General features: G+C 34.4%; 2 protein-coding genes across 3 annotated transcripts; one reads left to right on the top strand and one right to left on the bottom strand.

Moving 5' to 3' along the window:
• Positions 1-26,202: 26,202 nt before the first annotated feature.
• LOC144558722 (9-cis-epoxycarotenoid dioxygenase, chloroplastic-like) lies at positions 26,203-28,298 on the bottom strand. The gene has a single exon (XM_078307573.1). The coding sequence runs from the start codon at positions 28,193-28,195 to the stop codon at positions 26,420-26,422; it is 1,776 nt and encodes a 591-aa protein (XP_078163699.1). The 5' UTR covers positions 28,196-28,298; the 3' UTR covers positions 26,203-26,419.
• Positions 28,299-65,436: 37,138 nt separating this feature from the next.
• On the top strand, positions 65,437-68,745 carry LOC144558622 (uncharacterized). 2 transcript variants are annotated; one of them, XM_078307471.1, is made up of 3 exons: positions 65,437-65,958; positions 67,010-67,192; positions 68,029-68,745. In XM_078307471.1, the coding sequence occupies exons 1-3, from the start codon at positions 65,467-65,469 to the stop codon at positions 68,395-68,397; spliced, it is 1,044 nt and encodes a 347-aa protein (XP_078163597.1). In that variant the 5' UTR covers positions 65,437-65,466; the 3' UTR covers positions 68,398-68,745. The 2 variants fall into 2 exon arrangements, with proteins under 2 accessions (XP_078163597.1, XP_078163595.1); XM_078307469.1 differs by having other exon boundaries at positions 65,439-65,958; positions 67,010-67,201.
• Positions 68,746-72,089: the final 3,344 nt, after the last annotated feature.

Below are 72,089 nucleotides of genomic sequence, written 5' to 3'. Positions count from 1 at the left end.
TTCAAGTGGACAATAATTCAACCGTTATAAAGTAATTAATGAAAAATTCAAACTTGAACTGCCAATATTAAGATAAGATAGCACTTTGGAATAAACTAGGGTTTGACCGACCGCGACATCACTTCGTTATTTTGTCAACTCACCACACTTTTGCATTAAATTAATTGCCATGGATCTTGTTTTACTTATCCTTTATATATTACAGTAAAGGTCTAAGCCAGTTGATAACTTTTAACCTGTAAAAGGCCACCCAACAAACCATACAATTTAGTAGTGGTGATATGATCATTGCCATCTTGTAAAGTTGGTCATTTAACACTTTGAATGAAATTAGGTCAAAAGCCTGATCTGAGATTTCAAACAAAATATCAAAGGTTTAAATAGCGTTTATCTCATCACAGTGGAACAGCTAAAAAAATGGTAATATGTCCATATAGCGTCGCTATAGCGGGCTATAGTGTCAATAACACTATTTTTATGGTCCAAAAATGCTAAAGCGACATTAATTATAATATCTCTATATTGTGCTATTTAGAACCCTGCAAAATATTATTACACTTCTTACATTTTGTTTCAAAAGCATGCATGGTTTGAATTTACTAAACTTTAGGTAAATATTAGTCAAATTTAAGGTCATTATTGGTCAAATTGGAAAGTAATCCTTATGTATTAAGTAATCGTGACGATTGGGAACCGTAGATTTGGATCAAACTGTTTTAAGAACATATTTAGTGATTTGGATCAACCGAAACCTAATTCTTATTATATATAACGTAATCATAAGAACTTTTATACATTCTTTATTTTTATTTTCTGTCAAAAATATAAGCGTAGTATTCCTCAACACTTATACTCTTACAATGAAATATTACATTACTAAAAAAAAAGGTCTACTTATTTACAACGGCATAACACTCGTTATCGTCAAAACGAGTCCGAAAAAAAATACGAAACTTCACACCTAATATATGTAAATTTTATCATATATACTTTTATTATAACATCATTAATATATCATCGTACCAACATTATATTAAAAAAATAAAAAATAAAAAGGAGGCCGAATTCCCTTCATCATCTAAGAAATATGATATATATATATATATATATATATATATATAGATAGGCTAATATACAATCGATTGCACCACGCCTCCCGTGCAACCAAGTGGTTTTCCAATTTTTAAAGTCCAAATGATCGATCCGAACCGTTAGATGTGTTCTCCATATTAAAATCTACTTGGAGACCAAATTTTACATTTTTTGGAATTTTTTTACTATTTATTAAGCCACTTTGAAAATTGCTGATCCAACGGTGGCTTGCCAAACAGTAAAAATCAGCAGCTACCGTTGGATCAGCGATTTTCAAAGTGGCTTAATAAATAGTAAACAAATTCCAAAAAATGTAAAATTTGGTCTCCAAGCAGATTTTAATATGGAGAACACATCTAACGGTTCGGATCGATCATTTGGACTTTAAAAATCGGAAAACCACTTGATTGCACGAGAGGCGTGGTGCAATCGATTGTATATTAGCCTATCTCTCTCTCTCTCTCTCTCTCTCTCTATATATATATATATATGGAGTGTGACTAATATGCATTCGGTAGCACTTCGGCCGAAGTGCTACCGATTCATTTTCCGATTTTTAAAGTCCAAATGATCGATCCAAACCGTTAGATGTCATCTTCATATTAAAATGTGCTTGGAGACCAAATTTTACATTTTTTGGAATTTTTTTACTATTTATTAAGCCACTTTGAAAATCGCTGATCCAACTTCTGAATTTGTTTACTATTTATTAAGCCACTTTGAAAACAGCTGATCCAACAGTGGCTTCTGATTTTACTGTTTCGTTAAACCACCGTTCGATCAGCAATTTTCAAAATGGCTTAATAAATAGTAAAAAAATTCAGAAAAATATAAAATTTGGTCTCCAAGCACAATTTAATATGGAGAACAACTTGAACGGTTCGGATCGACGTTTTGAACTTTGAAAATTGAAAAACGAATTGGTTGCACCAAAGCTCAGGAACTACCACTTTGATCTTAGCCAACCTCTATATATATATATATATATATATATATAGAGTTAGGCTGGGGTGCTATGGATAGCATAGTGGCCTCTATGCTACGGCTCAATATTTGAGTTTTCAAAATCCAAACGGTCGATCCGAACCGTTCATCTTATTCTCCATATTAATATCTGCTTGGAGACCAAATTTTACATTTTTCTGAATTTTTTTACTATTTATTAAGTATTTTACAAAATTGTTGATCCAACGGTGGCTGCACAAAACAGTAAAACCGTTGGATTAGCGATTTTCAAAGTGGCTTAATAAATAGTAAAAAAATTCAGAAAATTATAAAATTTGGTCTCCAAGCAGATATTAATATGTAGAATAAGATGAACGGTTCGGATCGACCGTTTGGATTTTGAAAACTCGAATATTGAGCCGTAGCATAGAGGCCACTATACTATCCATAGCACCCCAGCCTAACTCATATATATATATATATATATATATATATATATATATATATATATATATATATATATTTTGCAAAGTTTATAGAGACAAAGTAACAATTGTAGTTTATAATAATAAGTTAATGTAAAATATACAATTTTTTTATTAATACGAGTTTGAAAATTTTGAGAAAAGAACTCATCAAAATTTTAGAGTTTATCAGTTTAAAAATTTTCGTCTATGAAAATGAATGCATTAAAATAACTCATCAACCTTCAATTTTTTTTTACCACTTGACTTTGTTTTAAATGAATTCGATAATTTGAAAATTTTACATGTACAAGCATCACTTGTCGAGTAGATCAGTTTCAATAGTTTAGATTCGTTGTTTGAAGCCTATACAGTAGATTTAGAGTTATACCCCCAAATCTTTTTGATGAGTACAATATTACTCACCCATCTAATACCCTATATTATTTTTTATAATATTTTTAAAAAATTTGCCATCAAGTAAGATATTATATTTTTAAGAGTCAAAGTCTCGACGGCTTGACCCTACTCTTTAAATCTTGTCGGCCAGAAATTAAGTTAAAATTAATTGTAAGGATAAAGGTGGTATAAATTTAATTGATGAATAATTGTTAATGTTTTCAATATGCAAGATAAACTATCTTTTTCAATTGCAGGTACGGAACCTTTCTAATTATAAAACAAAAATAAATGTTGACGTGACAACCGCAATTTTGATTATAGACATGCGAATATAGTTACTAATTTTACAAAATTACTTAAATAATAATTTCATCTAATTAAAGTATAATATAAACATTAACAATTGTTTTACATATGTCAATTTTAAATAAATATGAAAGAATGAATTGCAGGATATAAAAATTACTTTCAAATTATTCAATCTGAACTAAATTAATTTTGAGTAAAAATTGAATGTCAAACTATTTAATATTCACAAATAATTTGTTTTTTGGTGATGGCGAACCGAACGCCGATTTATTCGGTTGACCGGACTTTGACCGAATTATTCGTGAATTTTACAAAGTTTTCCCAAATTATACGAATTATTACATGGAGAGACTAGGAAGAGATGGGATGAGGTCTGGGCCTCAGGAGTGTGGGAGCTATGAAAGGAGAAAAACAAACGGATCTTCTCACAGGAGAGTAAACAAGTATATATGTTAATTAATGAAGTCAAAATACAAGCAATTAGATGAGGAGGCAATTGTTAGTAAGATATTAGATAGAGGGGCAAGGGAGACGGGCGATCATGCCCGACACTTTGCGATGTTTTTATCTATTTTGTTTACCATTTAATATAATTCTAGAAGTGTAGAAGAGTGAGTGTGTAAAAAGAGCCCCAAGGGATGTGTAAATATTTTTCTTATCTTAATATATTGTCAGCAGACTTCTGTCCATCTGACCTTCAAAAAAAAAAATATATATATATTTAATATTCATAAGAGATCTTATCCGGATTTTGAACCTACCTTTCACACAAAAAAAATTACATTTGTCACTAGATTAAAGGTTGATTCTCACTAAGATAGTTTGAATCAGAACAATTATAAGTTTAATTCGAGATTTTTTGAATGATTAGCATATAATTGTAAGTACAAGAGATACGGAGCGGCATCAGTCAACTTTGCCCTCCACTCATAATAAAATTTTATTTACCTCCCTCTTAAATTCTTGTTTGTAATTAGAAAATTTATAGTTAAAATTAGAATAAATTATTTAAATTATGTCATAATTAGATTTAGAAGTTAGAGAATAAATTAACACATTATTTTTTTAATCTTGAGATCGACTAACAGTACCTCCCATTCCGTCTCTTATCTGTCCCCCGCGCTAAATGACAAAAAAGTACAACGGAGGACTACTAACTAACGTGCACATGTGATAACTGCCGGCAATGAGCAAGGGCTAACGCGATTTTATTTATTGTCAAAACGTATAGTATTCATACCTACGAATTTAAGTACTATTACTTATTATCTATAATATTCGTCAAATATAAACATAAACTGAAGGGGACCATTAATTTTGGGGGATAGTAACAACCAGGAGGACCGCTAAGGACGTTTGACAGCCTGGATTGGAGACCGCAACCGTCTGAAAGTGACATTTGCCAAAATTAGATACCACTATCAAGATTGGGAACTATTAATTATTAAGTATTCATATAATCTTTATTACTGATAACATATGTTGACAACATGAAGTATTCATATCTAACTAATGAAGTATTAACATGTACGAAATAATTTATACAATTCAAAATGAGACACCTCTTCAATTCACTTAAAAAGTTTTTTTTTTATAGTAAGTATATTATGTTCATATCTAACTAAAGAAGTATTTATAACAAATTAATGTAAATATGAAGTATTCATATCTAACAACATGAAGTATGCATACATAACTAATGAAGTATTTGTATGTTGCACTCTGACAACCTTCGCTGGGCTAGCATGGACCCCCTCCGACTGTGCACCATGCTCTCCCCATCGGATCTCACCAGAGACGAGGTAAGATTGTGCCAGAATGCACCGGATCTCCTCGCTGGATCTCGACGGTGCAGCACGCTCTCCTCGCCGGATCTCGACAGTGCACCACGCTCTCCTGTGGTCGGCAATGAAGAAACTTTGAGATCGGAGAGGAGATTGCAGAGGAGAGCAGTGAGGCATCGATTGTCAAAAGTGATGGGGTGGGAGAGACGTGTTCTTTTTTTTAAGCTACTTATTTTGGATATGGATAAAGTTTGTTAGATAACTGAATTGGAGTAGGAGGGGACTAGAAGTAGAGGGATAATATCTTTATTCTTTTACCTAATACCTGATTAGTTTACTCAATTCGTTATTTTTTTTGCCCCATATCATGTAATCCATAATAGTATTTAATTAGCTAATGAATTCGAATCCCATTAGTCAATTGAACTCAATATTCTTGATTTCTTGTTCTATTCCGATAAAAATTCTGCGTTCGCCCTGACCAAGCAGTGGGGCACCTCTATTTGTTGGAAGAGCCGGCTATGTTTACCAGAAAAAAAAAAAAACAATGTATTCAACCATACGGCATAAAGCATCATCGTTTCCTCGTCACCACCGTATCAATCCTTCATAAAAAATACAAAAATAAAATAAAATATTGGTTTCTCCCGTTTTATGGGACTTGTATAGACACCATATCACGTGTTCGCCATTCGCCAATGCTGCAACGAAACTGGAAATCCTGGTTAGCTTGCTTGGCATATATATAGGGCATTATTATGTTATATATTATATACATAGAGATAGGGGTGCAAACAGATTGGATATTATCCGTCCGTATCCGAATTTTTGTGGATTCGGATATTCGGATACGGATATTCGGATACGGATAGTTGCGGATACGGATACGGATTCGGATATAAATTATGCAGATACGGATACGGATTCGGTTTTCATTTCGAAAGCGGATACGGATACGGATACGGATGCGGATAATTATCCGTATCCGATTTTTTTCAACTTTCGGATATCTGTATATCAGCTGTAGGAATTTATATTAAGCTATGTTTTAGCTTTCGAATATCCGCATAGCAACAAGCCTGTTATAGAAAAAGGTTTTTCAATTGAGAGAATCGAGGGAGCTTCATTGGATAATGGATAGTGCATTTTTATTTTCGCTATTGTACCATGTCAGGTATACTCTGACTTTCATGTCAGTGCTTTAGAAAATTTTATATTATTTGAACTTGCTTTTTAGAAGCTTTTAATATTTTTAATCATATTTTCTTATTTTATCCTTTGATGACAGTTCAATACGAATTTTTCTTATTACATAAACAAACTATTCAAATACGTGTTTACATAGAAAACTATTTTCTCAATCGGATAGTGAAAATATAATTGTTCGTTAATAAGATATATATTTTGTAATAGCTTAACAAGTTAATTAGATATATATTTTAAATTAAAAATCCGAATTATATCCGTATCTGTATTCGTATCCGAAAATATCCGATCCGTATCTGTATCCGTTTAATATCTGATCCGTATCTGTATCCGATTACTATCCGTATCCGAAAAAAAATTACGGATACGGATATGGATTGAGCACTATCCGATCCGTATCCGATCCGTTTGCACCCTACGTAGAGCTCGTATGATCACATATTCACATGCTATGATGATCAACAATTCAACATATGAGCGATTTTGTAACAGAGATTTTCGATTCCTCACTAAAAATCTAATGAAGAGTAAATAGTTTCGCATAGTTTATGTAACTACTTTATGGTACATTTATTTAATAATTGTATATTTTCTATCATCAAAGTTTTTGTCAATTTTAGTATAATTGATAACTTATTTGGATATCAATCGGCACACTAGATCCCAAATTCAAAAGAAGCGGTTACCTTCTCCGCCGAACCAATTATTGGGACCTTTAGTAAAAAAAAAAAAAAAAAATCGTGTGGCCCCGACAAATGACGACAGTCAAAAGAAACCGAAAACTATTTTAAGGAAAGAAAAAATACAGAGAGAGAGAGGAAAGGGAAGGAGATGTTTTCTTTATAGAAAATATCATAAAATACTTAAGCGAACGAGAAATAGTAATGTGTAGATTATTCAATAAAAATTTCTTCAATCTAAATTTTGGACCGGAATTTTTTTTATCGATTCAAATTTCAATTTTTTTTTTATTCCAGTTGTCTTAAATTCTCTATCATAATTTTTTTCGGACTCAGGAACATTTTTTTTCTTCACGAGATGGAGGTTACAGATAATTCTCTATCGTAACTTTTTTCTTTTTTCGGATTCGGAACATTTTTTTTTTCTTCACGAGATGGAGGATACAGAGAATTCAAAACAAAACAAAAAAAACTTTGGAATTGAAGAAAATTTTACAGATCCATCTATATATAATAATTTGATATACTCTTGTTTTCTTCTATTATTTTGTAATATTTTCTATAAATAAAAATTCTTAGAAGAAAACCAGCATGACTGTAATGCCAGGTGCCAGGAAGTTCCGTGAAATTGGACATCACCCCTAAAATCCTCAAAATTTGCTGACTTCTCTGACCATCTTCACATGGCACAAAAGAGCCTATAAATATCTTTTCTCAAGTGAGAATATTGTTACATTTCAAAAGAAAAAATATAAAATTTAGTCAGATTGTGGTCTTCCTTGTTTTAGTAAAAAAAAAACGAGGACTAATTCCTTATCTGTCCATTAAACCAAAATTTAAAGGAGTAAATAACAAAGTATATATGCCAGTAAACTGAGAATTGTAACAAGGTAGAAACAGAAGAAGAAAGAGAAATCACAGGAGGAATATTTACAACTGTCAGCTTCAAAATAGCTGCCTTTGGTTCCAATTCTTTCACTTAATTTCGCAACTTTTTTTTTTGTTTTTGTTGAATTGCCATGAAGTTTAATTAAAGATTATTACGTGGCCAAAATAAGTTTGTTAAGGTTATTAATTTCATGCGAAATTTTTCAAAGAAAAGACGAGACAGAAACAATGGTATGAGACTATAAATAAGGACACATCTATACTTCATAAAAACATTAAAAATTCAAACTATATTTTTCTCACATAATGGTATTCTATTTTAAAGAAAAGTGATTTTTGTATTTATTTTAAAAAATAGTCTCCTGACGTATTTTAGTATGAATATCATGTTGAGCAGTTCAGATTGATCGATAGCTTGGACTTTGTAAACAAAGATATAAAACATGAGATGTGATGAAGTATGAAAAATATGAGGTATTAGAAACTCCTCTTTAAACTAATTGATGGTATGGTTTAGTTATTGATTCTAACAACTCTTATAGGGCCCGTTGGACAAATGCATGGAAGAGTGAAAAAAGAAAGAGGTTTTTATTTCATACAATTTCAATCATGTTCGGTACGTTTAGAATAGTGGAATAGTGGAATTGAGCCAATTCCCATATGTGAAAAAGTCACTATTCTTCAATTCCACCTGTACCATGGAATAGTCGGATGAAATAAAGAGATGCTAAAGTGTAAAAGATAAGGATTTGACCGCATATTTTCATCCCAATTCCACTTTTTTTCTATTTCATTCAACTCTACTCACATTCGGTTACTATTCCTTCACAATTCCTCACTCTTCTCCTATTTCACCACAATTTCTTTGTGCCGAACATGCTCATAGGAATTTTTAAATTATTTGGAGATAGGTTGCAGATAGTTAGAGTCAGTGTTGTTGAGTTTAGTTCAACGATTTGGATTTGGATTTTTAGTAATGAGAATGGACTGTTATGTTTTAAAAAAAAAAAATTAATGATTGATTTTCAACCGAACTGTTCTAAATGATTGTATCATGTCAATTTTACACACGACCAATGTGAATGCTACTGTTGGAGAAATGATTGTTTCGTCTGTTTCACGTCATTTCGAATCGTTCCAACTTTCTTAAGTTAATTTTGGAAAATAATTTTCGTATTCTCCACAAAATGAGAGCAAAGAGGCGTAAATAAGTTTCTTATTCTGCACAAACTAATGCACCAAAATTGAGAAAACAGGATAGGTTTTAAGGTCAACCAATCGTCAAATTATATTTCAATTTATTACTTATCCACAAAACAGCTACAACTGTGGAGGTTGACCTAACGTAGAATTTTTGTTGGAGACAAAAATGTAATAAATGGGATTTAAATAGTTAATTGAGTTAAAACTTATTAGCTAATTAAATATTAGATAAAAAAAAATTCTAAATTATAATTTTCAATACTCTAACTTTTAATTTTAAATGATTAGATTTTTAATTTTAATTATCAATGCGAATTCAAAGAATTTATTTTAATCTTAATCTTAAATTTAATTCAAAATAGATCAGAATTTAGGAGAAAAACAAAAAAGTTTTAAGAAAAGACAAAGTTAGTATGAATCTATAAATCTTCATAAATTTTCAAAATTCAGAAAGACAGTGGTTCCTTCTGTCTGCCCTTGACATTATTCTTGTAATTTTGGTAATGATTTTAGAGTTGGAAGAGAGTCAATCAGTCAATTATAATGATTTATTGCAGCTGGTAGATATTCTACGAATTAATTAAATGCAAAGTACGGAAAACTAAATGAAGTTAGGTCAAACTTTACAATGTGAACATGTGTTGCTCTGCTCAAACATGAGTAAAGCTAGCGTGTGACATGCTCATCAAGAAAGTTTGGTGAGCATAACTCCAAAAGTATATCGGATCGACGTCAAATGTCAAATCCAAACCGTTGAAATCCATGTACTTCATGAGTGATTAATATACATGCAAAATTTTGAAAGTTTCGAGTTTATTTGCTACACGGTCAAGTGGTCAAAGAAATAATAAAAATTGAATATATAAAATAACTTATAATAAAATGTTCATTTCTTTGACCACTTGAGCGTGTAGCAAATAAACTCGAAACTTTCAAAATTTTGCATATATATGCATCACTCATGAAGTACATGGATTTCAACGGTTTGGATTTGGCATTTGACATCGATCCGATATACTTTTGGAGTTATGCTCACCAAACTTTTTTGATGAGCATGTCACACGCTAGCTTTACTCCTCAAACATTCATGACTATATATAGTTATTTTGAACAAACCATACTGTTGAGGAAATAAATCGATACTGTTCGGCATAAAACCTCAAAAATCAACACACATAAATTTAATTCGAGTGGGTACCAGAGAATAACTATCTTAGTCCGATGGACAACAAGGAGCCATGCATTTTCCTTGTAACCATCCCTAAAATATCATACCAATGCGTATTAAAATTGCGTTAAGTGATAGTGATAAGTCATAATGTAATGATTATTAATTATCAATGACAGCTAGAAGCAAAAGTTAGTCTTTCTAGTTTTGTTTATATTTTCTTGAAAATAAGAACACCTAAATAAGCACTATTTTCTCTGTTAAATTTGAAAGCAGCTACTATATAAATTTTTGCCGACCGTTTATTACAGTATTAAAAATCACTCTCTAACAATTGTTTCAAGTTTTATCATATTCTTTCTAACAATCAAAATATATAATTTCAATTGAACGGTTAAAAAATATTATATTATGTAAACTATGCTGGATAACCTCACAATTGGTATAATTATTCGTTAATTTTGAATTTTATCACATTTAAAATTTATTAATCATCAAAAGTCATAATGTAACATCATTTATTTTTTTAGATACATATTCATACATGCTCAGTTGCAAATTTTGGATCAAGTTTGATTTATTTTAAAAGTACTTGTTACCTATTTAAAGCAAAACAAGTTTAATTATGAATAGATTGCAAGATCATGCCAATTATCATTTAGTTTTCAGGTTCAATTAAAAAATGTAGAAATTGTTTTTTTTACAACATATGAAGACTAATTCATTTTTTTTTCGGTACAATTCCAATATATTCCCCAGGAAAAGTAAGGAAAACAACCCTAATAATAATTGCGTAACATGGGGCTGCAAAATTTTCTTGTAGGATGGCTATAAAACAATTTTCAAAATAAAGTAACTGCACGTGAAACATACAATTCAAAGAAAGCACGACACATTTATTTATTAACGAATAATGTTGGTCGAATAATGAACTTTCCAACTTATTTACTATTTAAATAACAGTTTTCTAGTACTACTTTTTTTTAATTTGTGAACTCTTAAATTCAAGAAAAAGGACAGTCGACTAAGGGCCGACTTTGACTGATGTCAATGGTCCCAAGGTTCTTTCTATACCTGAGAAAAAACGCTTCGAAAATGAGAAAGAAAATGGTCTACTTATCTGATACTGACAAAATCACAATAGCAAAAATGACTTGTTCTATGATAGGAGACAAAGGTTTAAATAGCGTTTATCGCGTCATAGTGGACTGATTAAAAAAAGAGTGCTATTTCCTAATAGCGTTTTTTTAAAATCTATAGCGCTGATAGCGCCATAACTTTTATAGTTTGAAAACGCTATAGCAAGAAGACACTCGACGAAAGTACAAGAAGTTCGAACAAGTTTCTTGATTATCATGAATCGTGGGTTTATTTAAACGAGAATATTTGAAGTTAAAAAGATAATGTTGATTAGCAGACTTTAATAGGAAAGGTAAATAGGGATGTAAAAAAGTCAGGTCATGATTGGATACGTTAACGAAACGGTATATACTACAAGAATGGGACTAGTTATTTAAAAAGGGGTTGGATTGGGTAGGGTCGGTCTGAACTCGGCCGGATCACGGTTCTCACGGTCCTCGAATCCGGATAGGGTCTGGGTCTTGGTCCGGATCTTTTTTTCTTTTTTTTTAAGACGGCAGCAAAATTTTGATAACTGTTAAAATGCATTTTGGTTCAAGTCAAAATTATGTGTTAATTGTCAAAATTTTGATAATTATTAATGTTGTCTTAAATAATTCATTGATCTTAAAAATAAGCATGCATCAACAATAAATAAATAAGTGTATATTTTAAGTTGCATGTAAAGTTCATAAAGAATATCAAAATTATTTAGAATATAGTTCATGAAAATTAAATTATTGGACGCATCACATACAGTACGTAGTTTTGCGAAACAAATTTTTTATATAGTAAGTTGATAGAGATAGAGCTAATTTTAAAGAGCTAATGAAAGAGCAAACAATTTTTTTATATAGTAACTAGATGTCATATTTGCAAGATTTGTTTGTTATAATGATTGAAATAAACTTTTTATATATTAAATTTAGGAGTGAGTCTATGGTACTATGCATATTACGATTTGACACTGTGTTACGGCTCTATATTCGAGTTTTCAAATTCTAACGATCGATTCGAACCGTTCATCTTGTTCTCCATATTAATATGTGTTTGGAGACCAAATTTTACATTTTTTGAAAATATTTTATTATTTTTTTAGATTTATTGAAAATCACTATTTTTGGATGGTCCAGAATTTTCAGATCAAGTGATTTTCTAAATATCTAAACAAATAGTAAAAAAATTTCAAAAAAATGTAAAATTTGGTCTCCAAACACATATTAATATGGAGAACAAGATGAACGGTTCGGATTGACCGTTAGAATTTGAAAATTCGAATATAGAGCCGTAGCACGGTAACAACCCGTGATATGCATAGTACCATAGACTCACTCTTAAATTTAGTCATAAAAAAACTATCGAATTAAATTTTATATTTCTTAACTTTGAATTTAGAAGTATTTTGAAAAATAGAAAAAACAAATTTAGATATACTTTTATTATTTTAAAGTTACCGTATTTAAAAATAAATCTAACCTATTTAAAAATAAATCTAATATTTTTAAAATAAATCAAACACATTCTATCCTATCTAAAAATAAATCTAACATTTTTAAAATAAATCTAACCAAGACATCCTAAAATGTGCAGTTTCGGCCTCTGTTCCTGGCTGAAACAGTCTGTTTTGGCCTTTGCTGAGAAGCTGTATTTTCGGACAAGGCTGAAACAGTCTATTTTGGCCTTTGCAGAGAAGCTGTATTTTCGGACAATGACGAAATAGCCTGTTTCGGTCCGAAATAGCTTGTTTTGGTTCGAAACAGAGACCGAAACTACACATTTTAGGCTGTTTTGGTCCTGTCCGGGTTTAGTCCGGGGCGGGTCGGGGCTAGGTGGGTCTCGGTTTGGAGGGTCTAATGCAAAAAACCGGTCCAAATCCTTGCTAGACCTGACCCTAGGGTTAGTCCGGTCTAGTCCGAGGGTCTAGCAAGGGTCGGTCCACTATCCAGCCGGGTCGAGTCTGGACCGTGGGATTTTTTAATACATTAAATGGGACTGTATCCGCGAGGGATATTATTGGTATACTGTCGCGGATACTATCTTCACTAATAAAAAAAACACATTTATGTCGGTATATTCTCGCAAATAGTCACTTTTTATCCTCGTGGATACTGTCCCATTCTTGTATACATGTTACGTTAGTTAACGACACGGTATAGTACATGTTTCTGTTGCATATGCTGGTGCTGTGTTGATTTGTGTGTTGTTATAATGTATTTTGAATAATAATTCAAATTAAAATCAGCCTTTGATCTAGTGGTAAAGTTAATGTCTTTCGTATGTGAAGTTGCAGGTTCAAAATTCAAATAAAAAAAAATCTTGTAAATATTAAATAGCTGAATGACTTGACTTCTAACTTTACTAAAAAAAAAAAAAAAAAAAAATTGGATGTGCACATAATTTGTTTTCCAACATTATTTCTTTATTTTATAATTTTTTTTTTCACATTTTCGACATTCTTTTAGGATTTCTTTTTCCTGAAATAAACTTAAAATTTTAAAAAGAAAAATTAAACGTGATCAATTATGTTATTATGGATGTTCACAGTAGTGTGACTAATGTGCAGTAACTATTGGCTTGCAATGGCCATTTCTTATAGTGTGACTAATTTTGATCATGGCATTGTACAATACAACACAACGTGACTCATCATGACCCGACACAAATTTACATCCCCAAATGCAAATGATTCCGTTATTTAAAAAATAATTAAAATGTGAGAGAGGTCACATGTTTAAAAATTTGTATCTTCATTAAAAATAATTTAAGGAGGTTTTGATGATCATCTCGTATTAAAAAAAAATAACAATAAAACCGTCGAGGACGTCACAATTTTTTAAGTAAATGGTGAATTAAATTTTCAGTCGGTTATACCATGTACTTTTTTTAAAAAATTTAATGTGAGACTATCGTAAACCAACACTGTAAAAAAAAAAAAAAAACTTTACATAGTAGTAATATACTTATGAATAAACCCATTGAAAATCTGAATTTGTTCCTCGCATGAAACCTTTCTTGAAGAAATTGATCATATTTGATTCTGAAACATCTCATATATGGTCAGAAAAGAAATAAGTTCACGACTTCCAATTGAATTTGTCAGAGGAAGCTTCCTTTGCGCTAAAGCTGAAATTAGCCTACGGGAATTATTCACACAAAAATTATTTCACTAAAAAGTTGTATATTTAATCTAGAGGAGGTTTCAAATGCCTCCATGTTTTTGTGACTCCATTATGCCTCCATCTCTCTCTATAGTTTTCAAAGTTCAAACAGTCGATCCGAACCGCTCAATCTAACCTCCATACTAAAATAAGTTTGGAGACCAAATTTTATATTTTTTTTACTATTTTTTTAGATAGTTACAAAATCAGTAAATCTGAATCATCTAAAAACAGTATTTTTGTACCTATCTAAAAAAATAGTAAAAATTTTCCTAAAAACATAAAATTTGGTCTCCAAACATATTTTAATATGGAGGTTAGGTTGAGCGGTTCGGATCGACTGTTTGAACTTTGAAAATGATAGAGAGAGATGGAGGCATGATGGAGACACAAAAAGCATGATGGAGACACAAAAACTGTTACACTTAGGGGCACCTCTAATTGCTCAAAAACTGAAATTAAATTGCAATTGAAAGTAAAGAGATGAGTTTAGAGAAATTTGACACGCGGGGTGATAACGGAGTTCGGCAAAACAAAGGCCTACGTCTCCGGGGCTTCGCAACCTTGTGAGGTGCGCCTTCCTATTACCCAATACGAAAGGATTACAACTTGTGAACCGTTGAGCCCTTACACACCAAGCGGGAAGTCAAACGGCCAACTCAAAGAGGTGAGAACAAGGTCTCGATTATCTAGGAACACAAGAGAAACACTCAATAGCTTACTCTAACCTAATCTATAGCTAGATTGGTGAAGTAGGTTGAGGTTGCTTGAGGGATTTTGAAGTTATAGGCTCTCACAACAATGGTGGATTCTAAGCTCTCAGAAAATCACTTTTGAAATAATTAGGGTCGGCTGAGGTGCTTTTGAAAGTGATCCCTTCAATCTATTTATAGTGGCAGCTCAAAAATGAGCTGTTTGATATAAAACGTTACCAACGTTTTATAAAACGTTACCAACGTTTTATTCAAATGCGATTTAGGGTTTTAATTCTCTGACAGCTTAGTAAAACGTTGCTCAACGTTTTATAAAACGTTACAACGTTTTATAAACGTTATAACGTTTTCTAAACGTTCCAACGTTTCTAGTTTATACTGAACACCTGTTCTTCAGTTGTTCTGAGCCTGTTAAACGTTACAACGTTTCATAACCGTTATAACGTTTGTAAAACGTTACAACGTTTTATAAAACGTTCTAACGTTATAACTTGGTTTTCTTTTGATATTTTTGAAGCTTCTGATCATTATAAAACGTTACCAACGTTTTGTAAACGTTCATAACGTTTTATCCCACTTTGATCAACCTCACACATACTTTATCAATCTTTTGAATTTACATTTTATATTCTTGATAAAAGTCTTCGTGATTTCTTCAGTCCAAGCATATTTCATCGCAGTTCTTTCTCTTCTTGGACCTATATGTTCTTAAAATAGAAGAAATCGTAAAATTCAATAATTGTATGTTTTTGCAAATTAGTCAAATAGACGTAAAAGATTATTGTACGAACAACAAAAACATGGAGGCATTTGAACCCGATTTTTTTAAAAATACCCAAATAATAAATAAAATTAATAAAAATAACCAGAATATCAAGAAATTTTTAAAAATACCCCCCCCCCCCCCGCGGATAATATCCGCGCCCCGGAATATTAATTCCCCCCCGCGGATATTATCCGCGCCCCGGACTGTAAATTACCCCCCGCGGCACACGAATCTTGAAGCAAACCCGCGGCTCCGAATTTTTGCTTCCAAGCGCGGATATTATCCGCGGGCCGACCCCTTTATTTTCAGATCCGAAACACAGATCTTGAAGCACTCTTTCTTCTCCAAACCCTGACCTGACCTCTGTCCGCGCGTTGGCCCCTTGCTCCGCCGAATCCCACCCGCCAGCACTCCCTTCCTCCGCCAAAACCTACCCGTTGCTCTCTTCTTGCTCCGCCCTACTCCATTGTTGGTCTGGCCCGGTCGATTCTTCCCTTCCTCTCTACATTGCAAGGTGGCAGTGGTGGCCGGTGAACCAGCAGAGGTGGCTGATCAGAGTCTCGATTTTCGATTGTTAATTTGTTAGTTTCCTCTTTCAATTAGTTTAGTTTGATTTTCCTCTTAATTAGTTAGTTTAGTTTGAATTTTGATTGCAATAAAAAAATTAGTGGTTTGAGGTTGAAAATATTGTAGAATTAGATGTAGGAGGTATTGCATTTTTGTATAGTTTGTAGGAATTTAAATGACCAAGGTTTAATTTATGAGAAATTTTAGAATGTAGGTGTTCGGTAAATTTATGAAAAATTTGTTAGGAGGTATGTTTTTTTTTTTTTTTTTTTTTTAAAAGACGTAATATTACAAGTAAACTATATTAAGTATATGAATACTAATAATTGATTATGATTAATATAATTTTTTTTGGAGAGAAGAAGCATATTATATTATTGATGTTTTTGGAGTCTTTTGAAATGCAAGTGACTTTATTTGAAAATTGTTTTTGGAGAAAAGAAGCATAGAATCCGAAATTATTTTTTAGTGTCATGATAAGTTTCTTGATGTTTATGATGTGTTCATGTGACATATTATATATTATTTAATCATTTATTAAACATATGTAGGTTTTAATAAATTTAGTTTTTAGTTGTTTTGAAATAAACAATCAAATAAAATTAAGGACTAATGCTATAATTAATGATGTACCTTGTACAATTTACAATTTTAGATCACTTATTATGTAGACCAAAAATTTAGAGCACTTGCTATAAATATCAAAGGAAGTTGGAAAAGTAATTATTCAAATATTCAATTTTTGTCCAGTACAGAGTTTTTTTTAACTAGGAAAAAAAAATCAATTATGTATATTTGAAAAGTGAATCCAGCATAAATTTGGAGTATGTTAGAATAAGAAATAGATGTATGTAAGAATTTTTAAAAGAATGCAATGGTTGGAGACTTGGAGATTAAATTTGGAGTTATGTGCATAATGTAAAACCATAATTTGTTTGTATTTTAGGGAACATGAGTATGTAATTTTTTTTTTTTAATAGCTTCTTATATTAGAGAATTTTTAAACTTGTGTAATTATAAGATTCGTATCTATTGCTCTGCAGCATTATTTGTTTGTTTGTGAAGAATTACAATGTTGTATTTGTCCATTTCTGTTATGAATCTCCTTTGTTAGTTAAACACTAGTACACTACCAAAATTGTAGTTATTGTTTGCATAGAGTAATTTCAATAGGACAAAAGGTTGGTTTTTGCTAATGAGCAAAAGGAAAAAAAATGATACTTTCTTACCTTTTACAGAGTATCTTTTTTCCTTGTCTTGGTAAAGTTTTAGTAAATATTCTTGTACAACAATATTAGATCTTTTTTAAAATTAGGACCATGATTTTTTTTTTACGTTTTGGGTATTTTTAAAATTAGTTGAATTGTTTGCATTAGTTGAATTGTATATATAATATAATGTAATATATGTATTGTGATTAATTAGTTGAATTGTTTGCATTGGTCCAATTTCATGAATTGTGAGAATTGTGATTAATTAGTTGAATTTCTTTATTTCTTACATGTTACGGTAAAATACTAAAATTATGTTGTTGAGTAATTATTTTTAAGAGAATTTGTTGTGATCTTATTAAGTGTAAGATTAATTAAAATGACTTCTAATTTATTATATAGTTACAAATATTTATATCCTAACCGTGTGACTGTATATATATAAACCATTGTAATAGTTAACTAATAAATTAAAATACAATAACAAATACAATAACTCTTTAACATTTTATTTAATAATAGTTAGGAATAAAATGACCCATATTAAATGGCAACACATATTTCAGTGATAAAGCATTTCTATTAGTTATGTAATTATACTAGATTTAATTATTTTATTATAAATAATGAATTAATGTAGCTTTCACTTTCATATAGAAAATTCATTTGAGTTTATTTTACCCGAATAATCCAATTTTTTGCATATTAGTCTAATTTAGCAAATTTTTACCGCAATTAGTGAATTGTACCCAATTGTAGCATGTCTAATTTTTTTTTAACGTAGGATGGCGGCTAGGGGACGGGGACGGCCTAGGAGAGTACCACCACCGGACCCTGATCTTGAGTCAATTCCCGATAACAGCACGAAACATTTCAGTCCTCTGTTATGGATGACTCACGCAGAGCACCGAGTTTCACTGGCGTCTATTGAGGTACTTGATTACTTTTTTAAGTTTAAATTTTGTGGAGTTGTCGTATTTTCAGTTTTTTATGTTATTTACTTCTTTCAACACAGAGTGAGGACACTGTAGATGCCAGGAGTCGGCATCCTAGTATACAGTACCACCCGTTGATGGACCAGTATCTGCAGAATTTGGGATTGCATCATTTGGTCGATATTATGGAGACGGAGACTAAGGCCATTAATGGGTCCCTCATTGCAGGACTAGTAGAGCGATGGCGCCCTGAGACTCAGACGTTCCACCTACCGTTCGGAGAGATGACAGTGACTCTCCAGGACGTTAGTGTCCTATGGGGGCTGCCCATCCAGGGTGAGCCTGTTGGTGGCATATCTGACCCCCTTGAGCAGGATGATGACATGATCAATGTCAGACTCGCAGAGCTGTTGGGAGCTGAAGGAGATATACGGGATTATAATGGGAAGTCGAGATACGCTATCAAGAAGACGAAGCTGCGAGCTCTGTTTGCGGGAGGTCTGGATCGGCATGCCACGGAGCTCGAGATTCAGAGGTACTCAAAAAACTATCAGGAAATAAATTTAAATTGTACTATAATTAATGTCGAAAAATGAGTTACCTTCTAATTTTAATATTACAGATATACACGGGCCTTCCTGATGGACCTATTTGGTTGTATTATGTTCCCTGATTCGAGCGGTGATACTGTCCCGCTGATGTATCTGGAGCTGGTGCGGGACCTTGAGCCGGATAAAAAGTACAACTGGGGTGGGGCAGTCCTGGCACATCTTTACTTCAACTTGTACCAAAGTTGTCAGGTCAGTAAGTTCTTCTTATCTTATTTTAAATTTTTGAACATCTATGTGATGGCTAATATTCTTCAAATTACAGAAGAAACAGAAGGTTATGTACGGGCCAGTAATTTTACTGCAGCACTGGGCATGGTCACGGATACCGGTGGGGGTACCTGTGCTGAATGAATCGCCAGAATGGGGAGTTCCCACGAATGAAGACTGTCATGCATTTGGCAAGAAATTTTATGGACATCACCTGTACAAGAACCAGCCTCACGGAAAACCAGTAGGTATCAGGCTGGTCCGAGGACAGATTCAGAGCCTGGGTGACACGCAGGTGACCTGGACTCCGTACCAGGAGCTATACAGTGAGGGGAGGCTGCCGCAGACTGTAGCAGATGATTCGGCGGTGTGGCTATACAGGGGTCCACTGGTGTGCTTCTGGATAGTGGAGTTCCACTATCCGGACCGGGTGCTCCGTCAGTTTGGATATCCTCCACTCATCCCCACAGATCCAGACGTCCCGAGATCTGAGATCAGGAGGCTACACGGGTAAGTTATGTTATTCTATTATTTAGTAGTGAACATTGGTTACTGACTTTGCAACTAACATATTAATTACAGGATGACGCACGGCAATCACCCCGGCAGAGATTGGAGTATGTTTTACGAAATACACTACGGAATGGCCAGAAATATGATTGCCAACTTGTGGCACATGCCGGAGGATGGGGTGCAGTTCCAGGGAGATCCTCTACTGAGATACGAGGCTTGGTACGTACGTGTCTGCATGGCCTCGGTTTATCTAGAGGGAGATTACGGCAATTTTCTTCGCGGGAAGATATTCTCAGATGATGGTTATACCCCCACTGGCCGGAAAGGTGCTCGTCAGGTAATGCATAATTTTGAGAAATATGAACTATTTTGCTTAATTTTTACTAAATCTAGCCTTGTTTTTTTTTAGCTGCTGGTAGCGCTTAAAGGTGCCGCGCGTTCAATCGTCTGTCTTGGAAAAGTAGGCTACAGAGCAGTCGGGCATGCGATGTTGAACTTGGTTGCCCCTTGTATTGAGGACAACGGCCACGAGGCAAAGCTGGTCACTATGCTACGAGACGCTGGAGAGAATATTGATTAGCGCAAGATAAAATCGGATGAGCCTGATGCGCCACCTGTTCAAACCAGTGAGATGCCACCGACCCCGACAGAGCAGCCAGGGTGGGACTATCATCATTTCGTACTTACTATGACCGGTTGGCACGCCTACCGTGACGAGCATGGACGTCCAGTTCTTCCCCCGGTATATGATACTTTATTTTATTTATTTCTTTATTTTAGGTAAAGATTCAGTAAAAATTTACTATGTTATTGGTATCCTTGTAGGGTCCTGCATACATGCCGCCACCACCTGAGCAGCACGAGTCTCCGGAGATCCAGCCTGAGCAGGATGATGAGAGGTTCACTTTCAGCCTTTCAGATTTACCTCCAGCTGATCAGTGGGATACAGCCGCCTCTCCGGGTCAGCCGTATCCACCGATGCCTCATGACTGGGAGGCTTCTGGGAGCGGGACTCAGACTGACTGTGCATCTCAGTTTGTAGAGTCCCTATTCCAGACCCCACCGCCACCGCCAGCTACCTACACGGCCGAGCCCACAGATCCATGGAGTGTAGCACTCACGATGAGCGCACAGGCCGAGCCCGAGGAGATGGTTACACCAGCTCGTAGAGCGCAAGGTGCAGAACTACAGTGGCAAGACTGGCGTCAAAGGAATTTCAGTAGGGAAAATAGAGGTCAACCACCTCACCGGTTTAGCCCTTCAGAGTATATTTGAGATAGATCTTATTTGCAGTTATTGTTTTAGTTTAGATTAGTTTTATAATGTTTTAGTATGTTTGGAGTTATTATGTTTTTCTTATGTGTTATTATGTTTCGTTATGTTTTATTACGATTTGCAGTTTAGATTTACTATTTTGGTATTTACTTTAAAACATATTCTCCAAATACACATCAAATTAATACGACAAGTACACAATAAAATTAAGTTCATACAATAATACGACAAGTACAAATTGAGTTCATACAAACATATTCTCCAAATACAATAATACGACAAGTACAAATTGAGTTCACACAATAAAACATATTCTCCAAATACAATAATACGACAAGTACAAATTAAGTTCATACAAACTTCTAACTTAACAGTTAGAACTAATTTAAATTGAACTTCAAATACAAATCGAACTACATGCATAACGAAGTGAGAAATGTACTATTCCTTGTAGTTTAGAAAAAATTTTCCTTCATCTTTGAAGGTACACGAGTCTTAGTCTTGGTCTTAGCCTTAGGCGGCGTCGCTACATTAGTTTCTTCTTTCTTTGATCCATAACCGTAGTGGTTTTCTACAAAATCATCATCATATATGTCATTCCGGTTAAAAAATTCATATATATGCAGTTGTCTCGGACAGTCACTTCTAGTCTTTCCGCAAAAGCAACATGTGGGGTTTTTGTTTTCCTCGCTCTTTCCTCTAGTATTGTTGTCCATCCTTCTCGTCTACAATTTACAAAATAATAATTAGAAAAAAAACGTTCATACATATACAAATAAAGTTAATACAAACCTCAAAATAAAAATTGTTCACAATACTTTCAAATAGTGCATTACTATGAAAGAGCACTGATGTTAATTTCTACGACTTCGAAGAAATTGGAATCCTAGTAATCGTCCAGATCCCCATGATGATGTGCTCCTTCTGGCTGGTTGCACTGTTTCTTCTTGCTGGTATGCTGTCCCAGATGGTCCTGCGCCAGATGTGCTCCTTCTAGCTGGTTGAACTGCATCTTCTTGACGATGTCCTGCTTGAGATGTGCTCCTTCTTCCAGCTTGAGATGTGCTCCTTCTTCGCTGGGTAGTACCTGAAGGCCCTTGCATCCCAACCGCCTCTCCTCCTGACAGTCTTTCTCCCATTGCCTCCCTAAACATCATAGTTGCATTTTCACGGTCAGCTGTACGGCTTCTGGATGTGCTTCGCCGCGCCCCTCGCAATCCGCTTGACTCTGCCATGACTCGTTCGTTTTCTGCTGCATTTGCTGCGTTATGAGCATCTGCATCCCACATATGTTACTTAATAACCTGTTCAATATTGGAATGAAATGTAACCATTTTTCAAGGTTGAATGTTACATACCTCGACTCTGCCTATCAGTAGTGGAACGGCGAGGACGGTGCCCCTGTCGCCTACCTTGCATTTCATCCATGGTCATTACATGACGGATGTGTTTTCTCCTACCACGCCGTATCCAATCTTTGTTTGGCTCAATTTTAGGAGTAGTGGTCGCAGGCCAATTTTCAGGATTGCCATAAGGAACAAATACAGCATTCCAAGTACTCAAAAGGTAGTCCACCCTATACCGGTGGTCAACAAATAAGTCGGGTGACCAGTTTTTTTGGTGACAGACAACTAACACATGAGCGCACGGAATTCCAGTTAATTGGATACCTCTGCATGTACATTCAACTGCTCTCTCCGGCCCGAATGTCACGATATACTGGAACCTTCTATGAAGCATGGACATAGTTCCATCCTGCATTTGGACTACCGGAACATATTCATTTGGGCCCGTGACTTCGTACTTACCTTCGCCGTGCGAGTATGCGATGACATCCATTTCTACAGCTTTCACCCACCGTTTGGCGAGCTTAACATGTACCCGTTCGGAAAAAGGCTTTCCTGCATCCCTTTGTTCCATCGCTGCCTGCCGCCGCTGCACAAACCAACTATTGCACTTGTAGAATGTCTCCTCCACAAGTGCAGCCACGGGCAACATACGGCTCTCCTTGAAGACAGCGTTAAGGGACTCGGAGCCGTTTGTTGTCATGATACCAAATCGGTATCCTCCATCACAGGTTTGGAAAATTTTATCAAAATTTGATTGCTCCATGACATCATTAGGACGTACTTTGCCCACTCTCCTTAAAAAAACATTACACCTCGGATTTTGCTGCAATAGAACAAAGTCAAATTACACAAAATGCATCTTAAATAATCGAAAATGACATAAATTAGACAATATTAGACATACCATGGCGAAATCTTCGAACATCTCCTTCAGCCTTCTTGGCTTCTTCTTCCTGGCTCCTAGTTTGAACCTAGTTCCGTACCATGCGTCCTTCCCACAGGCCTGGACAAGGTTATCAGCAACGTGTTGGATACAATACCTGTGCACAAAATTATCACTGTCCCATCCGTATTCAGGTTTCAATGCAGCTTTTATCCCCTTGTGTTGGTCTGATATAACACATACGAATCTATTAACACCAATCACATTAATCCTAAGCCAATGTAAGAACCATCCCCAATTATCTTCATTCTCCTTTTGCACAATTGCAAATGCTAGGGGTAGCAATTGGTTCTCGGCATCATAGCCGCAAGCCATCAAAAGTCTTCCCTCATACCGCCCAGAAAGGAAGGCTGCATCTATACTGATCACCGGCCTTAGGTAACCAAATGCGGTGATGCATGGTCCGTAAGCCCATGCCACGGCCACGAATTCCACAACACCTTGCTTGACCAGTCCTGTATCTTTATCGAAGCTCGGCTTGGTCCGAAATAGGTGCCTCGAGCCAGGATTCTTGTCACATATCCCGAGAAGTAATAGTTTCATAAAGTTGTACGACTCCTCCCAACTCCCAAATTGCCGGGCTACTGCAAGCTCGCGACCTCTCCAAAGTTTGTTGTACTTCGGGGTTATACTGCCAAACCTAACTTTCACGCAGTGTGCCACACTCCGGATGCTCATAGTGGGGTTTTCCTTAATGTTAGGCCCGATGATATCTGCGATAATTGATGCCGTCAATTGTGCATGGTCGATCCTGGTGTACTCAGATGTGCATGTGTGAGCCGTGTCTTGCTTAGTTATCTTCCATGTATCTCCAATTTTTGTTGCTCTTGCCTTCAGTTTAAAACGACAACCCGAAGTGCGGCATCTAATTTCTAGCTTGGATGTGTCACTTCTCTTCGTATATATCTCTTGGTTCTTGTCAACATGGTACTCTCTGATCTTTTTCGTCAGTTGCTTTTTGTTGGCGAAGAATTGGCCTGCTGCGAGCTCACTCTTGTATTCAATCCGATGACCGTAGTAAGAAACATCTGCTTCTTGAAAAGCAGATGTGTCATTGAAGTTTAGGAACGGGTGAGTCTCAGAACGGCCACTTAACGGCATATCTCTATTTTGCCTCACAGTTGGCTGTGTGTATTCTTCTTCATCTTCTTCATCTTCCTCATCTACCTCATCATCCAAGTCTCCTTCCCCCCATTCATCCCCAGTTTGCAGATTCTCATCCGGTACCTCGTTCATAAATTCAAATTCTGACTCGTTTGGATCTTCATGTACTGGTGGCGGTCTGGGGTGAGGATTTGGTTCAGGTCCAGGTAAGGATGGAGAACCTACGGATATAGGTGGGATAAAAGGTGGACATTGTGGTTGGGGTTGGATAAAAGGTGGAGATTGGGGTGAATTACTGTATATTTCTGGTTCTGGTTCTAGTACTGGCATTGGTTCGGGTACGAATAGAGGAGTGTGTGGTTCATAATTTGGTTGATAATTTTCTACAGCCAAATTTTGGGATGAACATCTAGCTCCTGACTCTCTGTTAATTCGGCATGCAAAAACTTCCAACAGAGGATCACCGGACCTCACAACCTTCCTAAGCAGGCCTCTAAATGCTCCTTCATCTCGCAATGTGATTCTGAGATACTTTCCTGCTTGGAGCATACGGGCCTGTATTTCTAATTTCCAGTGATTCCTATTGTAGCCGCTCGCTTCATAAATAAGCGAATGCAACTCCTCGAATGAGAAATTTTCTTCAACCCAATACGTATTTACTGGAGGTTTGGAGTAACGTACACCATACTGATCATTTATGAATTTCCCTCCAAAATGTAATGAAATTCCAATAGACATTGCCAATGAACTACATTCGTAAATGTCAAATATTTGGTCAGTTTACTAATTTCAATTGTCAACAGTATTTAGGAACGGTATATATGAACAGTATTTAAACAGTGATTGAACAGTGCATATGAACAGTAACTCTACAGTACATATGAACAGGGCATATGAACAGTATTTGGGAACAGTAATTCTACAGTGTTTGCACAGTACACATGAACAGTAATTCTACAGTGTTTGAACAGTACATATGAACAGTGAACAAACAGGTGTGAATAGTGCATAAACAGTGCGTGAACAGTAAATACGTATACGTACATTATAAAAACAGTGCATGAAAATAAAATACACATAAATAGTAAATACGTGAACAGTGCATACCTGAGTTACGATGTCTTTTCCTTCTCTCCCTCTTCTTCTCCTCTCTTTCTCTTTCTGAAATCTTTCTCCTTCTCCTTCTCTCTCTCTCTCTAAGGAGAGAATTTATAAGAAAAAATTGCAGCAAAAAAAAAAAATATATTAAACGGCCCGGAGCGCGGATATTATCCGCGGGGGGATTTTTTAATCCGGGGCGCGGATAATATCCGCGGGGGGGAATTAATATTCCGGGGCGCGGATATTATCCGCGGGGGGTATTTTTAGAAATTTCTTGATATTCTGGTTATTTTTATTAATTTTATTTATTAAATGAGTATTTTTAAAAAAATCGGCATTTGAACCCTCCTCTTTAATTTATTATATAAGAAACCAATGAATTATTGTGCCTCAAATGCGGTAGTACAGCTGACTGTATTGCTAATTAAGATATCAGAAAATGGAAACAAAGAAAGGAATAATATGACCCAGCTGAGCTCACTTGTCACAAGTCACAAATTTATATCTACCAACTAAGGTCGCCTACAAAAGCAAAGGCATAATATAAATGACAATAATCTATGAAAAAAAATCCTAATTAAAAAAACTAGCCAAAATTACATCACAAGATAGCTGTATGTTTATATATGTACATACCTAACTTTCCTATTATGTACATGATATATTAAAAAAAAAATTAAGCGCCAAGATAATCAAAGCATAAGAACTAGGCTTGTCTCTTTAACTCTTCGGATCCAATAAACGTGCCATGGAATCCGTATGGCACGCGTGATGGCAGCTCAATGGATGCTTCTAGTCTCATGTCGACGGCATCGATGATCAGCAACTCCGACCGGCACGTCGACTCATCGTGCACAAAGCACAAAACATACCCTTCATCCTCCTCTCTTCCATTTTGACAGTCATCTTTCGGTACAAAGTACGGTTCACCACCATATCGGTTCTCTCCATACATGAACTTGTCAATTTTACCAGTAAGATGATCTACTTTTGCAAAACCAGATACCTTAGGCCACGGTTCGGCTATGGCAAGGTATGAAAATCGTGTTTTTCGACCTAACAAATTTTTGTTCACCATACCGGCTTCAAGGTTAACTTGCTCTGATGGTGCCAGTATCTGTCTACGCGTTGACTTTCCAGTCAATGGGTTTAGCCGGATCTCTGACAGGACACTTTCTAGGCATTCATCCGACTCGTTAAATATTGAATCAGGTGGTGTCATGCATGATCCAATAACCACCATTTCACCGGTGGTGGCATCCTCCCATGCATTCCACAAATGGAAACAGAAACAATTTTCAACCTCCACCCATTTGATTTCGGAAGCATTTTCAGCGTATTTCGGTAGGATACCGAATCGAGCGGTTTTGTTCTTGTCATAAACAACAGGTGATCCACCGCACAACAATTCATGCATTCTGAACACAATTTGCTGGTCCGGGATAATGACATGATTTTCAGTGATCGCGAAGTCATGCATCATGGTAGGCCCATCAACAGGTATCTCTACATCGGGCGATTTCGTTCCATCAGGTGAAAAATAAAAGTACTTCAAGTAGGGCTTGTGGATCACATCATAACTTAGTGCAAACATCTCCTTTGTAACCGGGTCGACTTTCGGGTGCGCGATCATGGCAGAGTTGAGTTGGCCCGAAAAGTCGTACCGCCCCACCGTCTGTAAGTCGTCATTGTCGGTAAGGCGCACTTGGTAGGGAAGATCATCTTCTGACATGGCAAGTAACCGCCCGTTAAAGTAAACCAAACCTGCATTTGCGACGCCTATACCGCGTGTTGCATCTATGATACCTAAGGCTGCACGTGTCATGAATAAGAATAGCCTTCCAACTCCAGAGTGACCATGTAACTCGCCGATTGCCTTCGGAAAAACAGGTCGGCCGATGGCCTTTTCTTGTACCAATCGCTCTGTCTGAGTGAACCTGCAGGCGTATGAGGCCTGACTGTTTTCGAAATGGACGGCATGGATCATACCATCCCCATCAAACAAGTGGTGACCCCCAACTGGATCAAAGTATGGGTTTGCTCCGTTTCGCACATAGACTCCTTTAATGCAAGAAGGGATTTGACCCGTTACAGGAAGGTTGTGATGAGGTTGTGTCTCTCCAACGGGTGCATAGTTGCCTGATATTTGCACGGACGGGTCAGCTGTTTTTGGTAAGGGGTGTGGCTTCTCAAGCAGATCTTTTACGACTCTGTCTTCTATGGTGTTTAGTGCGGAGGCAGCCATGCGCTGTAATGGGTTCCATTTTCGGGATGCAACAAGATTATTTGGGTTGGATTCAGATTTGTGCCGGGGAGTGATAACAGGCTTAGATTTTTGTTTCGATTGAGGGATTTGAAAGAAAGGAGCAATGCTGCTGGGGGAGTTCTTGAGCGATTGGGAGGTAGAGGCAGCACAACGGACGGTGCGTTTGGTCAGGGGCATTTTAGGAACTTTAATCGGTGTGTATGGGGAAGTTGCCATTGTTTGTATCGAGACTTGAGAAGTGCTCTGTTTTGCTCTGTCTTTTTTTCCTATATGTAAGCTTGCACTAAGCAAATGGACACTGTGAGAGAGAAGTGAGATGGTGTGTGCTTTGGTTTGGTTGGTTGGTTGGCAAGAGAATGGTTTATTTATAGAGTTTGGGTCAGAGAGAGAGAGAGAGAGAGAGAGAGAGAGAGAGAGAGAGAGAGGGACACAGAGTGGAATATGATTTTGACGCATGAGGGATGACCACGTGGTGGATTGAGATAGAACTGAAATAAATGTAAATGTTTTTCTTTCTTTCCTTTTTGAATAATAGCGGGAAATAAATGTTGATGTGTTCAATAAGCCGTATTTTCATGGACAGAAACACAAATATAATTGACAATAATTTATAAAATGAACAATTAGAGGGGGGTATATGGAATATTGAAATTTGAAATGTCACTCGGATTTAATAATTTATTTTTTAGTAAAAATTGGAAGGTGGTGAAATTATCTATACTAAGATTGTAATTATTAGTGGAGGATCGAAAGTTTAGAATATTCGGCATAGATTACTGCATTCTTTTTTTCTCTTTTACTTGATGATGACATTATTATGCATACATGCTTGGTTTTACTTCTTTTTTTAATCATTGAAAAAAATATTATTAGTAACTTTTTTTTTTTGTAAAGCTCTCCAGTTCATGCCAATATAATATATATACAACTTCTTCCTGCCATTACTTCTTTAAAAAAATATATATACAAGAGTGCATACTAATAAACAATAAGCAAACGCATTCTTCTGATTTTAACAAGGTCATTTGTTGACGTCTTGAATGAGCATAATAATCAGGGGGCGGATTCATGATTCTCGTTAGGGGATAAAATATTATCGAATCAGGTTTAAATTTATTAACTAATTGAATACTTAAAATGCTTTAACTTGTATTTTTTAATACTTTGACTTGTAATTTATGATCCTCTAACTTATAATTATAATTACCAATCATAATTCAAGAAATTTATTTTAATTTTAACTCTATATTTAATCCGAATTACAAATTAAACATTTAGAGAGGGGCAAAAAAAATTTCAGGAATGAACAATGTCGATCGAAATCGATAAATCACCACAAAAACTCAAAATCCAGAGGAGACGGCTGCCCCTCTAATAATAATGCTCCTTTGTAATATCTATGGCCTTGAATATCATAAATAACGATATTTCTTATTTTCATCGATCCAATATTCTTGGACTGTTACACAGCAAGCAAATATTATTAATGTTTTCTTTCCATTACATTACTGTAATAATCTAGGATAAAAATATTAACAGAACTAGTTTGACTTCATGCAACATACAATCAATAGAGAATACAAAAAAAATATGCAATTAGTGTGCTGTATAAAGCTAAACCAACTCGGTCAATATTTTTTTCCAAATAATTTAGCATTTAGAATGTTATTAAAATTAAAAGAGCCTTCGTTTTATATTAAAAAAGTATTACCTAAAAAGCACAGAGGGAGAATAATATATTGGGGTACAGTCATACAGATAACTTGGGGGAAAAGACTGGCTTTTTTTATTTGGATTGGGATTTTGATTTTGATTTTGACCCAGTCAAATGGAATATATAGTATCGTGTCACTCTTGACTCACTTACATCACCATCACCATCACCTTTACCATCACCATCCCTAGTTGATGATGGCTATACCAATTTAGCGGTGCTATTTCTTTTAGTCCGGGTAATCACACAATTAGTGCAAGTGCATCACCTCGGATTCTGGCACGTGTCCGGATTAAGGCACCGCCCACGGCAGAGAAAAGCCTACCACCAACATTTCTTTTACGCGGAGTTAATTTTGAATGTTTCTTCGATGTAACGGGTGTTCTTCTATGTCTGCTTACGGACCACTAACCAACAAAACAACATTCTATTGAGAGAAACATTATACAGAGAGAGATAGTTAACAAGTTGTCTAGACTCCTAGCTAGAGCAGTCGTTTATAATTAGTCTAAAATTCTTATTTTAAGACTACATGACAAGTAATTAATAAATGATCACAAGAATATATATATATAATAACTTTCCTGGTAAATTGGGACTGAATTTCATCGGGGGAATCCCAAAAGTAAGTCAGACGAATATTTTTTGGAAGTATTGTATAATTTTGTTCTCAATCTCGGAACGCTATCCTGTACGGAGCTTTTAATCTGATCTGTTCGTTTCGGATCAGACGGACTGGATTAAGAGTTCACCAAATTTTGATTTTTTTTAAAATTCGGACAAGATCTGATCTGATCCGTCCGATTCGAAACGAACGAACCAGATTAAAAGGTCTGCACGGAAAAAATCCGCAGATGATACTTTCCCCTCAATCTTGGGGCTGATGGAAGTTTGGAAAAATATTAAGTTTCATTTTTTTTTCTTAATTAAAATATTTAGATTTTGCAAGAATTAATATTATTTATTTTCTTCATAAAAAAAAATTATACCATATAATTTTAATGTATTTTACTCAGTTCCTGCTTAAACTGCTATGTGTTTTTGTTTGGGAGTGCTTTTGATTTTTTTTTTATTATTTAGTTTAATTTGGTTTCTGAAACTTAGGACTAAATTTAATCATCTTTAGTTAGTAATTTATCATATATACTATCTACCACAATATTTCTAAACTAAGGTTATTTTGCGGCCTTCCTTCAGGCTTTTTAAACTAAAGCTATTATCGTTTGATTTTGTACTAAATAATTTTAAAATTTTATTTGTACATGCATATCTCATAAAACAAGTCGGTTTTTACGGTTTGAATTCGTTGTTAGAAGCCAACACAATAGTTTTTTGGTTTGGACTCACCAGACTCCCTTAGGCCATGTTCAGCGGGTCTTAAAGAAATAGGAATGGAAATAGAAATAAAAAGTTTTGAACTGAATTTTACTGTTTACGTGGAAAAAAAAAATCAGTCCGAGTGAATTTTTTTTTCCCATGTGAACAGTAACCTTCACTCTTCTGCCAAACAAAGCCTTAGTGAGCATACCACATGCATTAGCTTTACTTCTTGTTGTTAATCTCAGAACGGATGGAAACTATCTTGAGAAAAAGAAATTAAGTTTCAATTTTTTATTTTTCTCAATTACTTTTTTTTTTAGTTTTTGGAATAATTAATATTATTTATTTTCTTCGTAAAAGTAAAATTATACGATATTTACTTATTCAGCCCTCTCTTTTTTGTTTTACACAGTTCTGAAGTTTTTATTAATATCAAAAATATTTAATTAATTTCAAATTTTATCTACTTTTTAATAGGATTTACAGAAATGACCAAATCGTCAAAATATTGCCGGTATTGAATCACCTTTCTGGTTAAAAACTCACCGGTTCATTCAATTCTACAACTAAGTAAACCTCACCGGTTTTGTGTTTTGTTTTGTTTTTTTACAAAATAGAAAATTTTATAATTTATTTAGTTTTTGTATTGAAATATTATAAATGTTTAATATATTGAGTGAGTCTATGGTACTATGCATATTACGATTTGGCACCGTGCTACGGCTCTATATTCGAGTTTTCAAATCCTAACGGTCGATCCGAACCGTTCATCTTGTTCTCTATATTAATATGTGTTTGGAGACCAAATTTTACATTTTTTGAAATTTTTTTACTATTTTTTGAAATTTATTGAAAATCACTGTTTTTGGATGGTCCAGAATTTTCAGATCAAGTGATTTTCTAAATATCTAAAAAAATAGTAAAAAAATTTCAAAAAATGTAAAATTTGGTCTCCAAACACATATTAATATGGAGAACACGATGAACGATTCGGATCGACCGTTAGGATTTGAAAACTTGAATATAGAGCCGTAGCACGGTGCCAAATCGTAATATGCATAGTACCATAGACTCACTCTAATATATTTCTTTGAAAATAGATGGAATACAATATAATTTGATTTATTAGAAAGATAGCAACAAATAACTCGGATCAACATTTTTCAGGCCGGATTTTTCGTGGCTGTAAGAAAAATTAATATTTTTTTTATGTGTTATTGAAAAAAAATAAATATTTCTAATATTTCAATACATAAAATAAATAAATTATAAAATTTTATGTTTTGTAACAACAACAATAATAACCGGTGAGGTTTTAATCGGGTGTAAAGGTAATAGAGCGGTGAGTTTTTAACCGGAAAGTTGATTCATACCGGCAATATTTTGATCGGTTTAATCACTTTTGAAAATCTTACCAAATAGTGGATATAATTTAAAATTAATTAAATATTTTGAATATTAATAAAAAATTTCGGCAGTTCCTGCTTAAACTGCTATGTATATATATTTCGTTTGGGAGTGTTTTTGAATTTTTTTTATTATATCAATTTGGTTCCTGAAACTTTGGATTAAATTTAATCATCATTACGTTGTAATTTATCAGGATGTTTTTCGTGAAACTATACTGACGAAATATTGAATTTTAAAAATGTGACAATTTGCATGTAAGAATTTAAAAATAAATAAATATAATTTTGTATCATTAAGATCATGTTTGGTTGTGGATTAAAGTTACTCCGAATTAAATTATTTACTTCAAGTTAATATAAATTGAATTAATTATGTTTGATTGGAGCTTGACGGGTAAGTTGATGAAGAGAGAAAAAAAATATACAATTAATATTACTCTAACCACGGAACCACAGGTGAAGTAAGATGCTCCATATCGAGAGGTGATTAATCTGAATTAACTCAAATGTTACTCCATCTTACTCCTTCAAATTTACTTCTCATTTGAGTCTTTAACTATGTAAAGATGAAGTAAAGAGTTTATTTCACCGCTTACTTCACAACTAACCATGATCTAAAACTTGGAATTAACGATAATATAATTAGTTCCGTGAGTATCTCTATTAAATAATTACAACATAATTGTGTATTAATTTAAGAATTTTATTATACCTTAGAAACATAAAACACACTTGAAAATAAAAATTCATAAACCATTCAATTAACATAAGTAAAGAGAAAGAATACATCGAACAATCTGTAGTCAAGGTGACTTGATATGATTAAGAAGTTTTAAAATTTCAACCAAGTAAATATTTATTGCCAAATGATCACGCTTTTATTAAATATGTCATGCTTTAAATTTAGAACTCACCTATGATCTAGTGTCTACTACACTTTTCAACTGGATTGTCAAATTAATCACCAAATATATATATAAGTAATCATTAACTAATTCAAAAGAACAAAAACACGCTTTCAATTTCTGGTATTTGGTAGGGAATGCATTCGGCATGCCGACTCTAGCCAAGGTCACTGTTGGTCTGAAAAGAGAACCAGATTTAAGAGATCTATTATTTGACTAGGAAATCATTAATTAAAGCTGCACGCAAAGATCTTTGCCAATTGCCATTATCAAATCCTAATACCATTACATTAGTAACTCGCATTGGTACGATAATTTAAGTGATGTCACAAGGAAAATGGATGGCTCCTTGGTGTTATTCTCTTGTACCTACTTTTACTATATTTATGTACGGTTTAATCAAATATATTGTTATAGTCATACATGCTTGAACAGGGCATGTTCACATTGTAATAATTATTCGAGCTAGCCGTGTTTTGCTTTTCAAACTTTGCCTATATATAAACTTCGGGTAATGCTAAGGTGTCATGGTTGCATAGAGGATTACGGTGCTACAACTTAAAGTTTGAGTTTTCAAAATTCAAACGGTCGATTCAAACTGTTCATCTTGTTCTCTATATTAATATATGTTTGGAGACCAAATTTTACATTTGTTGGAAAATTTTTACTATTTTTTTAGATAAATAGAAAATCAGTTGATCTAAAAAATTCTGCACCATTCAGATATTTGATTTTTTACCTATCTAAAAAAATAGTAAATTTTTTTCAAAAAATGTAAAATTTGGTCTCCAAACACATATTAATATGAAGAACAAGATAAACGATTCGGATCGACCGTTTGAATTTTGAAAACTCGAATATTAAGCCATAGCACCGTAGCCCTCTATGTAACCCATAGCACCCAGCCTTACCCAATAAACTTCATATATATATATATATTATCTATATAGCGCGCCGCAATGAATCAATATAAATTGACTGACTTTTAAGAGTTCAGTTACCAAAACTATAAGATTCATGTTAGGCCAACCTCTACCGATGTAGTCGTTTTATTGATAAGTATAAATTGACGTATTATATATTTGACTATTAATTAGTTGACTTCAAAAATGATCATATTTTCTTAATTTTTGTGTATTACTTAATTTTATTCCAAGGTCGATTACTGTACTTGTTATTTTGCATGATTTTGTGCAGGACAATTTGTTTTTTTTTTTTTCTCTAAAATCAACTCTGGAAAAATCCCTAATTAAACCTGAATAGATCGATATATCATATATCGTGCATTTCAAATGAATCTGTTAATTAATGTAGGAATATATTAGATAAAACATAAATTATCAACATTAGAATGAATTTCCGGAATTAAACTAGCAGTTTTTAAGTCATAATGATCAAAACACAAGTTGTATATTTTAGTATTTGGTTCCATCCAAATACAACATACACATCAATGAACTAATTCTTGATCTAATAACAAAATGCAACATTTTTCGTGTAAAAGGTTGTAACTTGTAAGTAATTGGAACTCCAGATAAAGATATTTTATGAACATTGAAAAAATATTAGACTTTCATCTTTTCTCTCAGAAAAAAAAAATACACATTAAATTTTCTCCGTATATACTCCAATCCTCATCTCATAAATGCATGTCGCTGATCAATTCAAGGTGAATTATGTAATATAGATAAGGTACTATTGCTAGTCTTGAAGTCTAGCTAGCTACTTGGCAGCCAAGGAACCCAGATAGTTTTGAGAGAACATGTGAAACACACAAAAGAAAAAGATTCGTTCAAACTATGTCAAGGCTGGCGACCGGGGATGAGAAATTTGGAGCAAGTCCACTTGCACGAACTCCGTAATATGCCTGATGAATTGTCAGTTAATGATGATATGTATCATGACATAAGAGCATACATAATGCAGGTACTATGCAGGTTGTTTTACAAATTTAGGAAGAAAAAGATTTGTTCAAAGTTCAAACTATGTCAAGGCGATCGGTGATGAGAAATTTGTAGCAAGTTCACTTGCACGAACTCCGTAATATGTCTGATGAATTGTCAATTGACGATGATATGCACATGACATAAGAGCATACATAATGCAGGTACTATGCACGTTGTTTTACAGATTTAGGAAGAAAAATATTTGTTCAAAGTTCAAACTATGTCAAGGCGACCGGTGATGAGAAATTTGTAGCAAGTTCACTTGCACGAACTCCGTAATATGTCTGATGAATTGTCAATTGACGATGATATGCACATGACATAAGAGCATACATAATGCAGGTACTATGCACGTTGTTTTACAGATTTAGGAAGAAAAATATTTGTTCAAAGTTCAAACTATGTCAAGGCGACCGGTGATGAGAAATTTGTAGCATGTCCACTTGCACGAACTCCGTAATATGTCTGATGAATTGTCAACTGACGATGATATGCACATGACATAATAGCATACATAATGCAGGTACTATGCACGTTGTTTTACAGATTTAGGAAGAAAAATATTTGTTCAAAGTTCAAACTATGTCAAGGCGACTGGTGATGAAAAATTTGTAGCAAGTCTACTTGCACGAACTCCGTAATATGTCTGATGAATTGTCAATTGACGATGATATGCACATGACATAAGAGCATACATAATGCAGGTACTATGCACGTTGTTTTACAGATTTAGGAAGAAAAAGATTTGTTCAAAGTTCAAACTATGTCAAGGCGACTGGTGATGGGAAATTTGTAGCAAGTCCACTTGCACGAACTCCGTAATATATGTCTGATGAATTGTCAATTGACGATGATATGTACATGACATAAGAGCATACATAATGCAGGTACTATGCACGTTGTTTTACAGATTTAGGAAGAAAAAGATTTGTTCAAAGTTCAAACTATGTCAAGGCGACCGGTGATGGAAAATTTGTAGCAAGTCCACTTGCACGAACTCTGTAATATATGTCTGATGAATTGTCAATTGACGATGATATGTACATGACATAAGAGCATACATAATGCAGGTACTATGCATGCAAGTTGTTTTACAGATTTGGGAACTTCCTAGCAATTTGATTACGTACGCCTCCCAACTACCCCCTAATGGAATTCCACACACTTCAGAGGAAAGATAAAAAGATAATTTTGACCATTGAGGGTTAAAGGACAGTTATTATATAATTATAAATTAAAAAGTAACCAACACGTTTATTCTGCAGCAATGGTAATAAAAATCATGTCTGGTAGACTGTTGTAAAATAGATATAATATTTTAACCGGTTAAAATTAAATAATTAGGTTACTCATATATTATTAGTCATTGAGAGGTGCCAACTATATAATTCAAGTAATTTTGCATATCTCGTCTAATTAATCAAGGTTTATTTTTATTTCGCTTTGAAGTTTATGTAAAGTTTACTTTTTCATATGTACAGAGTTTGCAATTATCGAGCGAAAAAAGACGAACAAATTATATGGTTTTCTCCGAATGCAGAGCTAGTAAGAAGGAATGGAATTTATTGATCCATATTTTAAAAAAAAAATTTGTTACATATTTTTTTATATAATTTTGAGTAAAATGCTACGGATACTGTAAAATTGATCTCTATTCGCAGCATTAAAATTTTATATAATTGACATTCATTTACGTTTGAATCAAATCAGAAATTCTGACTCTAACCCTGTTTCGAACGAGAAAATTAATTAATCATTATTCTAGTTTTAACCTTGGATTTTTCTAAATTCTACAACAAAAACTGAAAGTCAAAATTGAAAATTCTAAAATCATATTTAACATTAAAATCGAAATTTAAACTTACGATCTTTTTACATGAATTCGTATCCTCTGCGTTAACTCAAATTTTGAGTTAAGATCTGGACCGCTTGATTGAGATCCACACTAATGTTAAAGAGCTCGTACATTATAGACATGGAACGAATTACCTAAATTCGGATCATACAGTTCAAAATTTTACTCAAACAATACGTTAATGCAGAGGATACATATTCTTTACACACATCTCCATATTTTTTATGACCTTTTACGTAAATTTGTATCTTCTACATTAACTCAAATTTTGAGTTAAGATCTGAACCGCTTGATTCAGATCTACACTAATATTAAAGAGCCCGTACATTATAGGCATAGAAGGGATTGACCTGAATTATGATCATACGGTTCAGAAATTTACTCAAACGGTACGTTAATGCAGAGGATACAAATTCCTTCTGCACACATCTTCATATATATTTTTATGACATTTTATGTGAATTTCTATCCTCTGCAGTAGCTCAAATTTTTAGTTAAGATCTGGACCGCTTGATTGAGATCCACACTAATATTATAGGACCCGTGCATTATAGGCATAGAACGGATTGACCCGAATTCTGATCATACGGTTTAGAAATTAATTCAAACGGTACATTAATGCAGAGGATGCGGATTCCTTTTACAAACATCTCCATATTTTTTTTATGAAATTTCCTAACTCCCAATTATTATCAGACCGTCTAGATCCTGTGCGAGAGAAACGTGGAAAACTATGAGTAGGATATCAGATCACAATACTAAGCAATCCGATAAGGACTGAACTATTAGAGCAGATTAAGTTCAAGGAATCAGAGACTATCTTGTATGGAGAAAAATCTCCAAATTTTGAAAAGCAGACAGACAGAGAAACAAGAAAAAACATGCTTGGAGTTGGAGATGGCACACTAGTGATGCAGTTTTCACTTGGATCTTTCTAGCTATTAGACTAATGATAGTGACCTTTTAAGTTTCAAATGTGAAACGAACTGATATTTAGTTGCTGAGTCACAATTAGTGGTGGTCGGTGAATTGACTCCTAGATAAGGTTGGTGTGTTTGGTTCTTTCCTTTGACTCAGGTTTGCTAAATTTGAGTCCTGCTTGGACCGGATGAAATACTCTGGGCTGCTTGCTAGCTTTATTTGGGCTAGGATATGTTTCAGCCTAATTGGGGGCTATACCTAAACATTATCTTTGGTTGTGACATAAAAGGGTGGAATAAGGAGTTTAAGCTCCGTTATTTCACCAAACGTGCATTAATTGAGCTGGACTATGATGGCATAAGTCGATCTTTATGTCGGCCTAAATTAAACCACCTCACATGGTGGTTTAATTTTATTCCACCTCATAGCCTAACTTGAATGATTATAATAATATTTTATTTGTATATAATTAGTCTATTATTATTAATAATTATTATTAGTATATAATTATATAATTAATATCTTATATTGTTAATATATTAAATAATTATTATAACAATATTATAGAATTGATATCCTTTTATTAATATATTAAATAATTATTATATAATATTGTAATATATTATAGTTATTATTAATATATTAGTATTATGTAATTAGTATCTTATTAACGATATATAATTAATATGTTATATTGTTAATATATTAAATAATTATTATAATAATATTATAATATTTTTTAGTTATTATTGATATATTAATATAAGAGCTAGGCTACGGTGAGTTGCGAAGTAAAGCAACTATTTTACTTCACGCTCATATTTTGTTATTTTAAAGTTCAAAACGTCGATCCGAACCATTCATCTTGTTCTTCATATTGAAATGTGCTTGGAGACCAAATTTTACATTTTTTGGAATTTTTTTACTATTTATTAAGCAATTTTGAAAGTCGCTGATCTGATGGTCCAGAAAATTTTACTGTTTTTTACTGTTCACAGCAAAACAGCAATTTAAAAAAATACTTAATAAATAGTAAAAAAATTCCAAAAAATGTAAAATTTTGTCTCCAAGCACATTTCAATATGGATTAAACATCTAACGGTTCGGATCGATAGTTTGGACTTTCAAAATAAAAATACGGCGTGAAGTAGAAACGCGTTTTACTTCGCAACTCACCGTAGCCTACCTCTTAATATAATATAATTAGTATCTTATTATTAATTTATAATTATATAATTAATATCCTATTTGTTAATATATTAAATAATTATTATAATAATATTATAATATACTAATATTATATAATTAGTATTTTCTTATTCATAATTATTATTTATATGTAATTATATAATTAATATGTTATATTGTTAATATATTAAATAATTATTATAATATATTATATTTTTTATTAATATATTAATATTATATAATTAGTATCTTATTATTAATAATTATTATTAATTTATATTTATATAATTAATAATTAATATTGTTAATATAGTAAATCATTATTATAATAATATTATAATATATTACAGTTGTGATTAATATATTAATATTATATAATTAGTATTTTATTATTATTAATTATTATTAATGTATAATTAATATTTTATATTATTAATATATTAAATAAATTTTATAATAATAATATAATATATTACAGTTATTATTAATATATTAATATTATATAATTAGTATCTTATTATAAATAATTAACTAATTTAGGCTTTCAAAACTGTAGTCCTCTCACTAACTCTAATCAAACAATGAATACTTTAAGCTATGATTTAACTTTAGGCCTCAACCAAACATGAATAATTTAAACCGGCCTAAGTTGGAATAACCATTTAGGCCTCCTTAGCTTTAGGCCACAACCAAACATAGGGAAAAGGAAGTGAAAAAAGAAATAGAAGTAACTGAGACAGATTTGTGCCAATTTTTTAAATTATAAATAATAGATAATTGATTATTAACTATAGTTACTTTGGGCAGAGTTTAAAGGACCGAATTAATAGTTTAGTTCTTTAATTTTCAGAATTTGTACTCACACAGTTTAGAAAATTAAAATGACCGCACTATTTGATTGGGACCTTTAATTTCTGCAAATTTAGGGGGGTTGATTGTGGAAGCCTTTATGATTACCGAATCAATGGTTCGGACATTAATTCGGTCCCCATATATAGCTTTCAGATATTTTTTACCAAATTTTTAGACCATCCACAATGGATTTTCTTTTTTTAATTTCTCATCTATAGCTAATGTGTCAGATTTTATTTTAATTGTTGGGATGTATAACAATTGCTAATAAAGAAAAAAATTCTTTTAAAGCAAACGTTTTCTAATTGACACACTGTCAAAAATGATCGTTTCTGTTCACTCTAAAAGAATAAGAGAGAGATCGCTGATGTGACATAAAAGAAACTAAAATTCAACTTCAGAGATGTTAGAGTTTAGCAATTAAGGTTAACTTAATTTCTAACTAGTACTTTGCAGTTGTTTTTAATTTTTTTTTATTGTTGTGATGGAGATGCTCTTAGAAAAATCATAGAGACTCAACTTATTGATACAGTGTATAAAAACCTCAAAGAAATTGAAGCAATGATTGATCCCTTCCATGAGATGAAAAAGGAAGCAATCCATGTGTTTTCTGATAATTTAATTTTATATTTCTGAAAATAAAATTTTTTGGATTTGTGCAATCCTTGTATGAAGAAAGTTGAGTACAACAGTATCTAAAGTACCAAAAAGAATGATTTGCAATTGTAGCTTTCACTTAAAAGTGTTGCAGATAAGTGTGTTTGGTAAGATCACTGCTATGTTGGATTACCTACACCACACGGTATAACATCTCCTTATTTTATTATTCCAGGGATATCGCATGCGTTTATTCAGATTGCCCAAGTTTGTGTTATTATAGTAAATTCATTCCATTGGGTTGTTCGGTAATACATGGAAGATTAAATATTAATTCGTGCTAAGAAGGGATTGTTTGGTAAGCTAAAGGAAGGGACAGGAATTAAAATAGCTAAAGAATGGGGAGGGGGGTTGCCTTAAAGAAAGGCAGAGAATTAAGATCCGAACAAAAGGAGGCTAAAGGAGGTTATCTTAATCTGCATTAAGGAATAGATGTTCGGTAGAATTAAATAACGAAGAAAGATAAATGAGGCCCCTTTAGTCTTAAGGAGACTTAAAGAGGCTTTTGCCGAACAGCACCATTAGTTTTAGTTTTCCTATTACTCTGTACACTGTACCGCCTTTTTACAAGAAAATTATTTATAAGGTTTCTTCAGTTGGAAAAAGAGAAACATAAACACGAAATCATTAATTAGAAAAATAATTCCACTTAATAGAAAAAAAAAGTTATAAATAAAAGGAACGCACTCACAAGGTGAACTAGTAAACACAAAAAATGAAATGAATTCCATTGAAAAGATTAACTGTTTAGAAAGGTAAAAGGAACCCCCCACCTATTGAAGCTAACATTGATTAACTGCTGCCACAGGTGAACTAATTCCATATCTAGTAATATAATTATATATTTTGGCATAGGAGATGATGTTTTGTAAGATAAGAATTTCCTTCTTGGTTTGAGATAAAGCAAGTGTGCAAATAATTTATCTCCGATAGGTTGTTGGCTTGAGATGATGTAAGCTATGCAAATAATATATGCCGTTATGATTTATTTTTGTATTATCTTTTCGTAAAGGAAGCACTTCAGACTTCAGAGTCAGTAGGTTGGTACAATGTGGCAGAGTAAAGCTAAGGTGTAATGTGCTTATTAAGAGAGTTTGGTGAGTACAATTTTAAAAGTTTATCGGATTGACTTCAAATGTTAAATTCAAACCGTTGAAATCCATGTACTTCATGAGTGATGCATGTACATGCAAAATTTTGAAAGTTTCGAATTTATTTGCTATACCGTCAAGCAGTTAAGGAAATGAATATTTTGTAAGTTAATTTATAAGTTGTTTTATATATTCAATTTTTATTATTTCTTTGACCGCTTGACTTTCCAGTAAATAAACCAAAACTTTTAAAATTTTGTATATACATGCATCACTCATGAAGTACATGAATTTTAACAATTTGGATTCGGAGTTTGACATCAATTCGATATACTTTTGAAGTTGTGCTCACCAAACTATCTTAGTGAGTACATCACACCCTAGCTTTGCTCATGTGGTACCATGAAAAGATCAAGCAATATAGTCCCCTTGTTTGTGCTTACCGCTTCTTTGTTTAAATCCAATTGTTCTTATCAGAATAGTTTTTTTTTTCATAGTTTTAAATCTAGTCATGCACATTGATGCCACTAGAACTAAAATTATTCCTTTATTGCTTTTTTTATTAGATGATTGTGATGTACATTTATTTTATGATACATCTCTCTCAATTCTTGAATAACGAAAACATTATCAATGTGATGTACGGACCGATTCAATGAATTATTTTTGCTTGTGTCTAAATTATTCCTTAGTTGCCAATGGGTTCGATCCAGGATTTTCGTACGAAAAAAATAATAATAATAGAGTATCCGAATTTAGCTAATTGGATTTAAATTTATTAGCTAATTGGATTCTAAATAAATAAATAAATGATGTAACTTATAATTTACAATATTTTGACTTCTAATTTCTAATAATTTAACTTCTAATTCTAATTAGTAATCTGAATTCAATTAATATATTTAAATTTTTATCCTAAATTTTACTCAAATTACATCTCATAATTTTAAAGGAGGACAGAAAAAATTTCATGAGCTCATAAGTCTCCATAAAAATTTAAAATTCACGGTGGACACGACAATATCCCCGCTCTTTACTAAGTTCGCCCCTAGTTGCTAACAACGTTCATGCGAGTTTGAATTAATTTGACACAAGTAAATCGAAGTTCGTACAAACAGTTTATGACCGTTTAAATTGATCAGATTATAAATCTATTTGTACAAATCAATACAAATCGAATAGCCGAAATTTTTAAATATACCATCATCCCAAAAAAAATAAACCCAAACACCCCGGTTTTGAAAATTTTCTAATTTTGACATGACCGCATCGCCCAGATGCGGCCACTTTTCTGCGGGCCGCATCTAGGGGCAGCGGCCCACTTTTTTTTTTTTTTTTGCTTTTTTCTCATGTGACTTTGAACTGAAAACAGGGTGGCCGCTCCCTCGGATGCGGCCCGAAATAAGGTGGCCGCTTCCTCGGGATGCGGCCGTGTCAAAATTCAAAATTTTTCAAAATAATGGTGTTTGGATTTATCTTTTTTTGAATCGTGGTATATTTAAAAATTTCGGATCGAATAGTTCAAAATCGATTTTGAATAAAATTAGTTTAAAGTTCTTTGAACAAAACCTAATTTCAAAAAATAATTGGCCTCACACAATGGCATGAGCAATTTCCAAGAGAATGTCGGTAGACCCCACCTTTTGAACCCGTAACTTGGTTAAGTTATTAAGCAATTAATGGGGACCAATGTGAGGACCACTGTTCCAAAAAAATTGGAAGTGCTCGTAGAATTTATTTGTGTCTACATAACAGTGGTGTAAAAAACGTTACTATAGACCGATTTAATTAATCGATGGTGATCAAATTATTATGAATTTTTTAACTAGTCGGTCAATTATTTTTTGTTATTTTTGATTAATTATTTGACAGTACTATGTACGTTTAACAAATATATACTGTTATTTACAACACTGTTATATAATACACTCTATTCGAATTTCGAGCAGATTTCTACATAAAAAGTGTTGTTTTTTGCTACTGAATTAAAAACCAACTCTTAAGCCCAGTACTTATTTATAAATTATATTATTTTTATGATAATCTTATTTATTCATTTTTAATAAAAAGCTAGTCATAAAACAGTCAAAATATTAGTAAGGTGATTCTTTTAAATAAGGTATAGTTTTATAATAATTTTGAATTTAAAATATTTTTATATTATTTTAACTTGAAATAAAAATAAATTAAAATTTGTTTAGTCACTCGATCAAGTCATCTCTCAGGTGCGACACGTGTCCATATGTGTGGATCAAAATCGTATCCTCTCAAATGGTCAAAAGAACCAAGTACTAACAAGTGTGTGGATCACTTCGAATCTAAACACGTCTTACGGCCGGGTAGGGACAGATTTTAGATCGTATTTGGGTTCCAAATTTTATTTACTTTTTGTTAATGACGTGCATAAGAGGCAGAGGGATATGAAGCAAATGAGGGTAAATTAATTTTCATACTTTCAAAAACAACTAATGATTACTATATAATTTTGTTATATATTTTATGATAAAATATTATAGATATTACAATTTGATTCTTGTATTTTTTATAAAAAATGTTATATGCTTGATCTCTATTTCTTTTCAAAAAAAAAAAACTAAGCTATTGTATATATAACTTGAGTTTTTATAACATTTTATCTCTATATATTTTTTGACTTTCGTTACTTCAAGTTATAAATTATTATAATTGTAGTCTTAACTAATTAAATATAATAGCTATTCAATTTTGGCCCATTTATTAATGCTCAATTACCTCTATGTTATTTTGTTAACATTTATCATTTACTATAGTTGCATAATGTAAATGTGTTAAAAATAATAAAATTTGTGCTATGAATCTATATCTTTATTTTCAAAATTCAAACAATCAATATGAATCGTTAAACATGATCTTCATATGAAAATGTATTTTAAGATCAAATTTTATATTTTATTAAAAAAAATACTATTTTTTTATAAGTAAAAATTTACTTGATCTAATTTTTTTGGCCTATTCGAAAGTAGTGATTTTCTACCTATTTTTTTAAATAGTAAAGAAGTTTTAAAAATATATAATTAGATCTCCAAATACATTTGTATATAAAGATCATGTTTAACACTTTTGATCGATTATTTGAAACTTTAAAAGTAAAAATATAAATTTATAATATGAGTCCATCCGTACGTAATATGCAAATTCTCATAGCCACACTTTTAAGAAAAAAAATCTAAGTGCTGATATCTTTCCTCGCCGTGCCAATGTCTACTTTCTAACAATGAAAGAACAATACGTGCATCTACATAAAGCAATTAGGTTGAAGAAATTCTGTAGAAAGATTGAACCATTCCATATATTGTACGCTTTTTTTTTTGTTAGAATGTGTTATACCATATAGCTATTTCCAAGATTCCTTAAAGTTGTTTAGTTCCGCAAGTTATATCAACAATAGAAAGTTTAGTGTATACGACTGTTTAATTTATATGTTGAATACGTTGAACAGATTTGTTAATTTGCCACTTTGGTAAAAGTCAATTATTTGTCTACGGCTATGTTACCTGGATACTCTAATATGGGGTCCGTACCCGTATCGAACACGTATCGGATACCAACACGTGTTCGATACGGCCACAATACGTATCAGATACACCAGCTGGCGTATCGGCTGATATGGCGTATCCTTAACGCACTGATACAGTCACCGATACGGGTTGAAACACACCGATATGGCTCTGTCTGTTTGGACACAGATCTGATACGCGCCCATGGACTGCCCTAAAGCTGTGCGACACGCATCCGTATGTGCCGGTGCACCGCGACTTCTCCATGCACCTGCGACTTCATGCACCGCGCAAGAACTGAAATTTAAAATCTATATTTCGGCCGCTGCAGGAATCCGAACCGTAGTTATGAAGTTCAGCGCCATAACATCTTTCCACTACGCCACCTCATTCTTTTTGTTAGAATATAGTATCTTTTGGTATATGACATATACTTCAGTTATTGTACCCAGTACTTTGTATATTTATATAATTAAATTAATAAAATATATATAATAGGTGTATCGTATTTCAATTTTTCAAAAATTATCGTATCGCCGGCCTACGGTAACAACGGTCTATTTGTTTTTTTTGAAAACTTCGTAGTAGCTACCAAGGTTCGTGAGAGGGAATCGAACTCTCGACCTTTGGATATAACAACTCTAGGACATTTTTCTAGCCAATTGTGGTACCTCTACTTTCCTATTTGTTAATAATGTAATCGATGATATCAAATTGTGAAAAAAACACTGAACTATTGTCATTGAGTAATTTAGGTATTGTCCCCACGAAACTGTCGGCCGAGTAAAGGAGAAAAGCCCAAGCCCAGAGAAACCATTCTTGTCTTACTTCCATTTGGAGCTTTCCTCACTATATGATACAGTATTAAAGTTCTTTATTGGGACAGCATCTTATGGACTCTGCCTGGAGTTAGAGGCTGAGACTATATAATTCGACCGACTCGCTGGGCTGTCTTTCTTGAAATGTTCCAGCAATGAAATCAGTCGTGTCAGCAAACATGAATCTGAGCTGCACGGTCATCACCAGTCTTTTTGAAATCCACACAATATGATCACTTTGCAACGTGAAGCAGAAGTCAGTACTTAATTCGATTAAGCACCACATGACACGGACCACGAAGTCATATCAACACAACAGAGGTAACAGAATATTTCTGTGTAGATCAAGACCATCCATCAGAATCTACACGAATATTAAAGAGACTCTGCAATGATGAATCCTGGATAGCTAATTAAGTAGTAAATAAATTAAAAAAGGTATTAACCGGCACACATGAAATTTTATGAGTAGTATTTAATAAATTTTTTTTATTTAGCAAAGTAACGTTAGGAGCATTTATATCTACCTTCTATTATTTAATCTCAGCCTTCCAATCACATAATCTGTCTCTTTTGATTAAATATATTTATTTTATATGTAGAAGTTTAAATTTAATTAAAATAAGACTCGCTACACGTACAGTCACACTATGTGTTACAATCAAATTTAAGCCGATTCAATATTTTAGTGAGATTTTCCTACATGAAATATATTTCCTTATTTTCTTTCTTCAATTGAGCAAACTTCTCATATATGTTTCCTTATTTTCCTTTGTTAGTTGAGCATAATGGAAATTCATATTTTTTTTCCCTTATATTTCCTTGTTTGTTTCTATACAAATTCCCATACAAATCCTCATTCCTTGTATAGCATCCTTAATTCTCTATAAATTTATTTCGTTATATTGATATCAGGTTTTGTTGAGCCTTATATAAATTTTTTAATTCTCTATAGTGAGAATGAAAGGAATGTATTTCGAACGATTAGAGAGACTATTTAAAGTAGACGAGAAAATAAGTTGGGATAATACTATGCTTAATAGTGTTATGTGATAATTGCAGATCATCCTAACAACGGAGGATATCAAGGATGTAATTATAAATAGAGAACAACTTAAATTACTTAGTCATAGAAGCACTACGAGGTGGCTGTAAGGTTCTTTCCATCAAGTTCTCTTGAATCTCGACACTAATTAGTAAAAATGTTATAAAAATTATAAAAGTGTATATAAGACATAGGAAAATGCATCTACATAACTTATATACACCCTCCATAGATAAAAATATGAATTGAATATGAAATGACACGGATCAAAGCTTGTGGCACATGTGCTATGCATTTCCAGTAAGAATCATTTGATCCAATGAGCAAAGAGTCAAGAACCCTTTGAACAAATGCTTAGACATCATAATTAAACTTTGCCAATGATTTTTTTTGAATAAAAATGAGGGTCTTGTCCACATTTATATTAAACGAAAGGTTCCGTTACATAAGGGTGGTAACCACCAAAATAAAAAGCAATTGAGCTCAAAACAGTTGAGCTACAAATAAATAAAAACTGAAAATATGAAAGAAGTAAATTGAAAACATAATAAAACAGATTTGAAAGCGAATAAAAGGTTGAATTTTGTGCGGTTGGTACCCTCAAAGCCATTGCCTTCTCTTGTCAGTATATCTCCTTAGCCAATTATTCATTTTAGTCCCTGATTTTCTTGATATTGTGTATGTTGCCTCTAACAGAATTGCAGCTGCCATATGACCTCATCTTTGAGTTCTTCCACTTCTTTGTTGCAATCTCTAAAAATTCGTGAGCATCGTTCTCTCCATATGACGAATTGTGTTATTAGAAGGGTGCCTCTTTGAATTTTTGGGATCTTTGGGTTTGAAATTGCCTCTCTGTATGATATTGAATTATGTCTTGGTGTCATCCTGTCCGGGCTATGAATCAATACTGCATTGTATACCGCTAATGAGAATGTGCAGTCATCCATCAAGTGTGAGACGGATTCCAATGCCACTTTGCAAAGTATACATCTATTCACCAATGGCCATCCTCGTTTGTTTAGATTGTCTATAGTTAGCAATCTGTTAAGTGACATCAACCATCCAAACACTTTCATGCGTGGAGGGATGTGCAGTTTCCAAACTTTGTGTGCTCGATTTGCTATCCTGGGAAAGTTTTTCATTGCTCGATAGGCACTCTTTACATTGAAGAGTCCTGAGTCCGTCCAGATCCAAATTATGTCATCATGTGTATTCGGCTGAAGGTTGAGTTGAGCCAACAGTTGTTGTAGGGTCGTGAGTTCTGATAGCGCTATGTCGGACGTGATTAATCTGAAAAAATCAGTGAGTGCGGTTGCTGTCTTGACTTCTTGAAGACTGATATTTTGATCAATTGCATGTGAGTACAAATTTGGTAGACTTTGACAAAGGGGAGTGCCAGCCCACTTGTGATTCCAGAGTTGTATTTGCGCTCCACTGCCTATCACGTGCGTGAATGACACCAGACAAAACTGAATCGATTTTTTGAGGGCTAAAGTGAATACGGGTGAGAGAGGAAGGCCATCATGGCCTATGTTTATTTGCATTATTGGCTTCCATAGTGTGTTTTGGGGTCGAGTCCATTGCCAATACCACTTGATCAGTAGAGCTTGGTTGAAGACTTCTAAATCCATAACACCTAAACCCCCAAAATCCTTCGGCGTGCATACTAAGTTCCAATTTGCTGGATTGATCTTAGTTTGGTTCAATGCCACTCCGTGCCATAAGAAAGATCGTCGTATCTTGTCTATATCTTTGATTACCCATTCTGGCAGCTTCAGACAAGACATGAAGTATGTCGGTAACGATGACAACACTGAATTTACGAGAACTATTCTTCCGGCAATGGATAAATGCTTTGCTGCCCAACCTCCTAATTTCTTGTTCATCCTTTGCAAAAGTGGCAAGTAAGCAGACTTTGGGAGTGTTTTGTTCGATAAAGGAAGTCCGAGGTATGTAAATGGTAGTGTTGCTAGTTTGCATCCTAAGACATTGGCGAGTTCTTGCTTGAGGAGCTGCGGCCCTTCTGAAATGAGGAGTTCAGATTTGGAGAGGTTAACAGATAAACCTGAGACTTTGTTGAACACCGTCAATACTATCTGTAACACTTGTAACTGTTGTACTTCTGGTTTGAGGAAGAACATCACATCATCCGCATATAATAAACATGGGGTCATTTCTCTGAAAGGTAGTCTCAGTGCTTCGGTGTCTGCTAGGTTTTGAGTGTACCTTGCTAGGAAGTCGATTGCTAAGATGAATAGTAGTGGAGAAAGAGGGTCTCCTTGTCGCACCCCACGTTTTAAAGTGATTTTCCTACCTAGTAAACCGTTGATCATAATCTGAGATGTGCCTGCTAGTATGCAATGTTGAATCCAAGATAACCATTGGGTTGGCATTCCTTGTGCTCTCATAACTTTAATGATGAATTCCCAACTGACTGTGTCAAATGCTTTAGTGAAATCTGCCTTGAACAGTGCTATTGGTAGTTTCCTCTCTCTTGCTATATGCAACAGGTGTTGTGCATATATGAAGCTTTCACAGATGTGTCTGTTTTTCAGAAATCCCGTCTGAGCCTTATGTAATAGGTGAGGCAATTTATCTTGTAGTCTGTTCGCTAGCATTTTGGAGAGAATCTTCTGCACTCCATGAAGCAGGCTTATTGGTCGGAAGTCTTGCACTGTTGTCGGTGCCTCTTTTTTCGGTAAAAGTACTATATATGATGAGTTGAGTGGAGCCAGGGATACATTTCGAGCCGTTACGTTTTGGAAAACCATGCAAAGATCTGGAGAGATGAGATCTACAAAGTGATTGTAGAACTCTCCTGAGAAACCATCTGGCCCCGGGCTTTTGTTCTTGGGCCATTGTCTGATAGTGTCACCTACTTCTTTTGTTGTGAAAGGTTCTATTAGTGATTGGAAATCTCTGACTTCATTTGTGGCCAGGTACAAGTTCGGCCAGTGCAAATTAGGCACTGTCGTGGATTGCGTGCCAATCAACTCTGTGTAGAATTGGAAGAACGCATGTGCTTTGTCTTGTTGACTCGTACAGGTAGAGCCCTGGTGTTCAATCTCTATAATCGTGTTGGATTTCTTTGATGCAGAAGCTATGATGTGAAAAAATATGGTACCTTTGTCTCCTTGTAGTTCCCACTTTGTGCGTGCTCTTTGACGCCACACATCTTCTTCGAGTACGGACAAGTCCGTAAACCTTTTCTTTATTAGGGCTGCGATAAATTTCTCTAATTCTGTTGTTTGTCTTCGCTCTTTAACCTGGTCCAACCACCCTAGGTAATCTCGGCATGTGCCTATTTGTTTCTTCAACTTTTATATTCTTTGTTTGGCCCATTCTTTTCTTATATGTTGTATCTTGGTTAGTTTGATGTGAAGTTGGTCTGGTGTGTGTGCTAATCCAAATTCTTGCCATGTCTGCTTGACTAAATCATTGTATTGTTGGAATCTCAACCAACAATTCTCAAATCTAAAGAATCTAGATTTATTGTACCTTGTTGATGCTGTGAGTGCGATGGGGCAGTGATCCGACGATGTGATCCGACGATGTGTTCGGTAAGGCTTTTTGAGTAGAGTTTGGGTATGCATGATTCCATTCGTCTGAGACTAGAAAACGATCTAGCCGTGCCATGTGCGGTTGTTCTCTCTCATTTGACCAAGTGAAGCGTCTCCCATGTAAAGGTGTGTTTATTAAACCCAGTGTTGAGATTAGGTTTGCAAACTGTAGTGTTGTTCTCCATTCGGACTGACTGGTACTGTTTCTGTCTTCCATCATTAGTGTGATGTTTAGGTCTCCTCCTACCACCCACGGTGTGCCATCTGTTGGCTTAATTGATAATAACTCTCTTTTGAATGCCGGTCTACCCGCTACTGTTGACGGTCCATATATACCGGAAAACCAGAATTTTTTGCCATCTTGGTTATCCTTCAAGAGTATATTTACACTATAGGTTCTGATGTTTGATTGCACTAAGCTATATCTTGATGGGGTCCATGCTACAATAATCCCACCCCTTGTCCCTTGTGCCAGTAGTGCCTCATACATTGAGAGTCTGTTGCCACATATCTCTTTGACAGTTCTATTGTCAAGTGTCGAAAGTTTTGTTTCTTGGATACAAATCAATTCTGGTTTCTCTAGTAATAAGGTTTGTCTTATTGCTAGTCTCTTGTTTCTCTCGTTAAGGCCTCGTACATTCCAAGATAGAAATTTGATTTTAATTTTGTAACTCATTGGTAAACTAAAACTCCAACTTTTTCACTTACTGGATACAAGGGATACATTTGACTCAAGACTGAAACAAGTCTAATACAAGTACTCCTTCCTGCTGCTACCCTTTCTAAAATAGACCACATACCCAATTGATTTAAAAAAGTTAAACTAATCATTAAAAAAGACTTTCACACTTTCCAGCCTTGAGTTTCCATTTCTGATTGTTTATCAGACAATTGCTTGCTTGGCCGTTGCCAGGGCACCCTCTGTAGTGATGATGGTGCTGATCTTGCCTTGTAGATCTCCTTCAAATTCTGCTCCAGCCGTGTTGACCAGCACCTCTGCTTGAACGGCTGTCAGAGGGTCATAACTCTGTAGATAGCTGAGATTAATTTCCTCTTGTCTGATGCTCTTCCTCTTCAAGCGTTTTGGTGAAATTGGGATACTATCGAATCCCAGAACAGCCCTCGCTTTGTCCTCTGCCGAAATGTAACGGCCTCCTGATTTTTCCAAAATCCTGGGGCTCCTCCTTACTCCCTTTCCATTGCCACGGTTGTCTTAAATCCAGGCGGGGGGTCCTCTGTAGTCGGGTCCGACTGTATTGGATCCGGATTGAAACCCCTTAAGTTATGTTTGAAACCCCTTAAGTTATGTTAAAACATAAGAAATCTCCAAGTTCAAGGCCCTGATATGCACCAAACCTCACCAAGCTCCAGCCCCCTTGACATGCTTATTTACCAAAACAAAGGATCAAAATCGAAGAAGAACTTACTTTGTAAAAATGAAATTCAAAATAATTTAATACATAATTTATATGAAATGAAATTCATTTTCTAATTGGTAAAAAGTAATTATCTTTGTTTTCATGGGATGTAACAGTAACTTCAAAATAACAATGTATGAGCCATATTAATTTAACATTTTTAATTTCATTATATGTTTTCATTGTAGCAATTATAATCTACTTTTCACATTTTGTTTGTTCATTTTTAGAAATATTGGATTACATCGAAGAGGATCACACTAGCAATGATACTTCAAGGATTTTTTCATGTTATATTTGATCTTTTTTTTTATTTGTTGTTGCTTCTTTAATTGTTATTTATTATTTTTCTCTCTTATAATTTGTATCCGTTGCAACGCACGGGCACGATACTAGTAAAATACGATATCACTTTGGATAATTGTAGGGATGTTAAATGCAACTTAAATTGATCAAAATTATGAAAAGACTCAAAGAGCACATGTACAAGCACAACTTGAATGTTTTATAGTAGATCTATTAAGTAATGTCTGATATGTCTTTTTGATTTGGCACAATTAAACTTTTAACGGCCATTTTTATTAATAACCGAAAATAAAAACATTTTTACCAAAATAACTCAAAATCCTGAGTTTTTTCAAATCTGACCAAACCGCCAGGATCCTTGGCGGTCCACTTCTATAGCAGACCGCCATGGATACGGGCGGTCCGCCAGGGACCAGACCGCTGGTGTCCCTGGTGGTCCACTAGCTGTCTTATACACACGCTTTCTCTCTCCAGCACACAGTGTACTCATTTGTTAAACCACAGAGGAGAAAAAGAGAGCGATTTTGGCGATTTTGAAGCGATTTTAGGCGATTGCTACAGGTATTTTATTTTTTATTTAATTATTTTCTGTTTAATTTTTAATTAATAATTATTATACCCGCAGTCTGTAAATACTATAAATTAGTCTTTAATTAATATTATAATTAACTTTTAAATTGCAAAAAAGAATGAATCTATTATACTGTAATTCTTATGAATTTTTTTTTAAATGTAGTTTGTTAAGGAAAAAATGCTGGTTGCACTATACGTGGGCGGTAAGCTAACTAAAGGTGTAGAGGGCGTGTATGACTTGAAAGATGCCTCATTCGGCTTGCAGGTTAATGAAAGAACCACATTTATTGAACTTAAGCAACTAGTATACGAAAAAACTGGTGTAAACCCCAACCGGTATGACTTAGAATTGGCTACCCGAATTGACACACAACGGGTTGGGGCGGGTAGACCTTACTTTGTGAGTTTTCCTATAACAGATGAGGAGTTGTGGAAGGCTGTGTACCAACAATTTGAGTCTAGGGGGGTCGCGATGATAGACTTATATTCTAGGAGGGTTCCCCAGGCCGGGGCTAGACCTTTTAGTGCAGCTGGGGCTGGACCTTCTAGGGCTCCCCCTGCTGGACCTTCAGGTTATGACAATTCGGCTTATGACAGCCAGGGGTACCACCACTCCCCTCATGACAACCAGGGGTACCACAGTCCCTGTTATGACGACTCGGGGTACCATAACTCCCGTGAGTTTACTGAAGTTGTACCACCACCACCACCACCCAGACAGGCACCCATAATCCCTACATTTCCAGCTATACCAGAGTCAGTACCGGTACAGTTATCCATTAATCGAAATGATACTAATATTGATGTTGATGCTATTGATGCCATACCGGAAAGAGAAATGGAAACTGGAGATGAATACCAAGGAATTTGGGAATCTGATGACTTATCAGATGGTGATGCAAATGTACCAGGTTTGTCCAAGGAAGAAAAATTCCCAATCAGGGGTCGGGGGAATAGGCATCATGTCGCCACATTCAACGATACCACAGCTTTTGAAGAGGCTGACATTAGTTTCTTTGGTCCTCGTGTTGTATATAATCGTGAACTTGCCCCAGAGCAACTTTATACCAACATAGATGAACTTGTAAAGAAAATTCATGAGACTCATGTTCACGGCAACTGGGAATGTATATTACAAAAAAGGGAATAAAAAAGATTGGTTGTGATATGCAAAAATGCCCCTCGTTGCGAGTTTCGCCTTTATGCAACCTCTGCGGGTTTGGGGGAAGCATGGATAATTAAAAAGTGTGAACCACCTCATACATGCAAGTCTGCGTCCACAAGGACAAACCATTCAAATCTGACAGCATCACTAATTGCCGATGCAATTGATACAGACATTAAGTTGGACCCATCGATGAGCATCAAGGCGGTGGCTATGGCCGTCAGACACAAATACATACATGTAATCCCAAAATATAACAGGTTGTGGAGAGGTCGTGAACTTGCGATTTGCAGAATATTCGGTAGTTGGAAGGATTCATACAACTATCTGGTACCATTGCTCCAGGCCATGGCAAGTACAAATCTTGGCACTGTATTTCAGCGGTGGCATGGCCCCATTTATGCCAAGAATGGAGTACTAATAGAGGGAGCTCAACAATTCAAGGGCATAGCATGGGCTTTTGGTCCTTGTATCCAAGCTGTGCCATTCATTAGACCCGTTATCAGCATTGATGCATGCTTCATGTCTGGCCGTTACGATGGGAGGCTACTGATAGCATGTGCATATGATGCTGAGAACCAGTTGTTGCCTTTGGCCTTTGCAATTGTTCAGAAAGAGGATGGTGAGAACTGGGGATTCTTTATGCAGTTTTTAAGAAGACGGGTGGTTGGGCCAACAAATTTTTTCTCTGTAATATCAGACCAACACAAAGGAATAAAAATATGTTTTTGATTGTGAAGAATACGGTTGGTCAACACATACTGGCGAGTGTGTGCACAGGTTGTGTATGCAACACGTTGCAGAGAACCTTAGCAAGGCAACCGGACACGATACATGGGTCCTAGAAACATTCAGACGTAATTGCAAAAAGAAGAAGCCGAGAAGGGTGGAAGAGATGAGTAGAGAATTTGCAAAGGTATGTGTTTGTTAATTGTTTACATGTCTTATTGTACTTTGTGGATATTTTTATTTTAATTGTTTACTTATATTATTTTATTTCCTTATTTATATGTAGTATATGCCGAAAGCAAATCTCTACTTAATGAAGGTGGGCAAAAATAATCCCAGAGATGTCCAAGAGCCACCAGCATACGAGAAAATATATCAAGCACGTGATGGAGGTTACCGTTGGGGAATTATGACCACCAACGGTTCTGAATCGCTGAATGTAGTCTTCAAGGAGAGCCGGACGTTGCCTGTGGCTGCAGTTGTAGAAGACACTTTCTACAAGTTAAATACCTGGTTTCAGGAACGGCGTGCTAAGGCCGCAGAATTAATAAAGATGAACCAGTCATTTTCAACAAGGGTGGAGGAGAAACTAAGAAAACACAGGAACAAAGGTGCAACTATGACCGTGACCCCGATGGGTAATGATGGTACAGAATTCGAAGTGCACAATCCAAATGAGTACGTTCCTTCCAGCCGTAGACCAGATGGCACTATGGAGTTTGTGAAGAGGGCTTTCAAGTACGTAGTGCAATTCCGAGAGGCAAGAGAGGTGACCTGTACATGCCAAGGACCCCAACTAACACAAATACCTTGTAGTCACGTGATGGCGGTATGCCGAGTGAGAAACTTCTGCGAGGATCACTATGTCGCTGACATGTATCGTACCGATTACCTTGCTTCTACTTAGGGTGGATCTTTCCATTCTTATCCCAACCAGCATGAGTGGCCTGTGTATGTCGGTGATAGAATACTCCCTTCAGAAGGATGGATAAGGAAGGGGAGGAGGAGACACAAACGTGCTATAATGACCATGGACGAGATGGGTGGTAGGAGGCCATCGGGAAATCAGGCTCGCCGTTCCGTTTCTGACAGGCGCAGGGCAGGTATGTAGCATTTTTCAGAATTAATTTATGATTTTATTATATTAATAACTGAATTCTATTTTTATGTTCAGATGCCATAAACGAACACAATGAAAGAGAAAATGCAAGAGTTGTTGCTGAAGCAACTGGTAGAACACAACCACCTCTTGCGACCCAATCATCTAGTAGCCAAGGGTCTACAAGTACTGCCGCACCTACAGCTGGCACCAGAAAATCTTCTCGTCTATTGGGTTTATTCCGACGTCGTGAAAGATGAACTTATTATTGGTGAACTTCAGTTGTATCATTGAACTTTAATTGTATTCGTGAACTTTACTTGTTATACTATGTTAGACTACTTTAGAACTACAGTTATATTATCTAGCATATTCAATAATTAATTCAGAGATAAATGATAAATTGTCTGACAAGATGATAAAATACATTAAGAAACATCTCACAACGGAAAAACTAAATTGACGAATTTAAAATCCTATTTCTTAGCAGTCGGCTTCTTACCAACTGACTTCTTAGCAGCCGGATTCTTAACAGCAGTATTCTTAGCCGCCGACTTCTGATTGGTGACACCCGACGATGTGCTCGCCTTACTAGTATAAGTACATGGAACAAAGTCTGGGGTTGGAGGGTCTTCATGAATTTTTTTTTTCAGACCATATCCATATGGATTTTCAACAAAGTCATCGTCTGAAAGGGGTGGATTTTCAATGGGATATTTGACATCAACTCTTTTCAAAAGAAGTATTGCATTACAGTGACATTTGGCAGCATGAGTACCTCTTTCGTTATTGTCCATCCTGTTCAACAGAACCACAAACATAGACTAATTGTACAGTAAACATTGACTAATTATAAAATAATTCCAAAGGAATGAAAAAAAAATTACCTGTAGATTTAGTCGCCTAGAAAATCGTCTTAAATCGCCCAAACAATCGCCTGCGCTCTCTCTTTCTCCTTCTTTGCAGTGTGTGCTGGAGAGAGAAAATGCTGATTTTTTAGGACAGCTAGTGGACCGCCAGGGACACCAGCGGTCTGGTCCCTAGCGGATCGCCCGTATCCATGGCGGTCTGCTATAGAAGTGGACCGCCAAGGATCTTGGCGGTTTGGTCAGATTTGAAAAAACTCAGGATTTTGAGTTATTTTCGTAAAAATGTTTTTATTTTGGGTTATTAAAAAAAATGGCCGAACTTTTAAGCATGCACACAAATTATTTTAGCACACAGATTATCTATAGGATTTGAAGATTCTACGATTTTTAAATATGACATAAATTGATCAAATATATATAGAGAGAGAGATGGGCTATGGTGCATTGCAATGCATAGGTACCCTTGTGCATTGGACCATAAATCACCGATTCAAAGTCCAAATGACCGATCCAAACCGTTCATCTTGTTCCCCATATTAATATGTGCTTGGAGACCAAATTTTACATTTTTTTTAAAAAAATTACTATTTATTAAGCCACTTTGAAAATCGCTGATCCGATGGTCCATAAATTTTTACTGTTTTTACTGTTCACCCAGATTTTCAATAAATCTAAAAAAATAGTAAAAAAATTCCAAAAAATGTAAATTTTGGTCTCCAAGCACATATTAATATGGAGAACAAGATGAACGGCTTGGATTGGTTATTTAGACTTTGAATCAGTGATTTATGGTCCAATGCACAAAGGGTGGCTATGCATTGCAATGCACCATAGCCCATCTCTCTCTCTATATATATATATATAGAGAGAGAGATGGGCTATGATGCATTACAATGCATAGGCTATGGTGTGCATTGGACCATAAATCACCGATTCAAAGTCCAAATGACCAATCCAAACCGTTCATCTTGTTCTCCATATTAATATGTGCTTGGAGACCAAATTTTAAATTTTTTGGAATTTTTTTACTATTTATTAAGCCACTTTGAAAATCGCTGATCTGGTGGTCCAGAAATTTTTACTGTTTTTATTGTTCACCCAGATTTTCAATAAATCTAAAAAAATAGTGAAAAAATTTCAAAAAATGTAAAATTTGGTCTCCAAGCACATATTAATATGGAGAACAAGATGAACGGCTTGGATCAGTCATTTGGACTTTGAATCGGTGATTTATGGTCCAATGCACATCATAGCCTATGCATTGCAATGCACCATATGTTAGTGTAATAATCTAGAAGTCAATAATACGATAATTTATCATAAAGCTTTGTTCATGAATTGGATGATTAATATCATTTTGTTGCCTTGAGTATTATTGAATTTATGGATCATTTCGAGTTCATAACTGAAATTGTGAAACTCCATAATATAGATAATATATACTCTTAAAAGTCACTGACCAAGGTAATTAGCAGGAACACTAATTACCGCGATAAGGTTAGTATGTGGATTAAAAGATGGTTAAGTTTTACAAACCACTTGACACGAGATGTCATTTTAATCACATAGATACATGTTATAGGAACATGGTATTTGACAGACCCCGAATGAAACATTAAATAGAATTGTGTTCGTGTCATTTATGTTTTCATTCAGTGTCAAGTTCTACAGTATGAGGTATTCATCTTTCCTACTAAGAAATGTATATGTGTGATTGTTATCAAACGCTGTCGGTAAAATGCAGTTATAACGGTAGCTCTTCGGTATACATGGCTTAGCTGAGGTAGTGATGGTTTACCAAGAATACTATTTGTCCCTCGTATCTCTATACGAGCTATAGCATCACTGGGCCCCTTGATAGAGTAAGATTATCTGCTAGCGGTATAATTACAAGAGTAATTATATTTGATAATCTGCTCAAGATCAAGAAAAGATTCAGTTAGCAAGGATGACACACATCTACCTTGAAACTAATCTGATAGCTATGAGACAAAAGAACAGACACAAGTAAATTGTTTACTGGATCGTGATATTGTACTGTACAGCATCATCTGTGTAATTGGATGGTCATGATGTGTTGCCAGATGCCGCTCATGATTATAGAAGTTAAAACAGTTTTAACTCTGTTTACCAACATAACACAGATCCTATTGGGTCACACCATATAGGAGTTAATCGGAGAATCTTATTGTGATTGATTATAAATTGGTTATGATCAATAGTAAGATGGTTATAATTAATTATACGTGTTATAATTAAATTATAAATGTTATGTAAAAATAACAAGCAAAAACATTGGTTAATTTATAAACGTGTGTGACACGTTGTATAAAAGTTAATCGGTTAATTTATAAATGTGCAGGACACATTGTATAAATTACCGAAATAACAACCGCAAGAAAAATATATATAATTGTTCAGAATAATTATACGAATATTATTTGTATTCGGGCCGAGGGCATTCGGGTATTTTCAGATTCGTTCTTATCCGCATGACATGTCATCGATCCTATCCAGATGACACGTCATCGATACCGAAACGAACAACCGAAGAAAAATATATATAATTGTTCAGAATAATTATACGAATATTATTTGTATTCGGGCCGAGGGCCGAGGGCCGAGGGCATTCGGGTCTTTTCAGATTTGTGCTTATCCGCATGACATGTCATCGATCCTATCCAGATGACACATCATCGATCTTATCCACATGACATGTCATCCTTATCCATTCAATGGCATATCTTGTAAATAGGCCGAACTTGGAGGACATTTTGGTCTTTTGGCAACCGACCCTAAACCCTATAAATAGGGGTGGAGGGGTAGAGAGAAATTTACTAATTCACTCATACCGTTTTGTGTCGAAACGGATCGGTATTTTCTCTCTTTCTCGGTTTCTCTCCCAAATAGTGTTTCGGTTGAGAAAAGAAAGTTATACGTAGTTGACGTATAATCTTGCGAGTTGTTGTGAGGTATATTTACGGGATCGATTAATAGTGTTTTACCGAATTTCACGGTATGTCAGTTTTGCATATTGATGAAACTGAGCAACCGAAAATTCGTGTTTACGGATTTTCGTCTTTTTCCCATGAATAGTGTTTTTGTAGAATTCCGCAGTTTACGGTATTTCTGGCAGAAGAAATAAACCGCTCTCCGGTTAGTCCTGGTGGATAACCGATAGAGGTATCACACGTGTGATACTCCGAGTCGATTTCTTCCCTGGTGAGGCTCTACTCGCTCGGTCTGCATTCCAACTGTGATTTGGAAACAAGGTATAAATATGTTATATTAATCTATTTAATTGGTAAGTAGATTAAAGTTTTAGAAATCAATCATGGAGTAGATCTGTAAAATGATTAAATTGGATTTTGATGCCAAAGGAATACTGAAGGTGGACCGCCTTGGAAAGTTTCCTGACATACCCCGTTTAATCCTGAGCTTAAGTTGGCCGTAGAAATTTTTGTTCTACGGTCATTCCGCAACATAAGCCTAAACGGGTTTTTGGTTAGCACCGTAAAAGCCCAACACCATAGCCCATCTCTCTCTCTATATATATATATGAGGAGGGATTAAGTTACAACAAGTTACAACAAGCATTTTTTTACATTTTCAAGGTCCAAATCGTCGATCCAAACCGTTAGATGTGATCTCTACAATAAAATGTGCTTGGAGACCAAATTTTACATTTTTTGAATTTTTTTTACTATTTATTAAGATGGGTACAAAATTCAATGGTCTAAATTTGACTAGTTTTTGTAATCTTAATAAATAGTAAAAAAATTTCAAAAAATATAAAATTTGGTCTCCAACCACATTTTATTGTAGAGATCACATCTAACGGTTTGGATCGACGATTTGGACTTTGAAAATGTAGAAAATGTTTGTTGTAACTTGTTGTAACTCAAAAATTATTGTAACTTGATCCCTCCTCTATATCTATATATATATATATATATATAGAGTTAGGCTGGGGTGCTATGGATAGCATAGTGGCCTCCCGTGCTACGGCTCAATATTCAAGTTTTCAAAATCCAAACGGTCGATCCGAACCGTTCATCTTATTCTCCATATTAATATCTGCTTGGAGACCAAATTTTATAATTTTCTGAATTTTTTTACTATTTATTAAGCCACTTTGAAAATCGCTAATCCAACGGTTTTACTGTTTTGTGCAGCCACCGTTGGATCAACAATTTTGTAAAATACTTAATAAATAGTAAAAAAATTCAGAAAAATGTAAAATTTGGTCTCCAAGCAGATATTAATATGGAGAATAAGATGAACGGTTCGGATCAACCGTTTGAATTTTGAAAACTCAAATATTGAGCCGTAGCATAGAGGCCTCTATGCTATCCATAGCACCCCAGCCTAACTCTATATATATATATATGTGTGTGTGTGTGTGTGTGTGTGTGTGACCAAACATATACAAACACGTTGTAAATGTATTTTAAATGGAATTTGTGCATAATAATCAATATATTTGATTAATTTAGCACAAATAATATTTTAGCATAAATTGGATATTATTTGTAGGTTTCAATAATTCAAGATCTTAAATGTGATCTAAAATAATAATAAAAAAGAAAGAAACAAGTTAGCCTATACAACTATACAAGACAATGAAAGATTCTCGTACTATTGACCGCTACTACAGACTAGTGGTTTGCAACTCGGGCGGGTACGGGTACCCCGGGTATACCCGTCTCGGGTACGGGTACGTCTCGGGTACGGGTATACTCGGGTACAAGGGTATTCGGGTACGGGTATGGCGGGTATAATTTTCAAAACCCATACCCTACCCGTCCTATACCCTTACCCGTGTACCCTTGACGGGTAAGGCGGGTACGGGTATTTTTTTTTTTTTTTTTTTTGCTGTTTTTTTTTCTGGTTTTTTCTAGTTTTTTCTGATTTTTTCTGGTTTTTTCTGGTTTTTTCTGTTTTTTTCTGATTTTTTTGGGGGGAAAAATCAAATTTTTTGAATTTTGAACTGTGATGAACAGTACTCGGGTATACGGGTATGGGTACTCGGGTAGTCGGGTACGGGTTAACTCGGGTAGGGTAAACTCGGGTATTGGTCTAAAATAACGGGTCCGGTCCGGTTTTTGCCCGTACCCGCGTACCCGAGTACCCGACCCATACCCGGGCTCGGGCACGGGTACCCTAGCTGGCGGGTACGGGAGGGTACGGGCGGGTATACCCGTTAAGGGTATTATTCAACCTCTACTACAGACCAAGGAAACTTCGCAATATATTCCTCAGTAAATTAATATGACACGACATCAAAAATAAAAGACCATTCAAATTTAGAGAGAGAGAGCGCGAGGGTCATATCAATGAATTTAATTTTACATAATAAAATGTGAAAAGAGAGCTACTACCAACTACCAAGGTTTAAAAAAAAAAAAAAGATGAAAAGAGGATAAAAGAAGGAATAGAGTTTTAAGGAGAAGTGACATATTTTGATGTTTTGATGGGGAGAATAATAATTTGTAAAGTTTGGATAGGTATATATACTGACAATCTATCCTGTTTTTAACAAAGAAATACTGTATTGCAATGTTTTAATTAACAAATTGAGAATTAATCCTAGATTTAATAAATAAATAAGGAGCCTGATAATTGTACTCCAAATAAAATATCCGAGCGTGTCCCTCCGAGTAGTTTAACAAAAAAAAAATTCCAATGTTATCTAACTTCCATTTCCAGTGTTAATATCCAAACATTTAAAGCTCTGTTTATAACACTTTACAATGCTACTCACAAGCATTAAAATTCTAAATATGTATAGTTTTAACTTCTAACTAGTTTTGTTTTCGAGCCAAAAACAGAAAGATTTTTTCACCCACTTTTATTTTTATTTTTTCTCTGATCATTCTCAGCCATTTTATCGACAATCTCTAATGAATTTTGCGAATCTAAAAATATGAATATTTTTTATCCAATTTTCTCTTTCAAATGAGATCCATGAAAAATAACTTTCGAGTTATATTTGTGTCGTAATTTTTTTTACCAATTTAAATCTTTGTGACTTTCAGTTTTTTTTTTATTTTGCTTCAAAATAATTTAAACTTATGTTTACAAGCATATAAACCTCATTAATAACACTTTAAATCTCTAGAATAAAACACATAAACCTCATTAATAACACTTTAAATATCTAGAATAAAACATATAAACCTCATGTACAAAGAATTGAAACCTCAATAATAACATTTCAAATCATATAAACCTCAACAATAACACTGCATTTACAAAGCATATAAACCTCATGTACAAAACATTAAAAAATTTAATAGTTGTAGACTGAGATTTAAAAACTTGAAAATTTAAAGTGCTCATGAGTTTTACTTAAAAAAAAAAACACTTTAAAATTACTCAAAAGTATTTCTTGATCTTATTTGAAAGATAAAATCGAATAGAAAATGTTAGTATTTTTAGATTCGTAAAATTCATCACGAATCGTTGGAAAAATAAATTATAATGATCAGAGAAAAAATAAAAAAAGAGTTGATGAAATGAATCTTTCTGTTTTTGTTTTGAAAACAAAAGTAGTTAAGAGTTGAAACTATATAGATTTATAATTTTAATACTTTTAGACAGAGGTTTATATGCTTGCAAGTAGCATTGTAAAATGTTATAAACATAACTTTAAATGCTTGGATATTAGCGCTGAAAATGAAAGTTAGACAACAAACTTTTGGGAGACGCGTTTCGGTATGATAGCTCGGAGTACCATAACATTTCTCAATAAATAAATACTACAATTCAGAAACTTTACAAGGTATACATAAATTTTGCATAGATCTTCCAGGATTTTTTTTTAAATAGAATTACATTGAAATAATTTAATAGAACAAGCTCCAGTTGGAATTTTCGAAAACTAGCCTCCACCGATCTCTAGGATCGGTGGAGCAAAAAAAACACATCCTACACCGATTCCTAGGATCAGTGCAGTCCATTTATCACTCCACCATTCTCTTGCCGCAGAATGTCACAGAAAATCAGAAAATCAAAACAAAATAGCCCTCCACCGATCCTGTGGATCGGTGTAGTTTTTTTTTTTTTTTTTTTTTTTTTTAAACATAAATTTCTATTTTTTTGTATTAAAATATTAGAAATGTTGAATATATTTCTTTGAAAATAGATGAAATACAATATAATTTGATTTATTAGAAAGACTGCAACAAATAACCCGGATCAATATTTTTCAGGCCGGATTTTTCGCGGCTGTAAGAAAAATTAATATATTTCTTTATGTGTTATTGGAAAAAAAAAAAAATGCTTAGATTCTGAGTTATTGATCCCGGTTCAAAAGTCACTTCTATGTAATCCAGAAAATATTGTGATCTTTCTATGACATTTAATTTATAAAAAGTTGTATCTATTTTTGAAAAAAAACAAAAACTTTAATTTATTTAATGATTGTTTTTCAAAAAGAATTTTCAAAATAGAAATAATTTTTTATTAATTAAATGTACTAGATGGATCACAATATTTTCTAGATTACCTAGAAGTGACTTTTGAACCGGGATCAATAACTCAGAATCTAAGCATATTTATTTTTTTTCCAATAACACATAAAGAAATATATTAATTTTTCTTACAGCCGCGAAAAATCCGGCCTGAAAAATATTGATCCGGGTTATTTGTTGCAGTCTTTCTAATAAATCAAATTATATTGTATTTCATCTATTTTCAAAGAAATATATTCAACATTTCTAATATTTTAATACAAAAAAATAGAAATTTCTGTTAAAAAAAAAAAAAAAAAAACTACACCGATCCACAGAATCGGTGGAGGACTATTTTGTTTTGATTTTCTGATTTTCTGATTTTCTGTGACGTTCTGCAGCAAGAGAATGGTGGAGTGATAAATGGGCTGCACTGATCCTAGGGATCGGTGTAGGATGTGTTTTTTTTGCTCCACCGATCCTAGGGATCGGTGGAGGCTAGTTTTCGAAAATTCCAACAGTCTGGGCTTGTTCTATTAAATTATTTACATGTAATTCTATTTTAAAAAAAAAATCGATCTTCCATGTTCCGCTCCATTTTAGAAATGATTATGGAAAAAAAAATAACAACTTGAACATGGCTCACAACCGTTCAGTACAATACTTCAGTTTTGTAGATTTGTAGTTGGTATTCACTATTTCGTACTTGCGGCAGTGCATCATTGATTTTGTCAATTTCCCACCGGATCCAACCGGTACCGAGTTAAATATGTCTTTAAAATATTTATTTACTCGTTTACCCGACCCGATTGAATTGACAAAAATATTGGATACAATCTTTTTTATGAAAGAAAAATGTACATAATATTAAAGGCCTGCTCGGCAGTAAAGCAATACATTAAAAAAGGCCCATAGTTAATAAAGCCCAAGATGACCGAAAGTTGGTCGTTTTTTCAGTTTCAAACAAGCTTTTGAATTTTGATGCTTTCTGGTTTCTTGACTGCTAGTCTGCTGCTGCTAGCCGGACGGGAGGGGAGAGAGGGAGATCGCGCGCCACATGGCAGCCCCTGCCAAGGTTTCAAAAAGAGGGTGTGAGAGAGAGATGGAGGCGCCGACCTCCGTGGAATCCGACCTCGACTTCCTCCGAGCGGTTGATCAAGCGGAGTTGGACGCCTTGTCTGTTCTCTCATCCAAATCGAAGCGCCAGCGGGTCACGCTTTCGCAAGAGGATGAAGGCGCCTACACCTCTGCTCTTAAGGGAAGCCATAGCACTCAATGGAAGGAGAGTAATCGACGATACAAGAGCACTGACGGTCGTGATTCGTCGGTCAGGAGCGAGGGCCGCTGCTATAAGTGTGGGGAGATGGGGCACTGGGCCAGAGAATGCCCTACAACTGGGAAAGCAAGCGGGCACATTGGTGCTGTCACTGGAGAGGAGGAGGTGGAGCCGTACAAGGAGTGTCCTTGCGGGGCAGGTAGGTGCTCGGTGCTTACATCAAACACCACGAAGAACCCTGGTCGTAGATTCTTCAGATGCCCTGTCAGATCTGTGAGATTTCTTCTCTTTTATTTGTTTGTTTACTTTGTTTTGTTTCCTATGACTGGATACACAGACACAGGACAGTAGAGTGCTGCACTTTATGTTTGAACTTGAGAGGGAGGGAGGGATTATTAAAGTTCAACCCCAACATTTGAGTACCGGTTATTGTAATATTTTTTGCTATTTATGCTTGAAAGACTAGTATCTAGCAATTCTTGGCACAAGAAAATTTTACTGCACTGAATTTTCATCGATCTTGTGTGATAGATTGCAACTGAATTTAGGAAAATGGCGGGGGGAACAATATTTGAAACTCTATGCTTTTTCTGAGCCATATTGACATCTTCTAAGAATTAGTGTTGAAATATCAAATAATGTTAATTTTGACCACCCTTTTTTTTTATTCATTCAAGTTTGGGCAATTGGATTGTAGTTGCATACAGCATGCTTTCCACTTCTAATTACAATGTCTGAAGGTGCATATTACATCAACATTGATGTTCAGATTTAAATATTAAAATTATGCATGTGACTGTCTTCTCTTGTTGTAAATAACTAAGTTTATGATTAATTTTTTTACCAAATTTAGACCAGACTTGGCTACCAGGTTTGATTCTGGTATGAACAGGTATGGCCGGTGCTTGTTATTTGTTAACCCATTATATAATTGAAAATAATTTGAGTATACTACAGTTGAGTTTAGGATTAAGTGAGACATAATTGCTTAATTAAGGGCTTATTTAGGCAAAAATTAGATCGTTAAATCAATAATTATATGAATGTTGGGAATTACATAATTAATGAGAAATGAACTTGCAGTTCTGTGGGCATCAGGACCTCCTTTATTTGTTTCCCGAGTTGTATAACAATGTGGATACTCTAGGCTGCATAAGGCCAAACTGAGGCTTAATTGTGCGATTCAGGTTTAGGCAAGTTCGGTTAGATCATTCTTCTTATAAAACTAAAGATTTCATGGTATCAATTTGTGTCTAGTTGCTGCATTTGGTTATGTATCAAAAGTAGCCTCGATTAAATTTTGACTTCTATCTATGCATGGCAGGACATGGGTGGATGCAACTTCTTTGAGTGGTGTGATACTCCACAAAATCTGGCTCATACTGGTCCAACCAATCAGGTGAAGTCAGCTGTAGCTGCAATGCTGTGCCCTTGTGGTGCTGGCCCCTGCCAGATTATGACAACCAAAAATGGGCACAATGCAGGACGTCAGTTCTATCGATGCCCTGTTAGTTTGGTATCATTTCTAGCTTGATTCTCTTTTATTTACTTTGAAACCTGTTTTGTCAAATTCAGATCCTAAGGAGAAGTCTTTCTTATTCTACTTTACTGAAGTTTTTTGTTTCACTGTTGGATGCAGATATGATACAAGGGTCAAGGCTTTAAGTTTGAAACTCGATTTCGTTACATCAAGTTGTGTCTAATAACAATTAAGAATATACAAATAAAGGAAGAGAGTCACCGGACATATGGATAATGGAATTATTTGACAATCTTGGCAATATCTTTCATATCAATTAAAAAATGCTTAAAAGGAAAAAAAGAAAGTAGGCAATTAATTTTTTAGGTATTTAGATAGGATACCTTCCGAAATTTGTGCAATCTTAAAACTGTATCATAATGCATTGAGACGATAAATTTAGATCGTTGAAAAGTAAGTTGGTTACTCAATGGCAAGCATTCACCAAATTTTGTATTTATGCTCCCTTTTGTAGAATGTGGATCATGCCTACAAAAGTACAAAGTTTTATTTCTTATTTAAATTTTTTTCACAAGGGTCAATGTTGTCGAGTTAAATTATTGTCAGTTGATCCTAAACCTAAAATAGTAGAGCCTTATTTGTTAGTTTAAGCTTTTGACTGTTTGGTTAACAAGACCTTTGAATCATTTTCATGCTGTTATGTATAGTAGCAGTACATGCTGCATCATTAGTATTAGTTGGACAAATTGATTTAAATAATGTTTTACCATATTTTGTTGAAACCATGAAATCCTTAGTTGCAGTTGTAGTTAGGAGTTGATGCTTATATGTGACTTGTTTATGTTATACTCCTCTCTGTCTAGGGAGGAAGCTCATGTGGCTTCTTCAAATGGTGCGAGACTGACCAAACACGTAAGCCAGCACAAGTCGAGCCCTTCTCTCAGTTAAACAGCATCACCAATTACTTGAGCGGTCAGATTTCTGGTGGAGAGCTTGGCAGCTCTTCCTGTTTTACATGTGGGGGAGAAGGTCACTGGGCCAATAAGTGCCCCAACCAAACACCCAATTTGCACCCAGATAAAACCAGCAAACCTCTCCCTTCATATGGGTCAGGCTCAGGCTCTTTGTTTGGGTCTGGTTCAGGTTCTGGCACATGTTTCAAGTGTGGCCAGGCTGGTCACAGGTCACATGATTGTCCTAGCAAAAGTTATAGTACCCAAAAATATCCTTGATGTTCTCTCGGTTTGTTTGGGGGGGGGGGGGGGGGGGGGGGGTGAATAACATCAATATTTTGGGCATTTTTTGAAGGAAAAAAAAAAAGGAACTGGGAGGACAAAGATGATGCTTCTGATATTTTGCCGTGGTTAAATGGTATTTGTGGGGTTTGCTAGGGTGCAATGAAAATTTCCAAACGGGACCAGGTGAGTTCCTTTTTTTGGACCATGTAAATGATGCTTTGTTACTGGTGGTGGCTATTAGAATCAGCTTCTCAAGGACATCATTTTTACATTTGTCAGTATGACATGTATATAAATATAGCCAAGACAGGTCAGGGATAAACTTGGATTGTGTTTTCTGACTGGACTTTGTTTACTTGGTCCAGAATATTAAATTTTGAGGGGGAGAAGATAAGGGAAAAGGTGAGTTGAACTTTCATTTTGTGCGTCTATACTAAAGTCGAAAAGAGATATTAAAGATAAAGAACTACATGAAGTTCATGAAGATATTTATCTTGTATTGGTTTATGCGTATAAACCCAGTACGTTTTTTACTTTAATATTGGATATCCATCAATTTCATTAAATAAAAGGAAAAATTTCCAGTGTATCCATACAAACTTTCAAAATAATCAATTTCCTCATACAAACACTATAATATTCAATATCCCTATATAAACATAACATTCTTTCTTATATCTCTTTTTATTTATTTTACTTTTTATTTAGTTAATTTAAAAACGAAAATGACAAATGTACCCCCCGTCCTCTCTCCTTCTCCTTCACTTCTCCTCATCATAAAATCTTCGAATATGACAAATATATGGATTTCACTTTTTCTCTAGGCTGCCTACACACTTTCTCGCATATATATTTTGGATGTCTTTTATATCAGTATTCCTGTTATTAAATTTTGTTAAGCAGGCAAATATTTAAGATAAGAGAGCTTTAATCTCGAAACAACAACAAATATTAAATGAATTGTAAAAAGTGGCACACAAGAACTGTCAAACAACCTCGATCTTTACTCCATATTCCAGTAAAGAAAACAAGTGTCCATATTATAGGTCCATTTGTAAGGAATCATCTATAAGCAGTTATTATTACGGAGATAACTTGTGACAAAAAAAGAAAGTAAAAATAACACCTTAATTAGATAGGCACCTTGATATGGGGATCGATATCATCATCAATATGGAACTAAGAGAACTCGACATTAACTTTTGATGCCGTGTAAAGATCAATTTCTTTATGCACGAGAATTTAAGCAAAAAGAAGAAGAAAAACTATGACATCAATCTAAATAGACACGCGAATTTATTTATGAACTTAGAGATGGATATTATGTCTGTAATTCATTTGTTCAAATCCAGTAGAATATCAAGCACTGCAAAACAAATAAAAATAGAGAACAATGTCATTTTCAAAGATTTTATGACAGATAAAATGGAGAGAAGAGAGAAGGGTATAATTGTCAATTTCGCTTTTTAAATAATTAAATGAAAGGTCAAATAAATGAAAGGGGATAAAAAGAAACAATATTAAGTTTGTATGGGGATATTAAATATTATGGTGTTTTGATGAGTAAATTGGCTATTTTGAAAGTTTGTATAGGTAGATTGGGAATTTTTCTATAATAAAACTAGTCTTCAGATGGCACCACGTTCCATTACTCGTATAAAGAATATTAGTACTAATTAAAGCCTACATGTCTGTATAATGAGAGTAAAGGATGTGTGTTGGATATTTGATCAAATTTGGTTCGAAAACCGGCTTATTCTGTTAGATTCACGTTGAGATAGGGGTGCAGACGGATTGGATACTGGTAAAATCATATCCGTATCGGCTTTTCATTTTCGGATATGGATTGAGATTGGATATTAGACGGGCGAATATGGATAGAATATCTGTAGATATATACATAAACATTTTCATAATTTATGATAAACTATATGGTATATATCTATTATTTGAATACGGATAATTAAAATTCAAAATCATATTCATATCCGTATCCGCACGGATATTCGGATATTGGATATCCGTATCTAATTTTCAGATACAGTCAGATAATATCTGAACAGTTTGCACCCGTACATTGAGATTCATGTGCTTAGTTTAGTAGTTTATAAGTTCAATTGTACATCCAAATCTTAATGCGGATCTAACGGTCTACATAGGAAGTCAAACCAAATTTAATCTGATTCCCATGGAAAACACCCGCTCCTCTGTAAACTAACCTACAATACATCAGTAACATGAAATACAAACAGCCTATCTAGTAAACCATGGTTTCAAATGCAGATATAAAACTATTGAGAAAGCCTTTACCGACAGTGCATTTCAGTCAATTTTCAATTCCACTTTCCAAGCTTCTTTTCTAGATCCCTTTCCTAATATGAAGGCACCATCCTTTATGATAGAATCTTAAACCTGTACTGGGACATTCAATACATAGATAAGTATAGTTGGAAAAAGGCTGTTTTAAACTAATTATAATTAAAATAATTAAGGTGATAATGTTTTCACTTAATTGTAGTTTTAAACGCCACATCTTAGCTTCATCCAATAAATCCCAAAATGAGGAAATAAGCTTCCATTTAGGATTTAGCTAGTTAGAGTTTCAGATAGGCTACCGGCAATTTCGTACAATTTAACGTTGACTTCCTTGTCCATAAAAGAACCGTTTAATGACGGAGTTTAATTTTTAAACCGCTACAAACCGAGTTTTTCTTTTCTTTTATTTTTTATTTTTTATTTTTATTGATGCTACAAAACAAGTGGAAAAGACGAAAGATACAGGTGTCTTCTGTAAGCTATTATTTCATGTTTTTACCGCCTTTGTTTGAGATAAAACACGGCCTAGGCTTTCTCATAGAGATGTGATGGTATTTGTAACATTATGCAACAGTAATATGAATTTAATAATTGAAAATAATATATATAAAATAATTGGAGCAGATTTTTTTTCAGAAATATTGAAAATATTTCAGGAATGATGGAAATTTTTCTTTTCAATAAATTAGTAAAATAGTTAAACTAATTAAGTGACCAATATAATTAAATAAATCTAAGGATCTTGAATATCAAGAATTAATATTGGTTTTGAACTTATTTACAATTTTGAAAAAGTTAGAGGTAAACAATGTAAATATGTTAACATAAATGAAAGAACAAGGTTGAGGTGGCATCATTACACGTGGTCAATGCTAGTTGAAGCACTCACCTTTAATTCCCTAAATACTGGTCCCTCTCTCTCTCCCGTAAAGAAACAAAAACGAAAATAAAAAGAAAAAGAAAAATAGTGGAGTCTTTCTCTTCTCTCTTTCTTGATTAAACAGAGATGATTCTCTGTTGTGAAATTCTGTGGATTGGACTAGTAGTTCTCCCTGTTGCTTGTTGTATTCAACATGACCTGGGGTATTTCTTCTCTTCCTTTAAATTGTTCTTTCATACTCAATTAGAGTTCTGATAAAATTCTGAAAATTAGCAAGTTTAAGCTTGCTCTAACTGTTGAAAGAAATGAAAAGGATTATTGGGTTACTAATATATGAAGAAATATTGACTTGATAAATTAAACGAGGCAAGCTAAAGTATTGTGTGAAATTAGTTGAAAACATGTTTAATAGAGTATTCTAATTGATTTGCTTGAGGTCTCTCTTTATCCTTGTCTTTAAAATTGGAACTTATATGATAGTTTTATTTGA

The sequence above is a fragment of the Carex rostrata genome, chromosome 8 (genome assembly GCF_964058835.1).
Source record: "Carex rostrata chromosome 8, lpCarRost1.2, whole genome shotgun sequence".
NCBI classification, from domain to species: domain Eukaryota; kingdom Viridiplantae; phylum Streptophyta; class Magnoliopsida; order Poales; family Cyperaceae; genus Carex; species Carex rostrata.
The sequence above is the reverse complement of the archived record's forward strand: the minus strand, read 5'-3'. Positions and strand labels throughout refer to the sequence as shown.

What these genes read in the sequence shown, in the direction of transcription:
- LOC144558722 (XM_078307573.1), bottom strand. Translation starts at nt 28,195, where the DNA reads ATGGCAACTTCCCCATACACACCGATTAAAGTTCCTAAAATGCCCCTG.
- LOC144558622 (XM_078307469.1), top strand. Translation starts at nt 65,467, where the DNA reads ATGGCAGCCCCTGCCAAGGTTTCAAAAAGAGGGTGTGAGAGAGAGATG. An exon ending in TCAGATGCCCTGTCAGATCT is followed by an intron (nt 65,959 to 67,009) that starts GTGAGATTTCTT and finishes TATGCATGGCAG; the next exon opens with GACATGGGTGGATGCAACTT. An exon ending in ATCGATGCCCTGTTAGTTTG is followed by an intron (nt 67,202 to 68,028) that starts GTATCATTTCTA and finishes CTCTCTGTCTAG; the next exon opens with GGAGGAAGCTCATGTGGCTT.